This window comes from Pseudophryne corroboree (assembly GCF_028390025.1).
Source record: "Pseudophryne corroboree isolate aPseCor3 chromosome 3 unlocalized genomic scaffold, aPseCor3.hap2 SUPER_3_unloc_99, whole genome shotgun sequence".
NCBI classification, from domain to species: domain Eukaryota; kingdom Metazoa; phylum Chordata; class Amphibia; order Anura; family Myobatrachidae; genus Pseudophryne; species Pseudophryne corroboree.
The window spans coordinates 12,275-84,363 of NW_026967595.1; the positions used below are offsets into that span (position 1 = coordinate 12,275).

Here is a 72,089-nt window from a genome sequence, read left to right on the forward strand (position 1 = left end):
TGGGTACTACACGGTGGCAAGGGCCACAGGCACTGGTAGTGTGAGACAGTTCTTATAATCTTCTAATTGGAAAGTCCTTACCAGGCCTGACTGTAGCAATGGAGAGAACCCAGGATCGTACCAGCCGGTGTTCCAGGAAAGGCTGGGCTGCTGAAGATAAAACGGCTGCTGTGGATACTGGCTGGAACCAGACTGTTGTTGATACGGAGTGGATACTGGCTGGGACCAGTTAAATAATAAACGAACTTGAGAGCGATGAAATAATAATACCGGTGGAGAGTGGTAAACTGCAGAAAAGGACACCGGCCCTTTAAGAGAAGCTGTACACTGCTGGAAGCTGGGCTGGAAGCAGGTGATTGTTTGAGAGCGGTGAAATAATAATACCGGTGGAGAGTGGTAAACTGCAGAAAGGACACCGGCCCTTTAAGAGAAGCTGTACACTGCTGGAAGCTAGGCTGGAAGCAGGTGATTGTTTGAGAGCGGTGAAATAATAATACCGGTGGAGAGTGGTAAACTGCAGAAAGGACACCGGCCCTTTAAGAGAAGCTGTACACTGCTGGAAGCTGGGCTGGAAGCAGGTGATTGTTGTAGCTGGAAACAGGTGAGTCTAGAATGGATCGGAGAGTCAGGCTACACCGCAGATGGAATGCTGGTGCGGGTCTCTGTAGCAGAAGTCTGGAGACAGGAGCTGGAACCTGGAAGACAACCACAGGAGAGAGACAAACTGGAACTAGGTTAGACAACCAAAGCACTGACGCCTTCCTTGCTCAGGCACAGCTTACTTATACCTGCAGCAAGGAAGGGGTTGGCTAGGCAATTATGCAAATCAACAATACAGACAGCAAATTGGTGGAAATGATCAGATGACAAAATCCAAGATGGCTGCGCCCATGCAGACACTTGGAGGGAAGTTTGGTTTGTAATCCATGTGAGAATTGAAACAGTAATGGCGACGCCGGCCACAGGAGACAGAAGACGCCAGACTGACAAGCGCACATTTAACCACGCGGGCACAGCGGAGGCCGCGGCTGATGAAATCACCACTCTGACATTCTGCATGTGGAAACTCAGGAACAGCGGGATCCGGTCCTGGAACGCTGAGCCAGCCTTAGGAGGCATCTGAAGGGTAAGTAATGGCGTCCAGATACCCGGATCGTGACACATTAATCTTGGGGGAATAAGAACATTGTTAAAATTTACCTCATTAAGATATTAATAATACCAGATTTATGTTTAATGTGATGGGTTTAACTGATCATGGGGCGGGAACTCCCAAGTCCTAGCCATCACCCACTTTTTGAACTAACCAATGGTCCCCGGTGCAGGACATGTCCCACCCCCTAACCAATGGAAGAAGAGCACACAGTGTCTATTGTATTATGCCTTGATCTACTGAATAAAGAGCGTGCTGCAGGCCAGGTCACTATCAAAGACTCTGAACGCTATCTGTATGACCAGCGGAGGACCGGATCCGGATTGCGCTTGCGAACAATTCTCACGTATGTACATTCTCTGTAGCCATTGGAGGTCATTCCGAGTTGTTCGCTCGCAAGGCGATTTTAGCAGAGTTGCTCACGCTAAGCCGCCGCCTACTGGGAGTGAATCTTAGCTTCTTAAATTTGCGACCGACGTATTCGCAATATTGCGATTAGCACACTTCTTAGCAGTTTCAGAGTAGCTTCAGACTTACTCGGCATCTGTGATCAGTTCAGTGCTTGTCGTTCCTGGTTTGACGTCACAAACACACCGGTCCTGGAACGCTGAGCTAGCCTTAGGAGGCATCTGAAGGGTAAGTAATGGCGTCCAGATACCCGGATCGTGACAGCACCCCCCCCTTTAGGAGTGGCCCCAGGACACTTCTACACTTCTTAGGCTTTAAAGGAAACTTTGCGTGGAAATTTCGGACCAAGGCAGGAGCATGGACGTCTGAGGCATTGGTCCAAGAGCGTTCTTCAGGACCATAGCCCTTCCAGTCAATGAGGTATTGTAACTGACCGTAACGGAAACGTGAGTCCAAAATCTTGGCCACCTCGTACTCGACTCCCCGTTGAGTCTGAACTTTGGGAGCTGGAGGAAGTGCGGAATGAAACCGATTCAGGATCAGCGGTTTCAACAAAGAAACATGAAATGTCCTGGGTATTTTCAAGAAGGATGGTAACTGTAACCTGTAGGCAACAGGATTGATGACTTGTTCAATCTTGAAGGGTCCGATGTAGCGGGGTGCAAATTTCATGCTGGGAACTCTCAACCTCAAATTCTTCGTGGACAACCACACACGATCACCCACCTTGAGAGCAGGAACCGCTCTACGCTTCCTATCGGCAAACTTCTTATACCTGAATGAGGCTTTAAGCAGGGCTGCGCGGACGTTCCTCCAGTTATTTGAAAACTGACGCAAGGTGACATCCACTGCTGGAACAGAAGTTGCGGGAAGCGGTTGGAATTCTGGGACTTTAGGGTGGAATCCATAATTAATGAAGAATGGTGTAGAAGAAGATGAGGAATGGTATTGATTGTTGTGGCTGAACTCGGCCCAAGGAAGGAGTTGAACCCAGTCATCTTGAGAGGAAGACACATATATACGGAGGAAGGCCTCCAAGTCCTGATTCACCCTCTCGGTTTGACCATTGGTCTGAGGATGGTAAGCCGTGGAAAACTTTAACTTGACTTGGAGGGCTTGACACAAACTTCGCCAAAATTTGGCTACAAATTGTACTCCACGATCCGAGATGATCTCTTCAGGAAGACCGTGAAGTCGGAAGATCTCTTGTATAAACACTTGAGCCAACTTGGAAGCTGACGGAAGACCGGTAAGAGGAATGAAATGTGCCATCTTGGTGAACCGGTCAACTACCACCCAGATGGTATTAAACTTGTTGCAGATAGGTAGATCGGAAACAAAGTCCATCGACAAATGGGTCCATGGTCGACGGGGAACAGATAATGGAACCAGTTGCCCCGCAGGCGACTGGCGGGAGACTTTGTGTTGGGCACACTTTGGGCAGGAGGCAATAAATTCCATAACGTCCTTCTTCAGAGTTGGCCACCAGTAGGACCTAGAAATAAATTCAAGGGTTTTCTGAATGCCTGTATGTCCAGCAAAACGGGAAGCATGGGCCCAATGCATGAGCTTCTTCCTTAGAACTGGCTTAACAAAACATTTCCCTGGTGGAGGCGTAGAGTCCATCCCTACCGTGGAGAATGCCAACGGATTAATAATAGGATGCTTGTCTGCAGACTCGGACTCATTTTCTTGCTCCCATGAGCGGGAAAGGGCATCGGCCATACGATTCTGAGAACCCGGACAGAACTGGAGTTTAAAGTCAAACCTAGAGAAGAAAAGTGCCCATCTGGCCTGACGAGGATTCAGATATTGTGCGCCTTTGAGATATAAAAGATTTTTGTGGTCGGTGAGTATGGTGATTGAGTGGGAAGCTCCCTCCAACAGGTATCTCCACTCCTCCAGAGCGAGCTTGATGGCTAGCAACTCCTGATCGCCAATGGCATAGTTGCGCTCAGCTGGAGAGAACTTCCGAGAGAAGAAACTGCAAGGATGTAGATGTCCATCTTTGGCCCTCTGGGATAACACTGCTCCTACTCCAACGGAGGAGGCGTCTACCTCTAAGATAAAAGGAGAGTCGGTGTCAGGCTGTTTCAGAACTGGTGCAGAGATGAACCGTTGCTTCAGAAGGTGAAAGGCCTGTGTAGCTTCCTCGGACCACTTGGACGGATTAGCACCTTTCTTGGTTAATGCAGTGATAGGCGCCACAATGGTGGAAAAGTCTCGTATAAATTTTCTATAATAATTGGCGAACCCTAAGAACCTCTGGACCCCTTTGAGGCTTAAGGGTATAGGCCAATTCTGGATTGCTTGGAGTTTCTCAGGATCCATCTCTAGTCCGGAACCGGACACAATGTAACCTAGAAACGGAATGGTTTTAACTTCAAACACACACTTCTCCAATTTACAATAGAGGTGATTGACACGGAGACGGGAAAGAACCTCTTTTACCCAGAAACGATGATCTTCGAGATTATTAGCAAAGATGAGGATGTCGTCTAGATAAACCACGACATGGCGGTACAAGATGTCCCTGAAGATCTCATTCACGAAGTGCTGTAAGAATGCTGGAGCGTTGCTCAATCCGAAGGGCATGACGAGGTACTCATAATGTCCGTCACGGGTGTTAAAGGCGGTCTTCCACTCGTCACCCTTACGGATTCGGATGAGATTGTAGGCACCCCTCAAGTCCAGCTTTGTGAAAATGGTTGCACCACTAACTCTATCAAAGAGGTCGGTAATCAGGGGTAAAGGGTATCGGTTCTTGACGGTAATGTCGTTCAGACCTCTGTAGTCGATGCACGGACGCAGACCACCGTCTTTCTTCTTAACGAAGAAGAAGCCTGCGCCGGCTGGAGAAGAAGATGGTCGGATGAAACCCTTCGCCAGGTTCTCTTTGATGTACTCTTCCATGGAGTGTGTCTCGGGCAGAGACAACGGATAAGTTCGGCCTCGCGGTGGAACCTTCCCTGGAATGAGGTCGATTGGGCAGTCCCATTCTCTATGAGGAGGAAGGATATCAGCAGAGGCTTTACTGAACACATCCGTGAAGTCTTGATATGGAGGAGGTGGAACATCAGTTGACCTGGGGAAGGAAGAACAAACAGGAAGAACTTTGGCTAAACAAGTCTCAGCACAGGAGGGACCCCATGCCAGTATTTGCGTATTCGTCCAGTCAATTGATGGGTTGTGGAGACGGAGCCATGGAAGGCCTAAAACCACTGGATGTGTGGCTCTTGGAATCACTAAAAAAGAAATATACTCAGAATGAAGAACTCCCACTCTCAGACGAACTGGAAGAGTCCTTAAGGTAATGACTGCGTCAAAAATCTTGCTGCCATCCACGGCAGTCAAAGAGATGGACGAGGACAGTCTCTCGGTGGGTAGGGACCACCGTTTAACATAAGCTTCGGTTATGAAATTCCCAGCTGCTCCGGAATCAAGGAGGGCAATGACGTTCCTGTAACGTTGAGCAATTTGGAGCGACACTGGGAGGTTACAGTCATGAGGAGATGGAGAGGAGATCATTACTCCTAGCCGGCCCTCTCCTTGGCGAGCTAGGATCTGGAGTTTCCCGGACGTTTGGGACAGGCATTGATAGTGTGCGACGGAGCTGCACAGTAGAGACAGAGAGACTCAGAGAGACGTCTTCGGCGCTCAGCGGGAGATAGACGGGAACGACTAATTTGCATAGGCTCATCCTTGGATGGAGATGGTTGACGAGGAGGAGGAGCAGAAGATTTAGGAGTAGATGATCTTCCTCGCTCGGTTGCTCTCTCTCTGAAACGTAGATCAACCTTCGTGCAAAGAGAAATTAGCTCATCCAACTTAGAGGGCAAGTCTCTGGTAGCTAACTCATCCTTGATGCGTTCTGATAAGCCATGCCAGAATGCAGCATACAGGGCCTCGTCATTCCATGCCAGTTCGGATGCCAGGATTTTAAACTGTATAAGATACTGTCCCACAGTACGTGTTCCCTGGCGTAAACGAAGAATCTCAGATGAAGCAGATGTTATCCGGCCTGGCTCGTCGAAGATGCGCCTGAATGTAGCTACAAAGTCAGTATAGGAGGATAGCAGGGGATCAGACTTCTCCCATAAAGGTGATGCCCAGTCAAGGGCTGAGCCACTGAGAAGGGAGATGACATAGGCAATTTTGGTACGGTCACTGAAGAAATTGCCAGGTAGAAGCTCAAAGTGGATTTCACATTGATTGAGAAATCCCCTGCAGAACCTTGGAGATCCATCAAATTTTGCTGGCGTTGGAAGATGAAGATGTGGACTGGAAATGGGTAAGGTGGGTGGGGTTACAGCTGGTGTCACTGTAGTGGACGCACCGGACGTGCCAGGTCCATGGAGGGTCGTTTGAATCCCATCCAGCCGTGTAGAGAGATCCTGGAGACAGCGGATGATGTGGCCCTGTGCAGCCTCCTGATGTTCAAGTCGGGCTGCCAGTTCTTGCATCGGCCTGGCCGCTTGATCCTGGTCTCCGGCTGGATTCATTAGGTCAGTGCTTACTGTCACAACTGAGGGCCTGAGCTGACGGGAGGCAGCCTCAGTTGTAGGGGCTGAGATGTAACGGAACCTGGGAGGTTGTATCAGACCCCTAGACATGTAAGTAACATGTAGAATAACTGCCCGAAGGCGTAACCACGACAACCAGGATAAAAGTCAATGATGTTTATTATGACAAACTCCGTAACACAGCAGCAGTAAAAGGAAACATAAAAGTCAACAGAGGATAAATACAATTCCTGGGTACTACAGGGTGGCAAGGGCCACAGACACTGGTAGTGTGAGACAGTTCTTATAATCTTCTAGTTGGAAAGTCCTTACCAGGCCTGACTGTAGCAATGGAGAGAACCCAGGATCATACCAGCCGGTGTTCCAGGAATGGCTGGGCTGCTGAAGATAAAACGGCTGCTGTGGATACTGGCTGAAACCAGACTGTTGTTGATACGGAGTGGATACTGGCTGGGACCAGTTAAATAATAAACGAACTTGAGAGCGATGAAATAATAATACCGGTGGAGAGTGGTAAACTGCAGAAAAGGACACCGGCCCTTTAAGAGAAGCTGTACACTGCTGGAAGCTGGGCTGGAAGCAGGTGATTGTTTGAGAGCGGTGAAATAATAATACCGGTGGAGAGTGGTAAACTGCAGAAAGGACACCGGCTCTTTAAGAGAAGCTGTACACTGCTGGAAGCTAGGCTGGAAGCAGGTGATTGTTTGAGAGCGGTGAAATAATAATACCGGTGGAGAGTGGTAAACTGCAGAAAGGACACCGGCCCTTTAAGAGAAGCTGTACACTGCTGGAAGCTGGGCTGGAAGCAGGTGATTGTTGTAGCTGGAAACAGGTGAGTCCAGAATGGATCGGAGAGTCAGGCTACACCGCAGATGGAATGCTGGTGCGGGTCTCTGTAGCAGAAGTCTGGAGACAGGAGCTGGAACCTGGAAGACAACCACAGGAGAGAGACAAACTGGAACTAGGTTAGACAACCAAAGCACTGACGCCTTCCTTGCTCAGGCACAGCTTACTTATACCTGCAGCAAGGAAGGGGTTGGCTAGGCAATTATGCAAATCAACAATACAGACAGCAGATTGGTGGAAATGATCAGATGACAAAATCCAAGATGGCTGCGCCCATGCAGACACTTGGAGGGAAGTTTGGTTTGTAATCCATGTGAGAATTGAAACAGTAATGGCGACGCCGGCCCCAGGAGACGCCAGACTGACAAGCGCACATTTAACCACGCGGGCACAGCGGAGGCCGCGGCTGATGAAATCACCACTCTGACATTCTGCATGTGGAAACTCAGGAACAGCGGGATCCGGTCCTGGAACGCTGAGCCAGCCTTAGGAGGCATCTGAAGGGTAAGTAATGGCGTCCAGATACCCGGATCGTGACACATTAATCTTGGGGGAATAAGAACATTGTTAAAATTTACCTCATTAAGATATTAATAATACCAGATTTATGTTTAATGTGATGGGTTTAACTGATCATGGGGCGGGAACTCCCAAGTCCTAGCCATCACCAACTTTTTGAACTAACTAATGGTCCCCGGTGCAGGACATGTCCCACCCCCTAACCAATGGAAGAAAAGCACACAGTGTCTATTGTATTATGCCTTGATCTACTGAATAAAGAGCGTGCTGCAGGCCAGGTCACTATCAAAGACTCTGAACGCTATCTGTATGACCAGCGGAGGACCAGATCCGGATTGCGCTTGCGAACAATTCTCACGTATGTACATTCTCTGTAGCCATTGGAGGTCATTCCGAGTTGTTCGCTCGCAAGGCGATTTTAGCAGAGTTGCTCACGCTAAGCCACCGCCTACTGGGAGTGAATCTTAGCTTCTTAAATTTGCGACCGACGTATTCGCAATATTGCGATTAGCACACTTCTTAGCAGTTTCAGAGTAGCTTCAGACTTACTCGGCATCTGTGATCAGTTCAGTGCTTGTCGTTCCTGGTTTGACGTCACAAACACACCCAGCGTTCGCCCAGACACTTCCCCGTTTCTCCAGCCACTCCTGCGTTTTTCCCGGAAACGGTAGCGTTTTTTCTCACACGCCCATAAAACGGCCTGTTTCCGCCCAGTAACACCCATTTCCTGTCAATCACATTACGATTGCCAGAGCGATGAAAAAGCCGTGAGTAAAAATACTAACTTCATAGCAAATTTACTTGGCGCAGTCGCAGTGCGAACATTGCGCATGCGCACTAAGCGGAAAATCGTTGCGATGCGATGAAACTTACCGAGCGAACAACTCGGAATGAGGGCCATTATTCTGTTTAGATATCTTGTTAGTCTGTAGTGTATAATCTGTACTGTTTTACCTTTTCTAATCAATCCGCAGTGGCCTTAGAACCCTGTGGTTTTACCCCATATCGGTGTTGTGTCCTCATTTCTCTGCTAGGGGTTAAAAGGTTATTATATTCACAAACTGCTTAAGGGTTTAACGTGTGTTTGGTAAAGTGTACGCACTGTGAGTACTTTATACTGTCAGTGCTACTTAAGGTTTAAGGTATAACATCGTTGCAGTACTTTGCTGCTAAGGGTTTAAAGTGTAATCATATAATTGTGTGTGCACACGCTGTATGTGCTTTGTACCCACAGTGCGGAGTTAGTACGCTGAGTGCGTACATGGTACGGGACTCTGTGCGCAAATAGCGTACGAAGTACGTAGCGTGAGCTAGCGGCCGCAGCAGCTCCATAGTAGAAGTGTATTAGAAGGTATAACTTTATGTTTAAAGATAATAATTGACATTATCAATTGGGGGCATCATCCTGTTTCTCCTCATACCCGCAGCCAAAGCAGACTTTATCTATCAGCAAAGGGTGGATAGGTATCCTACGCAAGCCTTCTCTTGGTTGGATACATTGGTGCTGATTAGATAAGTGTCTGCACTGCATGGTTTGTAGGGATGCTGGTGAGATCCGAAAGGTAAGAACGTAAAGCTATTTTTAATGTCTGTGAATTTCTGAATACAAGCATACACCTGTACTCTGCATATCTGATTATATTGTTGCAAAACAAGGTTCAAATGAGTCATATTGTGTTTGATTCAGATTGGATTGCTTATCTGTTAAGTAGGGTGAAAGTACATTTAAAAGTTGCTGCAAAAGCCTTGATATAGTGTTTTTTTTGTTTTTAACTCAGGCCTAAAATAACTAAGGGACGCAAGGTGTGTGATTTCTTTGTGACAAAGGAAGCCGCATGGTCTGTCCTCCATTTTGTGTAACCCTCATGGATGTGGAAGGGGGAGGAGCAGCGGCCATGTTGGGAAGGTCATTTTTTTTAATGGCTGATTTTCACTGCCAAGAATAATCAGCCGTCCTTGGTCAAAAATAAATCACCATTTATGAGTTACCAATGCATTTGTTTAACCCATGCCATATTCAATCACAAATAGTTTCAGATGGGGCTTAATGAAAGTTAATAGTAAGATGAATATTTGATGTAAGAACGACACACAGATATAAACAAAGTTTTTTTTCTCTTTTACCTCTAAGATTCAGTTAACTCTGCTTAATATAAGATAGCCATTGAAATGCAAATTAACCTGTGTAACTGCTTTTTCCTAGCAGTGAAAACCCCCCCCCCACCTTTACAGACAGCCAAAAGCACAACATTCATATGCAAATTAGAAGCACTTAATGGGTAAATAAGTCTCAGGAGACCAGTGAATGGTACACATATATATAATATTATAATTATGTGTGTGTTTACATCAATGTATGTTCTGTCAGATTGCTATCCAATATGAATCATACCATTGGAAGCAATGATTACTAGATTAATTCACACCTGTATTTTGTATATCTACTTCGCCTTATTGCCATTAGCATCGATTACTAGATCCATTTTGACCCGTGCTGAGGAATTTGTTGCTATTTATTTAAAGATATAGAGTTAATACTTAAGAGAATACGTGTAAAACATACACGCAGCCTGGCCTAGATACAAAGGTTTATACAGGAGATACTGTGTGGTGTTTGGTAAGCGATTATAGTTAAATATCGGCTTACATTTATAGAAGTGTGGTATTTGTATTACTGCGGATGTATGGTCTTTTGTACACGTGTCTCGGACAAAAGTTCGGGACCGCGTACGCAACTTACGGACATACTCACGTGGCGGGTTTACGCAACGTGCGTAAGAGTACGCCCGCTAAGTACAAATTACACAATAGCATTGTTTAGTTTAGGCGCGAATCGGTAGACACGCGATAATAGCACAAATTGATCAGTGTCCAATATTTAGTTTAAAAACCTTATTTACTGCATTACCTCTGGTACTAAGGCTGTTTATCTGAATGAAAGTAAATTTTCTGTACAGAAAAACCAAAGAGTATATGATTGAATGGGTGTGAGTGTGCAAACAATAAAGGCATTCTGGACCCAGAATTTGGGATCCCGTAGGAGACCACATCAGGTGAGTGAACACTTGGTGGCGTGGGACTGGCTTGCTCCCGTTAACATTGATAAAGAGTACAAAGGAGCAACGTAGCAAGATACCACAGACCAGTAGGTCAGTGAAGTCCGAGAGCTGATGACAAAATCAGCGAAGATCTGAATACCGCAGACTAGGAGGTCAGCGAGGTGTGGATACCGCAGCCATAGTGGTTAGCGAAGAAACCCATATAGGCCAATTTTAGGATACGCTCCGGCTGCGGTTTCGCAGCCTAAACAATCGATTCCATTGGTCGTACGGCGGATAAGTAATAGTTACTTATACGCAGTGCGATTGTACCGCGCGTTTGTGTGTGCGATACTTAGTGCAACTTGATACCTTTTTACGAGCTTTGCATAAAAACCACGGATCATAGGCGCCGAGTGAAGCATACGCAAGCGTGATTTGTGTAACATTTGTTTATTTTAAGGGAGGCTTCGCTGTTCACTCAGGAAATCTCTAACGACCAATATTTGCTTCGAAGGGTAAGTCACTCCCATACAATCTCAGTAAATAAAGGTTCCACAGGGCCCTAGGTTGGGTACGACCAGCTCTGCGGACAGTGTTCGGTGTATTGGCCAGCGTGGGTGAGAGCACTTGTTGAACTTTCACCGTTGCCTTACCTCTGAGTATTTTGTTTTTTGTAGGAATTAGCTGAGAAGGCAATACCTGCAATTATGGGGGCCAAGTGCTCAAGTAAGGGGCGATCAACAAGGGTCCAGGTTGATATTCCGCGGCCTAAAGGGTCAGCGAGGTACATAATGTGTGAACAATATGGATCACACACAGAGGTTTTATGCAATGAATGGGAACGTATGACTGCGGAAGATAGGGTACCATTCCCTAAGGTGGGCAGTTTTGAACTGGAGGTGTTGCAGAATTTAAGGATTAGGATATGTCTGTTGAAATCCAGAAAAGAAAGGATCAGACATGCAAACTGTTTACATTTATGCCAACAAACCTAGCAGAAAACTGATGGCAACAGCACCACCACCACCACCACTGTATATTACAGGGGAGAAAGTGGCTACAGACAATGGCATACTGATAGATGATAAGAGTAAAATTGATAAATGTATTAATGATGATAAGAGTAAAACTGATAAATATATTAACCCTAACCCGTGCAAGTTGTGTCCCATTTTAAACTTCCCTCAGGACTACAAGCAAGAAGATGAGCCCAGCACGATATCGACACTCTCTCTGGCAGCCATACAAGACACCCAAGTGGGCACGGCACAACCAGTAAGAGCAGTAGCAAAGGCCCCTAGTGGAGGGACAGCGAAAATACATCCATCCAGAAAAGACCTTTGATGAACACTTAAAACAAAGATATACCCATCGGGAAAAGACTTTAATGGACACTCTAAAAACTTTAATGGACACTCTAAAGATTTTTTTTATGGACACTCTAAAGACTTCAATGGACACTCACAGCAAAGACACACCCACACGGACGAGACTTCAATCAACACCAAAGAACAACTGCACAAATGATTATGTGAATGTATTTGTGATACGTCTTATCTTCATCTCTACAATCTTCAGGTAGTGTCACAGTCGAAAGGTAATATCCACATATACTAGCATTCACATATGTTCCCCCTCTATGTATCATCAACTAAATGTGCATCCCATTTGTTGTAACCAGAAGCCGAAAAGAGTTTGGTAGAGTTTGTTAGCCCATTTACAGACCCTTAATACGGGATAAGAAGGATTTAATGTATACTTCGCAATACCTCGAAGCTTATTAAGAACATATACGGCACGATGATACATGCCCCTCAGACATGGACTCATACATACATGCTTTTTACTATCCCACTAGGTCATACATTTCCCACGTACATCTCTCCCCCTTCCATCCGAATATCTGTAGATAATTTGTATTGTATTGTATATTTTTCTGTTTTTCCATAGATAGTGGCAGTTATGGTTGACTGCCAAAGGGTGGACTGTCAAAGTCGAAATATATCGTAATGCATATACTATGTACTAACACCAGGCGCATGCCCACTGTGCACACGCCCATTCAGCCGTGCGTGCACATACTCACAATTTGCGTATGATCGCTCCTGCGTTCCTGCGCGTGGTGTGCGTATTTTCGGCGGGTTTGTGAGCGAATAGAGGGTTATTAGAACATTGCATATCTAACCCAAATACTGTACTTTATAAATATAGCTCTCTTGCATTACATCAGCAAGTTAGAACAGTTTAAATGATTCCATGGCGAGGGTATTCATCTTTACATGATAGGAAGGGACAAACTAAGGTTAGAAGGTGATGTCTAGTGTCCAGCTGTAGGGTATTTCAAGAGTAATATTCCGGTGTTGGTTAGAGAAAAATCGCATGTTCCTGCGTATAGTTATGTGCAGAAGCAGAATATAGATATCAATTGTTTTCAAAATATATTATGAATGTGGAGGGAACGAGAATGGAACCCTGTCACACATAAATTAAATCTCCAACAGACTGAGATACAATGGCCTTATTTACACTAAGCTTTGACCTTATTTACACTAAGCTTTGAGATTCTATGAAGAGGGCCTACACCTTTGTTTACTAAGATGGCCAGGTTTCTCTTCAGAATAATGAGTGCTGAGTTGTCATTGTCTCACCTGAAAAATGTGATGGGTTTAACTGATCACGGGGCGGGAACTCCCAAGTCCTAGCCATCACCCACTTTTTGAACTAACCAATGGTCCCCGGTGCAGGACATGTTCCACCCCCTAACCAATGGAAGAAGAGCACACAGTGTCTATTGTATTATGCCTTGATCTACTGAATAGAGTGTGCTGCAGGCCAGGTCACTATCAAAGACTCTGAACGCTATCTGTATGACCAGCGGAGGACCGGATCCGGGTTGCACTTGCGAACAATTCTCACGTATGTACATTCTCTGTTAGAAGGTATAGCTTTATGTTTAAAGATAATAATTGACATTATCATGATTTAACCAGTTATTTTCTGGAAGTTTATCAACACAGGGACTGTGCGTAATCCCGTGGAAGTGACTTATAAGAGCCAATATACAAAATCCACCTTTAGTAGGAAAGTTAATTTAGGACCAAGGGTCAGTATGTTATATATGTGTGATGTTTCTTATAGGTCTGCTTTTATTGGTATTGTGAATAAGCGGTTGTTCATGTGATATTTTTATAATGAATATTCATGCCATTGATAAATAAAAGGTACAGTATGAGGTTTAACATCTAGTGCGGATGGTTTATTCAGATATCAGACTCCAGAGTGTTTTTACAACTAGCGCAAAACTTTCAATTTTTTTTTCCAGTTTGTTATATACAGGTCATGTAGCCAGTATATAGAGTATATATTCACAAGCATATAGGAGGGTAATCTTTTGCTGCTTGATTTATCATTATATTATTGGCTAATTAGTGAAAATAATAGCGCCCGGGCGTATCTCTTTCTTTACTTCTTGGAAACTAGTGAACCCATGCCAAACCAGCTGACACAGCCCCACAGCGTAACACCACCACCTCCATGCTTTACTGTAGGTACTGTACACTCTGGTATCAGACCTTCTCCTGGCAGTCACCAAACTCAAACACGTCCATCTGATCTGAAAAGTGGAAACTGTGATCATCGCCCCATAACACTCGCCGCCATTGTTCTAGTGTCCAGTTTTTGCAGTCTTACCACCATCATAAGCGCTGGGCTGCATTCTTCTTTGTGATTAGAGTTGCATGGGCCTCCCTACGAAGTGTTCTTGTGGAAACCGGCACATTAGTGGACATGTGGAACTCATGTGCAATGGTATGCATGGGAAGACCCCTGTTTGCAGCTCCCTGGTTACCACTCTCCGGTCCCTGGGGTGCAGTTTGGGGGGCTAGGGGGGGGGGGGTGCATTCCTGCAGTGAATGTTCTTCTTTCATGCATTAATGACAGAGTGGATTTAGGAACCTTCCTAACATCCACAATGCTTCTCGCACATACCTCTGATCAAGCAGCCTACAATGATCCCATTAGTCAAAAGTATTTGCACATGGTATTCCCAGGTGTTCTCCCATCCAAATACTAACCAGGCCCAACACTGCATAGTTTCCAAGATCAGATGAGATTGGGCATATCCAGTGTGGTTGGCTGTAGGTTAATGCGGTTTTGGCAGTGTTGTTCCAGCTGGTCAGATGACCTATCTTAGTGTGTTACCCTCTATACTAGGGTAGACATTGACCATGTCTGCCCGTACCAATTACGCTGTTGTTAGGGTGATAAAGAGGACTAAGATGCACTTCCTGCTAACATCTTCATGTGCTGCTGGCAGAGTGCGGGCACCTGGCTTGTCCCTCACTCCTGGGGATGTTACCGCAGTGCCTCCCGCCTTCCCCTGCTTCTGAAACCCCTGAATCTGTCCAGAACTGTGTGAAAACATCGTCTTCTCAGCCACCAGTATCTGCTCTTTAGAGAGCCTGTAACCAGTAAGGAGAGACACCGCACTGACACACATACCCAACCTGGGCATCTATGGAGAAGAGGGGAGATACCTGCTCCTTCAGCACTGACACACATACCCAACCTGGACATCTATGGAGATACCTGCCCCTTCAGCACTGAGTTAGGAGGGATCAGAGGGGAATAGTTTTATAGAAGCTCATTAGGTGCTGATGTAGAGACCCACACAATATTTTTACCCCCAGAAAATATAATTAGCTAGCTTTTTGACAAAATAATTAGGTTTCAATAAATTGCAAAGTGAAAAGAAAGTAAATAGTTTTTTTTTCTAACCTCCAGGAAATACTTTGTGGTTCGTGCTTCACCATTTCTCCACCATTCCAGAACAGCAATTGCTGGATTCTACCCATACGTTTCCAGAATAAAATGTTTTTACAAGATGATAATGTGTTTTATCGTTTATCTGTAAACTGAAATCCATACAATGTAACCCATACATAAGTTATGTGGTCTGGTATTACTGTGGAGAGTGTTGGCAACATCTAGACTAAATTACATATATAGGAAATATTATACAGAAAAATATATAGGAGAAATTACTAAAAGTTTTGCTGGAGGGATATAGTCATCTTATATTAATGACACACATTCCAATTATCTGTGGAAAGATAACATAACGTGTTAAAATAGTGTGTGACAGGAGTGTTGCTTCAACCCTGTTTTGTATCAACTCATAGTAATGCTTCTCCTGTGTGAAATCTGATGCGTAACAAGACGTGATTTACGTGTAAAACATTTCCCACAGTCAGAGCATGGAAATGGCTTCTCACCTGTGTGACTTCTCTGATGGTTAACAAGATATGATTTAAGTGTAAAACATTTCCCACACTCAGAGCATGGAAATGGCTTCTCACCTGTGTGACTTCTCTGATGTGTAACAAGATTTGATTTCAGTGTAAAACATTTCCCACACTCAGAGCATGGAAATGGCTTCTCACCTGTGTGACTTCTCTGATGTGTAACAAGATTTGATTTCAGTGTAAAACATTTCCCACACTCAGAGCATGGAAATGGCTTCTCACCTGTGTGACTTCTCTGATGTCTAACAAGATGTGATTTCTGTGTAAACCATTTCCCACACTCAGAGCATGGAAATGGCTTCTCACCTGTGTGACTGCTCTGATGGCTAACCAGCCTTAATTTCCGTGTAAAACATTTCCCACACTCGGAGCATGTAAATGGCTTTTCACCTGTGTGACTTCTCTGATGTGTAACAAGATGTGATTTCTGTGTAAAACATTTCCCACACTCAGAGCATGGAAATGGCTTCTCACCTGTGTGACGTCTCTGATGTTTAACCAGCTCTGATTTCAGTGTAAAACATTTCCCACACTCAGAGCATGGAAATGGCCTCTCACCTGTGTGACTTCTCTGATGTGTAACAAGATGTGATTTCAGTGTAAAACATTTCCCACACTCAGAGCATGGAAATGGCTTCTCACCTGTGTGACTTCTCTGATGTGTAACAAGATGTGATTTCTGTGTAAACCATTTCCCACACTCAGAGCATGGAAATGGCTTCTCACCTGTGTGACTTCTCTGATGTATAACAAGATCTGATTTAAATGTAACACATTTCCCACACTCAGGGCATGGAAATGGCTTCTCACCTGTGTGACTTCTCTGATGTCTAACAAGATGTGATTTACATGTAAAACATTTCCCACACTCGGAACAGGGAAATATATTATCAGGTGTATGAGCTGCACTATGTGTTACAAAAGCTGAGGTATCAGAAGAACAGTCCTTGTGATTAGAGGGATTGGATGATATATCTGCGCTGTGAGATACTGGATGTATATTTAGCATAACAGCGCTGTCTCCTGGAGAATCCTGTGTGATGTTATCTTCTGTTTTAGTATCTGCAGACAAGATGAGATCTCCCTCCAAGGCATTCCGGCTTGTGCCTCCATCTACTGGAGATAAAATAGCTGTATTATTATTCACAGATCTTTATATAGCGCACACATATTACACTGTACAGAGAATATTTAGACATTCACATCAGGCCCACCAGGGGAGCTTACACTCTATATTCCCTACCACACGCACACACTAGGGTCAATTTGTTATCAGAAGCCAATTAACCTACCAGTATGATTTTTGGAGTAATTGTGCAAACACAAACAAACTCCACACAGTTCAGGAATTGAACTCATGACTTCAGTGCTGTGAGACAGCAATGCTAACCACTACGCCGCTATCTTACTATTACTAACAAAGAGGTTTAGCAGATTCATTTAAACCTGCAAACTTTAGGGGCTATTCAATTACCCGTGGTACTTTACCGCTTAAATAATCCCCCGGGGGAATCGCGTAGTGAAATACACAGCGCTTATCTGGGATTATGCTACACATAATCAAAGATATAGCCCACAGAGCCTTGACAACACATAGGATTAACCCTGAACCCATGGGTGATCGCCCGATAACGCAACATTTTCTCCTGGAAAAAAAGGGCTCTAATTGAAGACCATCAGTTATTAATTAGTTATTAATCGCGCTATCATCCCGGGTATTTTTTTTAACACAAAAGTAGCGCATCCATTAAAAAAAACAACCTTTGACCACATTACAAATGCACAAACAACAAATAAATACACTCACGGAACAGATACAACACTGGCTTATAATATCACAACCACATTATCAGCACATGTCATAGCCCCGGCCACAGGGACATGCAGATAGCACATCACCAATGGATATCCCCCCATAATGCAGACTTTGCTGGGTAACATTCCCTAGCCAGCATCACAGAGCAGGAAGCCTCATCAGCCAGTGACGCCTCACTCATAAACACGGGACACTTGTGTGCTAATTACCAACAACTGCATCCACACTACACAAAGTGCTCCAAGTGGTTATATAAGGAGATTTATGGTAGACTTACCATGGTTAAATCTCTTTCTGCGAGGTACACTGTGTTCCACAGGGAATACATTGGGCTGTAGAGTTGGATCTTGATCCGAGGCACCAACAGGCTAAAGCTTTTACTATTCCCAGGATGCACTGCCACACCTTCTCCATAATTCCGCCTCCAAGCACTGGAGCTCAGTTTCGTTAACCAGTCCAATGCAGTAGCAGGTAAAAGAGACGGTAGATGTTATTCACATAGTCCCTTCTCCTGTCGTGAGAATGTGGTTCTAACGGTTAATGCCCTACAAACCCAAAGAAGCTAAGTGCGTCAGGGTGGGCACCCTGTGGAATCCAGTGTACATCGCAGAAAGAGATTTAACCATGGTAAGTCTACCATAAATCTCCTTTTCTGCAGCAGGGTACACTGGGATTCCACAGGGAATGCATTGGGTATGTCAAAGCAGTTCCTCATGGGAGTGGACGCACTGTAGCAGGCACAAGAACCCGGCTTTCAAAGGAAGCATCCTGGGAGGCGGAAGTATCAAAGGCATAAAACCTAATGAACGTGTTCACTGAGGACCACGGAGCCACCTTGCACAATTGTTCAGCGGACGCACCAGGGTGGGCCGCCCAAGAAGGTCCAACGCCGTGTAGAAAGGGCTTTGATAGCAGCAGGAGCTGGGAGTCTAGTCTGTGCATAGGCTTGTGCAATCACCATTCTAATCCATCTGGCCAAGGTTTGCTTATTTGCAGGCCAGCCACGTTTGTGAAAACCAAAAAGTACAAACAAGGTATCTGACCTCCTGATAGAGGTAGTCCTATCCATGTAGATACGGAGAGCCCATACCACATCCGAAGACCTTTCTTTGGAGGACAATCCAGAAGAGTTGAAGCCAGAACCACAATCTCTTGGTTAAGGTGAAAAGAAGACACCACCTTTGGCAAATAACCTGGGCGAGTTCTAAAAACTGCCTGGTCACGATTAAATATCAGAAAGGGTGGACGACAGGACAACACTCCTAAGTCCAATACCCTTCTAGCAGAGGCAATAGCCAGTAAAAACAGGACCTTGGCGGTGAGCCATTTAAGGTCACTGTCTCAAGAGGTTCAAATGGAGACTCTTGAAGGGCGTTCAGGACAACAGACAGATCCTATGGAGCCACAGGAGGGACATAGGGAGGCTGAATCTGTAATACACTCAGAGTGAATGTATGAACATCAGGTATAGACACAATTTTTCTCTGATACCACACTGACAAGGCAGATATGTGAACCTTAAGGGACGCCAGACGAAGTCCTAAATCCAGGCCTTGTTGCAAAACACCAGAAGTCTGGAAGTACTAAACATGAAAGCATCGTAATTCTTAGCAGCACACCAGGTGAAGTAAGAATTCCAGACTCTATAATAAATCCGTGCAGAAGCAGGTTTGTGGGCCCTTAGCACAGTTTGGATAACCGCCTCAGAGAATCTTTTGACCCTCAGGAGTGAAGCTTCAAGAGCCACGCTGTCAAAGCCAGTATGGCCAGGTCTGGGTAGACACAAGGGCCTTGAACGAGTAGGTCTGGGAATTGAGGAAGTAGAAGAGGACCCTGCAGGTCTGAGAACCAATGCCGACTCGGCCACACCGGAGCAACTAGAGGTAGTATTCCACTTTCTTGCTTGAACTTCCGTAGTGCCCTGGGCAGGAGTGACACAGAAGGGTACACATAGGGCAGCCGAAAGTTCCATGGAATTGCCAGTACGTCCATGAACTTTGCTTGAGGATCCCTTGTACTTGATCTGAAGACCGGAACTTTATGATTGTGTCGAGACGCCATCAGGTCTACATCTGGTAAGCCCCACTTGTCCACTAGGAGTTGAAAGGCTTCCGCATGAAGACTCCACTCTACAGAGTGAACGTCTTGACGACTGAGGAAATACGCTTCCCAGTTGAGGACTCCGGGAATGAACACTGCCGACATTGCTGGCAGATGGCGTTCCGCCGAAATGAGAATTTTTGATACTTCCAGAATTGCCATGCGGCTTTGAGTGCCACCTTGATGATTTATATACGCCACCGTGGTGCCGTTGTCTGATTGTACTTGAACAGGCCTGTTCCGTACTAGAGGCAGGGTAAGTGTCAAAGCATTGAGCACTGCCCGCAATTCCAGAGTGTTTATTGGGAGGAGAGATTCCTCCCTGGTCCATCGACCCTGGAGAGAGTGTTGCTCCAACACTGCGCCCCAACCTCTCAGACTGGCATCCTTTGTCAGAAGGACTCAGTTGGAGATCCAGAAGGGATGACCCATGATCAACTGTTGGTCCGGTAGCCACCAGTTCAGTGACAGACAGACATCCGGAGTCAAGGAAATCATTTGAGACCTGATCTACTGAGGCCGGCCATCCCAGTTGGAGAGGATTAACGTTTGCAGAGGGCAGGAATGAAATTGAGTGTATTCCACCATGTAGAAAGCTAACACCATGAGGCCTAGTACTTGCATCGCCGAGTGTATCGACACTCCTGGGCAAGAGAGGAAGTATCTGATCCTGTCCTTAAGTTTCAGTACTTTCTCTGGAGACAGAAACAATCTTTGACTGTGTGTGTCCAGCAGTGACCCCAGGTGCACCATGCTCCGAGCAGGGACCAGTGAGAACTTTTTCCAGTTGATGAGCCACCCGTGGGCTTGTAGGAATTGTACCATCAGTTCCAGATGACTGAGGAGAACATCTTGGGGGTTTGCCCAGATCAGCAATTCGTCCAGATACAACAGGATTCTGATTCACTGACGACGGACATGGGCCGTCATCACAGCCATTACCTTGGTGAAGATCCGAGAAGCTGTGGTCAGTCCAAATGGCAGAGCCTGGAATTGGTAATGTAGGTTGCCAATAGCAAACCGCAGATATTGCAGATGCGAAATGGCAATAGGTATGTGGAGATAAGCATTCTGTATGTCCAGGAATACCATATAGCAGGCCTGGCCAACCTGCGGCTCTCCAGCTGTTGTGAAACTTCAAGTCTCATGATGCTCTGCTACTGCTTTTCTATTTGGGAAAGCTACAACTTTGTCAGGGCCTGCTGGGATGTGTAGTAGCTGGGATGCACTGCAGGCACCAACTTAAAAACAGCTCCAGTGCCAGGAGGCGGGGTTATAGAGGAGAAGGTGCAGTGCATCCTGGGAACAGTCAAAGCTTTAGGCTGTGGTGCTTCGGATCAAGATCAAACTCTACACCCCAATCTATTCCCTGTGGAAACCCAGTGTACCATGCTGTAGAAATACAGTATATGTGTGCTGGGCACAGAGCGGGGGAGGCAGCAGGACAGGATAGGGGAATGGTGCAGGGCACAGAGCGGGGGAGGCAGCAGGACACGGTAGGGGAATGGTGCAGGGCACAGAGCGGTGAGGCAGCAGGACAGGGTAGGGGAATGGTGCAGGGCACAGAGCGGGGGAGGCAGCAGGACAGGGGAATGGTGCAGGGCATAGAGCGTGGGAGGCAGCAGGACAGGGTAGAGGAATAGTACAGGGCACAGAGCAGGGAGACAGCAGGACAGGGTAGGGGAATGGTGCAGGGCACAGAGCGGTGAGGCAGCAGGACAGGGTAGGGGAATGGCGCAGAGCACAGAGCGGGGAGGCAGCAGGACAGGGTAGGGGAATGGCGCAGGACACAGACAGGCAACATCAGAAATAGGAAGACATCAGAAGGTTAGAGCAGGATACAGAGACAGATCAGCAGATAAAGAGCATTAGTACGGAGCCTCCAAGAACAGAGCCTGGAGGCAGCCATTGTATAATGACGGGAGTGTGGTTATAGCTCTGTGTGAGTGAGAAAAATAGGATTTTAATTACCTACTGGTAAATCCTTTTCTTTTAATCTGTAGAGGATACTGGGAACCATTTAGTACCATGAGTATAGATGGGTCCACTAGGAGCCATGGGCACTTTAAGAATTTGATAGTATGGGCTGGCTCCTCACTCTATGCCCCTCCTACCAGACTCAGTCTAGGAAACTGTGCCCGAGGACGGACATACTTTGAGAGAAGGATACAAAAGGACAGTGGTGAGATTCTGAACCAGCACACACGAACAAGAGGAAAGCCATGCTAACCAAACTGTAAAAGAGGAACAGCAATGGCTGAATAAATCAACAATACTTAACGAAATAACAGTGCAGGAAGTACGAAGCACTGGGCGGGTGCCCAGCAACCTCTACGGACCACGAGAAAAGGATTTACCTGTAGGTAATTAAAATCCTATTTTCTCTTACGTCCTAAAGGATACTGGGAACCATTTTACCATGGGGAAGGACCAAAGCTCCCAAATCGGGTGGGAGAGTGCTGAGGTTCCTGCAGAACTGAATGACCAAACTTAAGGTCCTTAGAGTCCAAAGTATCGAACTTGTAAAACTTAGCAAACGTGTTCGAACCTCACCAAGTAGCTGCTTGGCAGAGCTGTAAAGCCGAGACACCCCAGGCAGCTGCCCAAGAAGAACCCACTGACCTAGTAGAGTGGGCGTGTACAGATCTTGGAACCGGTAATCCTGCCGTGGAATAAGCATGCTAGATAGTGAACCTGATCCAGCATGCAATGGACTGCTTTGAAGCAGGACACCCAATTTTAATGGGATCATAAAGAACAAACAGCAAGTCCGAAATTCTGTGATGAGCCGTTCGCATTACATACACCTTCAAAGCCCTCACAACATCCAAAGACTTTGAAGTAGCAGAGGTTTCGGTAACAACCGCAACCACAATAGGTTGGTTGATGTGAAAAGGAGACACCACTTTTGGAAGAAATTGCTGGTGAGTTTTGAGTTCAGCTCTGTCTTCTTGGAAAATTAAATAGGGGCTCTTATGAGACAACGCCCCCAGCTCTGACACATGTCTTGCTGAAGCCAAGGCCAACAGTGTGACGGTCTTCCACGTAAGATATTTTACGTCAACCTTCAGTAACGGTTCAAACCAGTCCGAATGGAGGAACTACAGCACTAAATTGAGATTCCAAGGTGCCGTGGGAGGCACAAAGGGACGTTGGATGTGCAGAACACCTTTCAAGAATGTCTAGACCTCAGGGAGAGAAGCCAATTGTTTCTAAAAGAAAATGGATAAGGCCGAAATCTGGACTTTTATGGAGCCTAGACATGGGCCCACATCCACACCTGACTGTAGAAAAAGCAGTAAATGTCCCAGATGAAATTCCACCGCAGAAAATTTCCTGTTCTCACACCAAGAGATGTATTTCTTCCAAATACGGTGGTAATGTTTAGACGTTACCCCCTTTCTGACTTGGATCATAGTTGGGATGACCTTGCACGGCATCCCCTTCCAGGCTAGAATTAGCCATTCAACTTCCAACGTCAAACGTAGCTGCGGTAAGTCTTGAAAGACAAACGGGCCCTGTTGCAGGGGATCCTCGCAAAACGGTAGAGGCCACGGACCTTTTAATAGCATCTCCAGAAGGTCCGCGTACCAGGCCGTTCTTGGCCAGTCCAGAGCAATGAGGATTGTCTGAACCTTTTCCCTTTTTATTATTTTGAGAATTCTTGGGATCAGAGGAAGTGGAGGAAACACATACACCATCTGATAGATCCATGGAGTCACCAGAGCATCCACCACCACTGCCTGTGGGTCTCTCGACCTGGAACAACACTGCTTGAGCTTCTTTAGACGAGAGGCCATCATGTCGATCTGTGGATATTCCCACCGACGTATGAAGTACGTGAACACCTCCGGGTGTGGGCCCCACTCCCCCGGGTGCAGGTTGTGTCTGCTGAGGAAGTCTGCTTCCCAGTTGTCTACTCCCGGAATGAAGACCACTGACAACGCCACAGCGTGTTTTTCTGCCCAGAGGAGATTGCTGGTCACCTCTGACATTGCTGCTCTGCTTTTTGTTCCGCCTTGTCGGTATATGTACGTTACCACCGTCACATTGTCTGACCTGACCCGAATGGCCTGATCTTGAAAAAGATATGAGCCTTGTAGAAAAGCATTGTATATAGCCCTGAGTTACAGAATGTTGATTGGAAGGACAACTTTCATCTTCGCTGAAATTGCACCCCCTAGGTGACTGCTCCTCAACCTCTGAGGCTTGCGTCTGTGGCTAGCAGAATCAAATTCTGAATCCCGAACCGACGACCCTCGATTAGGTGAGAAGTCTGAAGCCACTATACAGTAGAAGAGAAATCCTGGCTCTTTGCGACAGACTAATCCTCTGGTGCATGTGAAGATGCGATCCAGACCACTTGTCCAACAGATCAAGCTGGAAAGGTCTTGCGTGAAATCTTCTGTACTGAAGTATTTTTCCCAGTTTTCCCAGAAGACGAATGCATAGATGCACCGATATCCAGGTTGGCTTCAGGACATCCCCAACCATCGACTGGATTACCAATGCCTTTTCCAACAGAAGGAACACCTTCTGCGACTGTGTCCAGTATCATCCCCAGGAATGGAAGCCTCAGTGTTGGCTCTAGGTGAGATTTCGGAAGGTTCAGAATCCACCCATGATCCCGGAGTAATCTGGTTGAGAGGGCAATGCTGTCCAACAACCTCTCTCTGGACGACACCTTTATCAGAAGATCATCCAGGTACGGAATAATGCTCACTCCCTGTTTGCGGAGGAGAAAACAGGATTTTAATACCTACCGGTAAATCCTTTTCTATAAGTCCGTAGAGGATGTTGGGGACACCAAAAGAACAAAAGGAATATAGACGGAGCCGCAGGAGAAATGGGCACTTTAAGACTTTCAAAGGGGCGTGACCTGGCTCCTCCCTCTATATCCCTCCCCAGACACAGTTTGGAACTGTGCCCGGAGAGACGGACATTTCGAGGAAAGGAACTAATAACAAGGTGAGCCTATTACCAGCTCACGCCATAAACATGCCGAATAACATGGTATTCAACTGAACACGTCAACGGACATGAACAAAATTCAGCAACAAGCTGAAGAAACCATAACACAACCTGTGTGTAACCAGAACTAAACTGCAGATACAGTACACACTGGGACGGGAGCCCAACATCCTCTACGGACTTACAGAAAAGGATTTACCGGTAGGTATTAAAATCCTGTTTTCTATTACGTCCTTGAGAATGTTGGGGACACCGAAAGAAGATTGGTATTAAAATCCTGTTTTCTATTACGTCCTTGAGAATGTTGGGGACACCAAAAGAACCAAGGGATCATACCAAAGCTCTATAATGGGTGGGAGAGTGCGGGTGACTCTGCAGCACCGATTGACCAAATTTCAGGTCTTCATCGGCCAAGGTATCAAACTTGTAAAACTTAGCAAACGTGTTTGACCCCGACCAAGTAGCAGTTCGGCAAAGTTGCAATGCCGAGACACCCCGGGCAGCCACCCAGGACGAGCCCACCTTCCTAGTGGAATGGGCCTTAACCAATTTCGGTAACAGCAGGCCTGCCATGGAATGAGCCTGCTGAATCGTTTGACATATCCAGCGGGCGATGGTCTGCTTGGAAGCAGGACACCCAATCTTAGAGGGAGCATAGAGGACAAACAGAGACTCTGTTTTCCTAAGTGGAGCCGTTCTGGCGACATACATTTTCAAAGCTCTGACCACATCCAGAGCCTTTTCCTCAGCCAAAGCACCAGTAGCCACTGGTACCACAATAGGCTGATTTATTTGAAAGGAAGAAACCACCTTTGGCAGAAATTGTTGTCTAGTCCTCAATTCTGCTCTATCTTCATGAAAAATCAAATAAGGGCTCTTGTGAGACAAGGCCGCCAACTTAGACATCCGCCTTGCGGATGCTAAAGCTAACAATATGGCAACCTTCCACGTGAGGAATTTCAACTCCACTTTACGTAAAGGTTCAAACCAATGTGATTTAAGGAATGCTAAAACCACATTAAGGTCCCAAGGTGCCACAGGGGGCACAAAGGGAGGTTGGATGTGCACCTCAGGAAGTGAGGCCAATTGTTCCTGAAAGAAAATTGACAACGCAGAAATCTGCACCTTTATGGAGCCTACTTTAAGGCCCACATCCACTCCATGTAGAAAATGGAGAAAACGTCCAAGGTCAAATTTCTCCACTGGAGCTTTCTTGGACTCGCACCAGGAAATATATTTCCTCCAGATACGGTGATAGTGTTTCGACGTCACATCCTTCCTAGCAAGGATAAGGGTAGGGATGACTTCATTGGGAATACCCTTTTGGGGTAAAATCTGGTGTTCAACCGCCATGCCATCAAACGTAGCCGCTGTAAGTCTTGATAGACGAACGGCCCCTGTCATAGCAGGTCCTCGCGAAGAGGAAGAGGCCAGGGATCTTCTATCAGTAATGTCTGTAGATCTGGGTACCAAATTCTCCCTGGCCAGTCTGGAACTACAAGGAGCGCTGGAACCTTTGTTCTTCTCAAAATTCTCAGAACCCTTGGAATGAGAGGAAGCGGAGGGAATATGTATACCGACTGAAACACCCAATGTGTCGTCAGTGCGTCCACTGCCGCCACCTGAGGGTCCCTGGACCTGGAACAATACTTCATAATTTTCTTGTTGATGTGAGAAGCCATCATGTCTATATGGGGAACCCCCCAGAGACTTGTCACCAGTGTGAAGACATCCTGGTGGAGACTCCACTCTCCTGGATTTAGGTCGTGTCTGCTGATGAAGTCTGCTTCCCAGTTGTCCACTCCTGGAATGAACATTGCTGACAGAGCGCTTACATGCTTCTCCGCCCAGCGAAGAATCTTTATGGATTCCGCCATTGCTGCTCTGCTTTTTGTGCCGCCTTGGCGGTTTGTGTATGCTACTGCCGTGACATTGTCCGACTGGATCAGGATTGGCAGGTTTAGAAGAAGATGATCTGCTTGTAGACGGCCGTTGTAAATGGCTCTCAGTTCCAGAACGTTTATGTGAAGATGAGTTTCTGGACCTGACCATCTTCCTTGGAAGGTCACCCCCTGAGTGACTGCCCCCCAACCTCGGAGACTTGCATCCGTGGTCACTAGGATCCAGTCCTGTATCCCGAACCTGCGTCCCGCTAAGAGGTGAGAGCTGTGGAGCCACCACAGGAGTGAGATTCTGGTGTTGGGAGATAGAACTATTCTCCTGTGCATATGAAGGTGGGACCCCGACCACTTGTCCAACAGGTCCCACTGAAACACCCTGGCATGGAACCTTCCGAACTGGAGGGCCTCGTATGCTGCAACCACTTTCCCCAGCAATCGAATGCATTGATGAATGGAGACTGTTTTTGGTTTCAGTATGAGTTTTACCAAACCCTGAAGTTCCAGAGCCTTCTCCAAAGGGAGAAACACTCTCTGCTTGACCGTGTCCAGAATCATGCCCAAAAACGCCAACCGTGTTGTCGGGATTAACTGTGACTTCGGCAAGTTTAAAAGCCAGCCGTGTCATTGCAGAATAGACAGGGACAGTGCAATGTCCTGTATCAATTTGTCCTTGGACCTCGCCTTTATCAGGAGATTGTCCAAGTACGGGATAACTGTAACTCCTTGCTTGCAGAGGAGAACCATAATTTCCACCATTACCTTGGTGAAAATCCTCGGAGCCATAGACAGGCCAAACGGCAACGTCTGAAATTGGTAGCGAGTATCCTGAACAGCAAATCTCAGGTAACTTTGATGAGGAGGATAGATGGGGACAGGAAGGTATGCATCCTTTATGTATAATGAGACCATGAACTCCCCCTCCTCTAGACTGGAGATCACTGCTCTGAGGGACTCCATTTTGAATTTGAATTTCCTTAGGAAGAAATTGAGAGATTTCAGGTTGAGGATCGGTCTCACCGAACCGTCCGGTTTTGGTACTACAAACAGGCTGGAATAAAAGCCCTCCCCTTGCTGTTCCAGGGGAACCGGTACTACAACCTGATTTTGACATAACTTTTGTATCGCCCCACAGACCAGATCCCTGTCTGGGTGCGAGGCTGGTAAGGTTGAATTGAAAAAACGTCGAGGGGGGGCGTCTTGAAACTCCAGTTTGTACCCTTGGGACACAATTTTTAACACCCAAGGGTCTAGGTCTGAGTGAACCCAAACCTGACTGAACAGCTTCAGACGTGCCCCCACCGGAGTGGTCTCCTGTACAGTAGACCCGGTGTCATGCTGTGGATTTTGCAGAAGCCGGGGAGGACTTCTGCTCCTGGGAACCCGAGGAGGCGGGTGCCCTCTTCCCTCTTCCTCTGTGGGCAAGAAAGGAATTTTCTCGGCCTTTTTTATATTTGTTGGGCCGAAAGGACTGCATGTTATAATGGTGCGGTTTCTTTTGTTGCGCAGGAACAAAAGGTAAATATGTCGACTTACCAGCGGTAGCTGCCGACACTAAATCAGTAAGACCGTCACCAAAGAGTTCGCCACCTTTAAAGGGGAGAGACTCCATATTTTTCTTGGAATCTGCGTCAGCATTCCACTGGTGAGTCCAGAGGGCTCGTCTAGCAGCAATTGACATAGCATTTGCCTTAGCACCCAGCAGGGTAGCGTCTCTAGCAGCCTCTTTCAAGTACGCAGCTGCATCTCTGATATAACCCAGCGTCATATGGATGGTATCCTTATCAAGAGTATCCAAACCCGAAGACAACCCGTCTGCCCACTTTCAATAACGCTACTCACCCACGCAGACGCAGAGGTCTGAGCTGCGTCCCGGTGGTAGCAAAAATAGCTTTCAAAGTAGCCTCCTGCTTACGGTCAGCCGGCTCCTTAAGGGTCGTTGACTGAGCCGCAGGGAGGGCCACCTGTTTAGACAAGCGCACCAGGGCTTTGTCAACCGTGGGGGGTGTCTCCCATTTTTCCCTATCAGCAGCGGGAAAAGGGTACGCCACAGGAATTCTTTTAGGGATCAAGAATTTCTTATCAGGGGTATTCCATATGCCCTCACATAGAGAATTCAGTTCAAAACAGAGGGGAAACGTTACCGAGCGTTTCTTCTCCCCATAAATGAGGACCCTGGTTTCAGGTGTAAAAGGATCCTCAGTAATGTGCAAAACATCTTTAACTGCCACAATCATATACTGAACACTCTTTGCCAATTTAGGATCTAACCTAGAATCTCCATAGTCGACATCGGTTTCAGAGTCCGTGTCGGTGTCAGCTACCTGGTCAATATTACATTTGAGAGAACCCATAGGGTCCTGGTGCAATATGGCATCCTCCATAGATCTCTGCCATACCTGGATCTTGGATTCAGACTGAGAAAATTGTTGACTTAAAAGTGTGACATTTGCCTTCAAAGCATTCAACGTAGAAAACCAGTCAGCAGTCGGCTGTGCCGACAAAGGGACCCCCAACACGGGAGGTGTCCCCAATAAGTTATCCCCTGGTGAGGAGAACTCTGCCTCAGACATGTCGTCCTCTAGAAAGAAATCCCACAAACACAGCGCCTGTCAGGAACACAAAGGGAGATAGCCAGCTCACACCCCAGCGCCAAATTGTGCAGGTCTGACAACACCCTGAAGTGTCACAGAGCTGCAGTGCTATATTATATTATACTATAATAATAATAACTGTGCCCCCCCCCCCCCGTTTTGCAATAAATCCCCTGGTACTTGCTGTTTTGAGGAAGGACCAGCGGTGCTGCTTGGAGGAGGAAATGGCACCAAGTGAGCTGTGGGGACAAAGCTCTGCCCACTGTAATGGCACGCTTCGGTCCTGCTATTTCATTAATTATTTATCCTGGTGGGGGTTATATACAGTATATCTATACATGCCAGCCTTATTTGAGGTCCAAATTGCTCCCCAGGGCGCCCCCCCCCAGCGCCCTGCACCCAGTGGTGTGTACTGTCCGGGAGCCTGGCGCGCACTGAGCAAATCACGCTGCACGGTACCTCTATGCTGTCTTTGTTGAAGAGAAGATGTCTTTTCCTCACATACTCACCTGACTTCTGGCTAGAAGAGGGGGGACGGCAGGCTGTGGGAGGGAGCATCCAGGAGCGCCCGGCCTTCTTCTCCCCTCAGGAGCTGAAGGCATCCTGTCAGCAGCAGGAGAGCCCTGAAACTCATTAGAAGTGGATCTAGGGGGGGCGTGGCTTGACGGGCTGGGGAGAAGGACGTGCCTTGGAGCTGCTCCTGCACGGTGTCCTTGATATAGGGTATTACATATGCCACACAGCCCACCAGGTTTCCCCACGGCCTCGCTCACTCCTCTACTGCTGACAGGGGACAGGAGAAAGTGGGTTGCGGAGCCGGGGGACGCTTAGAACGTCCTTGCAGGTTGCGGCCCACCTCTCTCCTCACAGCCGGGACCTCGAGTGCACCGGGCGCTGACCGCTGGTCTCCAAGGCAACGGAGCGGAGCTTCCCGCCCCGCTCGTGACCGCGGCTACAGCGCTACCACTTCTACCTCCCGGGAGTGCGCTACCCGGCGGTTCAGGTCCTGGCCCCCCTCCTGCGTACCTCACACACTCACCCGCTCAATTGCTGGATCCCCCTGTTCACTTCCTCGGGCTACACATCTCCCGGCGGCCATCTTGAAAAAGGGAAAAAACGGAGAAGCCTGCAATCCCTTGCCACTAGCAGCCGTGACACATATTAGTGTCCTGACCAGGGAAGCTTCGATTTCTGCTGCCAGTCCAGACCTGTGGTGGGGGTGAGCTGAAGGGGGCAGAAAGGTACTCTGCCTCCACACAACACATATCTTTCTGCAACTATTATTATTTATTTTATATATATATAATAATACTTATTATTTGTCCCCCCCCTTCTGAAATATTAACTGCTACAGATAACTAACTATTACTGTTGAGTGATAGTCGTTATTGGTCACCTGACCTATTAATAGTGAGTGTCCTGAAGCTATATGCCTATAAAATCTGCTGACAAGCCTTAATTTATGGAATTGGAGCTCCCCCGGCTGGTGTGAAATTATATTGCAGTTCATTTATTTTATCCTACTACCCTTTTTATGCCATACGCTCCTCATAATGGATAAATACATGGCTAAAACTCCCAGAATCCCCGCGGTTCACAAACAAACAAAGGTCGGGGCCGTGACAATATTCCTGCGGACAGTCCTCAGTCACCGGCGTCTGGTCCTAATAATAGTCCATTGAGATGCTCATCACTTACTACAACAAAGGACTCCGCCAAATCCTTTACAACGCACGAGATCACTGACATTCTGGCTTCTCTCTTAGATCAAAAATTAGCCCCTTTAAAAGATTCATTGGATTCAGCCCTTACCCAGTTGAATCATCATGACCAACGTTTATCGGAGGCAGAGCAAAGAATCTCGGACCTTGAGGATGATCTAACAACGGCTAAAACGGCGCTCTCTGAACAAGATAAAATAGTGACGTCCATGCAAGAGAAACTTGAAGATTTAGAGAACAGAAACAGAAGAAGTAATGTACGCCTTATAGGGCTGCCAGAAACGGTGAAACCTTACGAATTGATGAATCTGGTTTCTCAATGGCTGCCGAGAGAATTAAAATGTATATCAGACTCCGAATCAATGCTGATCGAACGTGTTCACCGTATTGGTCCTGATCGACAATCTACTAAAGATAGGCCCAGACCGGTTATCATGAAGTTTCTAAATTACGCTGATAAAGTTCGTCTGCTTGATGCCTATAGAAAACGTTCCACTCTCAAATACCAGGAATCCAAGATCCTACTTTTTCAAGACTTCTCCTATATGGTGGCTGCAAAGCGACGAGAGTTTTCCCCGATATGCAAACGCATGTTCGAGATGGAACTTCGATTTGCATTACTGTATCCTGCCAAGTTGAGGGTCTCATACTCTGGAAAATCCTACTTCTTTGACAACCCGCAAGCTGCAAAGAACTTTGTGGACTCTTTGGCTTCTTCTCGCTCGTCCAGGATGGACGATGCGGATTGACACTACAGAGTTACAGTGCGATGTCATCTCCAATTTCTTGAACATTCAGGTTACAGATGATCATATTTCATTCAGAATATACTCAGCATATTTCAGGTGGTTTAGTGCCTACATATAATGTAATGGTTCATAGCATTTGTAGGTATTTTTGTAAGACGAAACTACACGTAGTAAATCTTTTCTTTAGTTTTATTTTTTTCTTCTTTGGCTCACTTGCCCTCCTTTTCTTATCCTCATTCCTTTTCTATATCTCACTGATCTCACTTCTTTTTTTTCTCATCTTTACTCAGCTTTTAAAATGCTCTAGTATTAGACGGCCTTCTGGTCCGACATCCCTTTGGCTACTCTGGTATGATTATGTTCTGCAATGCTATGCTGGGATGCGGCTCAGTCGGAAATCCTCCTGGGTTCACATAATGTTGAAACGGTTTATGATAATTGTTGGAATTCTGATTGAGGTTAACACACATGGTATATTCCTACTAAATGTGATATGTTTATATTTCCCCCTGTTGGACTGGTATTCATCCTCCCCTTGCCCGCTCGCTGGGACGGGTAAAGGTTCACCAAAGAGAGTTGTTAATTTTATGACTTGGCCTAGGGTTGGCATCGGTTAAATGACAGCAATAGGTAATCCCCCTAAAATGATCAAAACAGCTCTTAAATTAGTAACTTGGAATGTGGAGGGCTTAAATTCCCCTATAAAGAGGAAGAAAATTCTGACCCACCTGAAACGTTTACGACCAGATATAGCTTTATTACAAGAAACACACTGGGAAATCTCTGACCCTAATGTGGTAAGAGATTCTTGGATAGGAGACTTTAAAACGGCATCTTACACATCTAAACAAAGAGGGGTCATGATTATTTTTAGCAAATTTCTTGTTTACAATATTAATGACTGCTTAATAGACCCGGAGGGAAGATATCTGTTTTTGAAATTGACTATACATGATTTGCCCTATACAATAGCTAACATTTATGCTCCCACGGGCACTAATACCCACTTTTTCACGGATATTTATGCAAAGTTACAAGACTGGGCAGAGGGTGCAATTATTATGGGTGGGGATTTTAATTGTGTTCAATCGACAGGATTAGACAGAACGACTTCCGCCAACGCCCATGATTCAGTCGCCACCCCAGCGCTCTCCTTACTGACCAGTTCGATGAGATTGTGTGATCCCTGGAGGTGTCAACATCCTGAATCTCGTGAGTATACGTTTTACTCACATCCCCATCACTCCTCGTCTAGACTAGACTATTGGCTAATCTCGGATACTCTTCTACAACAGGTAGTACACTCCCAGATAGATCCTATTCTCCTTTCGGACCATGCTCCGGTGTGGTTCACTATAAGATTGGACACTCCTATACCACACTCTTACAACTGGAGGTTTCCAGCTTACATGGAAAATTCTTCGGACTTTCGCCTACATCTAGAACAGTCATTTCTAAACTATAAGACTGATAATATAGAACATGTTGAAGACCTAAATCTATTTTGGTCCGCCTCGAAGCCAGTAATACGTGGTCAGATCATGGAATAGGTTTCCAGGAGACGCAAGGCACTTAACAATCAATTAAAGGATCTTAGTCAGAATTTAACTAAAACTTATGATATACTCATTGCACACTACTCACATGAAAATCGCCAGGCCTACCTTGCAGCAAAACGCAATATGATGCCCTATGTACCGAGCGATCGAGTTTCTCTCATGATATTCATAGGAACAGGTTTTTTAGAACTGGCAATAAATCGGGCCGATTATTGGCAAATTTAGTTCGCTCATACTCTGCTCCTTCACGTATTACCCAATTGTATACGGATTCTACCTCTACTGTTATGGATACCCCTGCTATCTCGGAAGAATTCTTACGATATTATCAAACTTTATATCAGTCTCCTCCTGACCACCCAATAGATGGTCTGAGATTTCTGGAAAAAGCAGGACTCCCAGTATTAACTGAGGAAGAGAGAGCATCGCTAACGGCACCGGTCCAGGAATCGGAATTATTTTTTTAAATTAAATTATTGAAAAAAGGGAAATCCCCTGGCCCGGACGGGTTTGGGGCAGAGTACTACCGAATGCTTGCTCCCCACTTGATACCATACATGCTAGCCCTTTTCAACTCACTATTGCAAGGAAATTCAGCCCGACCGGTTTTGATGAAGCTAGAATAGTGGTCTTTCCGAAACCGGGAAAAGACCCTAAATATGTTCAATCCTATAGGCCGATATCCTTACTGAACCAGGATTTAAAGTTATTCACTAAATTGTTAGCATTTCGACTTCAACCCATTCTACAGCGAATCTTACATCCTGCTCAAAATGGGTTTGTCCGAAACAGAACCTCAGTACATAATATACGTACTTTGTTGGCAGCGATACATAGCTCGAAACAATCAGAGTGTCAAAAAGCCCTTATAGTCAGTTGTGATGCCGATAAGGCATTTGACCGCGTCTCCTGGTCTCATATACTCCGAATCCTACAGGCCCAACACTTTGGTACGGAGTTTATTAACATCTTTAAAACTCTATATGCCGCACCACAGGCGTTTATCACGATTAATGGATTAAACACTAAATCATTTCAGTTACATAGGGGGACGAGACAGGGTTACCCCCTCTCCCCCTTGCTATTTAATCTGGCTTTGGATCCGCTCATACGCACATTTATAGATGACGTGTCCTGGAAAGGTATAGAAGTGGGCTCTCATACCATAAAAGTATCCGCTTTTGCGGAAGATCTTTTACTATACTTTAGCGATCCTATAACATCCTTTCCCTCACTATTAACCACTTTGCGGAATTTCAATTTAATATCAGGATTTTTGATTAATTTTGATAAGACGGAGGCACTGGCGTTGGGTGGGGATGCGAGAGGGGGTTGGGATGATACGTTTCCATTTAAATGGGCGCATGATTGTATAACGTATCTTGGTATACGTGTGTCATCTAGATCCTCGGAATTGTATTCTTTAAACTTTTCATACTACATTAATAAGATGATCGAGGACTTTACGAGATGGCAACACCTGACGATCTCGTACTTAGGTAGGTGTCATCTGTATAAAATGGTGTCTTTTCCGCGTTTGCTTTACCCAATACAGATGCTCCCATTCTTGTTAGCAAAAAAGGATATACATACAATAAATAAAGCCATTACTAAATTTATATGGGCGAATAAACGTCCTCGTATAGCATTGTTTAAATTAAAACAACCACCCTCACTTGGGGGGAGTCAATCTCCCCTGCCTGGAAGATTACTCTCTGGCGGCTAATTATAGATGTGCCTTAGACTGGATAGGCAATGGGGACAATTTTGTTAACAAGGCACTAGAACAGGATCTGTTCCCTAGTCATGATCTATTACAGATATTACATTTCCCGAATTCCTCCATATTACAAGATATAGTCAATTCCATTAATATATGCTCCTTACAAATCGTGGCATCAAATTAGAAAACGTCTCAAGCTCACTCTATCACATTCCCTATTCCAGCCTTTATTAGGGAATCCATCTTTTCAGGGGGGAGAGGCAGGTGAGGTTATACACAGTTGGCACCTCCAGGGTCTCCGGTCACTATTTCAATTCTTAAACGATGATTGCTCAGCGGTATTATCTTTATCCCAATTACAAGATAGATATCCGACATTAAATTTTCCTTTCTTTGCATATTTTCAAATGCGTGGTTTTGCCGCGACCGTCATAGCCAATTTACAGCCCATTGACCTCACTTTTCCGCTTGATGGAATAGTACGACGACGTCTAGACTCCCCTTACTCTACATCCTTAATATATACTTATACCAGACGAAAGATTGACTGTACTCAACTCACCACGGGCATGGCTAAATGGAAAGACGTCTTCCCGGGAATGGATATACACACTATTATTAAATGGTCTAATTTGCTTAATAAACAGTTGGTATCTTCCTCATATGCGGAAATGCATTTGAAGATTTTACATAGAGCTTATTATACTCCTCGACTACGGTTTCTTACAGGGGCAGCAGACGACTCTCTATGTTTCAAATGTAAGTCCCCTGATGCTGATATTATACATTGTTTATGGTCTTGCCCAGTTATACAATCATTCTGGGATCTAATACAGATATACATTAAGACTAATCTGGGTATTCCATTCACATTAACAATGGCATGGGCCTTTTGGAATTATATAGAACCCCAAACCTCTGCAATGACCAAGGGTACACGACTGCTTCTGGCTCGCATCACAGCTGCAGCGAAGAAAATAAGAATTTACTTACCGATAATTCTATTTCTCGGAGTCCGTAGTGGATGCTGGGGTTCCTGAAAGGACCATGGGGAATAGCGGCTCCGCAGGAGACAGGGCACAAAAGTAAAGCTTTTACAGGTCAGGTGGTGTGTACTGGCTCCTCCCCCTATGACCCTCCTCCAGACTCCAGTTAGGTACTGTGCCCGGACGAGCGTACACAATAAGGGAGGATTTTGAATCCTGGGTAAGACTCATACCAGCCACACCAATCACACCGTACAACTTGTGATCTAAACCCAGTTAACAGTATGATAACAGAGGAGCCTCTGAAAGATGGCTTCCTAAACAATAACCCAAATTAGTTAACAATAACTATGTACAAGTATTGCAGATAATCCGCACTTGGGATGGGCGCCCAGCATCCACTACGGACTCCGAGAAATAGAATTATCGGTAAGTAAATTCTTATTTTCTCTATCGTCCTAAGTGGATGCTGGGGTTCCTGAAAGGACCATGGGGATTATACCAAAGCTCCCAAACGGGCGGGAGAGTGCGGATGACTCTGCCGCACCGAATGAGAGAACTCCAGGTCCTCTTTTGCCAGGGTATCAAATTTGTAAAATTTTACAAACGTGTTCTCCCCTGACCACGTAGCTGCTCGGCAGAGTTGTAATGCCGAGACCCCTCGGGCAGCCGCCCAAGATGAGCCCACCTTCCTTGTGGAATGGGCCTTAACAGATTTAGGCTGTGGCAGGCCTGCCACAGAATGTGCAAGTTGAATTGTGTTACAAATCCAACGAGCAATCGACTGCTTAGAAGCAGGAGCACCCAACTTGTTGGGTGCATACAGTATAAACAGCGAGTCAGATTTTCTGACTCCAGCCGTCCTTGAAATATATATTTTTAAGGCTCTGACCACGTCTAACAACTTGGAGTCCTCCAAGTCGTCTGTAGCCGCAGGCACTACAATAGGCTGGTTCAGGTGAAACGCTGATACCACCTTAGGGAGAAAATGCGGACGTGTCCGCAGCTCTGCCCTATCCGAATGGAAAATTAAATAAGGGCTTTTATAAGATAAAGCCGCCAATTCAGATACTCTCCTGGCCGAAGCCAGGGCCAGTAACATAGTCACTTTCCATGTGAGATATTTCAAATCCACATTCTTTAGTGGTTCGAACCAATGGGATTTGAGGAAATCTAAAACTACATTTAGATTCCACGGTGCCACCGGAGGCACCACAGGAGGCTGTATATGCAGTACTCCTTTGACAAAAGTCTGGACCTCAGGGACTGAGGCCAATTCTTTTTGGAAGAATATTGACAGGGCCGAAATTTGAACCTTTATAGATCCCAATTTGAGACCCATAGACAATCCTGATTGCAGGAAATGTAGGAAACGACCCAGTTGAAATTCCTCCGTCGGAGCACTCCGATCCTCGCACCACGCAACATATTTTCGCCAAATACGGTGATAATGTTTCGCGGTGACTTCCTTCCTTGCCTTTATCAAGGTAGGAATGACCTCTTCTGGAATGCCTTTTCCTTTTAGGATCTGGCGTTCAACCGCCATGCCGTCAAACGCAGCCGCGGTAAGTCTTGAAAGAGACACGGACCCTGCAGGAGCAGGTCCCTTCTCAGAGGTAGAGGCCACGGCTCGTCCGTGACCATCTCTTGAAGTTCCGGGTACCAAGTCCTTCTTGGCCAATCCGGAGCCACTAGTATCGTTCTTACTCCTCTTCGCCGTATAATTCTCAATACCTTTGGTATGAGAGGCAGAGGAGGAAACACATACACCGACTGATACACCCAAGGTGTTACCAGCGCGTCCACAGCTATTGCCTGCGGATCTCTTGACCTGGTGCAATACCTGTCCAGTTTTTTGTTGAGGCGAGACGCCATCATGTCCACCATTGGTTTTTCCCAACGGTTTATTAGCATGTGAAAAACTTCTGGATGAAGTCCCCACTCTCCCGGGTGAAGATCGTGTCTGCTGAGGAAGTCTGCTTCCCAGTTGTCCACGCCCGGGATGAATACTGCTGACAAAGCTATCACGTGATTCTCCGCCCAGCGAAGGATCCTGGCAGCTTCTGCCATTGCACTCCTGCTTCTTGTGCCGCCCTGTCTGTTTACATGGGCGACTGCCGTGATGTTGTCCGACTGGATCAACACCGGTCTTCCTTGAAGCAGAGGTTCCGCCTGGCTTAGAGCATTGTAGATCGCTCTTAGTTCCAGAATGTTTATGTGCAGAGACTTTTCCAGGCTCGTCCACACTCCCTGGAAGTTTCTTCCCTGTGTGACTGCTCCCCAGCCTCTCAGGCTGGCGTCCGTGGTCACCAGGATCCAATCCTGTATGCCGAATCTGCGGCCCTCCAATAGATGAGCCTCCTGCAACCACCACAGGAGAGATACCCTTGTCTTTGGCGACAGGGTTATCCGCAGGTGCATCTGAAGATGCGACCCTGACCATTTGTCCAACAGATCCCTTTGAAAAATTCTTGCATGGAATCTGCCGAACGGAATTGCTTCGTAAGAAGCTACCATTTTTCCCAGGACTCTTGTGCATTGATGTACAGACACCTTTCCTGGTTTTAGGAGGTTCCTGACCAGGTCGGATAACTCCTTGGCTTTTTCCTCGGGAAGAAAAACCTTTTTCTGAACTGTGTCCAGAATCATCCCCAGGAACAGCAGACGAGTTGTCGGCATTAATTGGGATTTTGGAATATTCAGAATCCATCCGTGCTGCTTTAGCACCTCTTGAGATAGTGCTAATCCCATCTCTAGCTGTTCTCTGGACCTTGCCCTTATTAGGAGATCGTCCAAGTATGGGATAATTAATACGCCTTTTCTTCGAAGAAGAATCATCATCTCGGCCATTACCTTTGTAAAGACCCGAGGTGCCGTGGATAACCCAAACGGCAGCGTCTGAAACTGATAGTGACAGTTTTGTACAACGAACCTGAGGTACCCCTGGTGTGAGGGGTAAATTGGAACGTGGAGATACGCATCCTTGATGTCCAAGGATACCATAAAATCCCCTTCTTCCAGGTTCGCTATCACTGCTCTGAGTGACTCCATCTTGAACTTGAACTTCTTTATGTACAGGTTCAAGGACTTCAGATTTAGAATAGGCCTTACCGAGCCATCCGGCTTCGGTACCACAAATAGAGTGGAGTAATACCCCTTCCCTTGCTGTAGAAGAGGTACCTTGACTATCACCTGCTGAGAGTACAGCTTGTGAATGGCTTCCAAAACCGTCTCCCTTTCGGAGGGGGACGTTGGTAAAGCAGACTTCAGGAAACGGCGAGGTGGAGACGTCTCTAATTCCAACCTGTACCCCTGAGATATTATCTGCAGGATCCAGGGATTTACCTGCGAGTGAGCCCACTGCGCGCTGTAATTCTTGAGACGCCCGCCTACCGCCCCCGAGTCCGCTTGAGAAGCCCCAGCGTCATGCTGAGGCTTTTGTAGAAGCCGGGGAGGGCTTCTGTTCCTGGGAAGGAGCTGCCTGTTGCTGTCTCTTCCCTCGTCCTCTGCCTTGTGGCAGATATGAATAGCCCTTTGCTCTCTTGTTTTTAAAGGAACGAAAGGGCTGCGGTTGAAAGGTCGGTGCCTTTTTCTGTTGGGGAGTGACTTGAGGTAGAAAGGTGGATTTCCCGGCCGTAGCCGTGGCCACCAAATCCGATAGACCGACCCCAAATAACTCCTCCCCCTTATACGGCAAAACTTCCATATGCCGTTTTGAATCCGCATCGCCTGTCCACTGTCGTGTCCATAAAGCTCTTCTGGCCGAAATGGACATAGCACTTACCCGTGATGCCAGTGTGCAGATATCTCTCTGTGCATCACGCATATAAAGAAAAGCATCCTTTATTTGTTCTAACGACAGTAAAATATTGTCCCTGTCCAGGGTATCAATATTTTCGATCAGGGACTCTGACCAAACTACCCCAGCACTGCACATCCAGGCAGTCGCAATAGCTGGTCGTAGTATAACACCTGCATGTGTGTATATACTTTTTTGGATATTTTCCATCCTCCTATCTGATGGATCTTTAAGTGCGGCCGTCTCAGGAGAGGGTAACGCCACTTGTTTAGATAAGCGTGTTAGCGCTTTGTCCACCCTAGGAGGTGTTTCCCAGCGCTCCCTAACCTCTGGTGGGAAAGGGTATAAAGCCAATAACTTCTTTGAAATTATCAGCTTTTTATCAGGGGCAACCCACGCTTCATCACACACGTCATTTAATTCTTCTGATTCGGGAAAAACTACTGGTAGTTTTTTCACACCCCACATAATACCCTGTTTAGTGGTACCTGTAGTATCAGCTAAATGTAACGCCTCCTTCATTGCCAAAATCATATAACGTGTGGCCCTACTGGAAAATACGGTTGATTCGTCACCGTCGCCACTGGAATCAGTGCCTGTGTCTGGGTCTGTGTCGACCGACTGAGGCAAAGGGCGTTTTACAGCCCCTGACGGTGCTTGAGGCGCCTGGACAGGCACTAATTGATTGTCCGGCCGCCTCATGTCGGCAAACGACTGCTTAAGCGAATTGACGCTATCCCGTAATTCCACAAATAAAGGCATCCATTCCGGTGTCGACTCCCTAGGGGGTGACATCCTCATATTTGGCAATTGCTCCGCCTCCACACCAATATCGTCCTCATACATGTCGACACACACGTACCGACACACAGCAGACACACAGGGAATGCTCTATACGAAGACAGGACCCACTAGCCCTTTGGGGAGACAGAGGGAGAGTCTGCCAGCACACACCAAAAAGCGCTATATATGACAGGGATAGCCTTATGATTAAGTGCTCCCTTATAGCTGCTTTTTATATAAATATATAGCCATTAATATGCCCCCCCTCTCTGTTTTACCCTGTTTCTGTAGTGCAGTGCAGGGGAGAGACCTGGGAGCCGTCCTGACCAGCGGAGCTGTGACAGAAAATGGCGCCGTGTGCTGAGGAGATAGGCCCCGCCCCTTTTTCGGCGGGCTCGTCTCCCGCTATTTAGTACATTTAGGCAGGGGTAAATATCTCCATATAGCCTCTGGGGGCTATATGTGAGGTATTTTTTGCCTTTTAAAAGGTTTTCATTTGCCTCCCAGGGCGCCCCCCCCCAGCGCCCTGCACCCTCAGTGACTGCCGTGTGAAGTGTGCTGAGAGGAAAATGGCGCACAGCTGCAGTGCTGTGCGCTACCTTAGAAGACTGCTGGAGTCTTCAGCCGCCGATTCTGGACCTCTTCTTGCTTCAGCATCTGCGAGGGGGCCGGCGGCGCGGCTCCGGTGACCATCCAGGCTGTACCTGTGATCGTCCCTCTGGAGCTTCATGTCCAGTAGCCAAGAAGCCAATCCATCCTGCACGCAGGTGAGTTCACTTCTTCTCCCCTCTGTCCCTCGTTGCAGTGATCCTGTTGCCAGCAGGAATCACTGTAAAATAAAAAACCTAAGCTAAACTGTCTAAGCAGCTCTTTATGAGAGCCACCTAGAATTGCACCCTTCTCGGCCGGGCACAAAAATCTAACTGGAGTCTGGAGGAGGGTCATAGGGGGAGGAGCCAGTACACACCACCTGACCTGTAAAAGCTTTACTTTTGTGCCCTGTCTCCTGCGGAGCCGCTATTCCCCATGGTCCTTTCAGGAACCCCAGCATCCACTTAGGACGATAGAGAAAACAATATTATCTCAGTGGATACAAAAAGACCATATCCCCATTTCTCTTATGCTACCCCGGTTATTATTCCTATTCCAAATGGATTGGACTGAATGTTCTTTAGATGTTGAATCCCGTGCTGCTATGTTTTTTGCGATTTGGCTTCCTTTTTTGCTCACATTACCTGTTGATACCAGAGAGAATATCCGTAAGGTGGTTAGACTAACAACTTGGTATAATATGGCAACTCTTACTGATGGGTCACCACCGTTCTGAATTTCTTTAAATGGGGTTTTAGCCATTAGGTATCTACCGTCCCTCCTACACTCATTGCTATACTGGTATGTAGCTGTTACGTATTGTTATACTGTTCTTCATGTCCATTAGGGAATGTATTAGCTTGCTTCATAGTATTTTACAACCAAGCATATCACTGTAATGTACGGACAGCTGTTTTTCGACTGTCCGCCTTTAATGTCCCATGTTATACTATTACATGTGTGTTATTTTTCTTTTGTTCAATAAACACAATTAAAAAAAAAAAGAAGTGGATCTAGACTGCTCTCCCCTTTTGCCCACGAAGCAGGGAGTCTGTAGCCAGCAGATCTCCCCAAAATAAAAAACCTAACATTAAGTCTTTTCAGAGAAACTCTAAGAGCTCCACCGAGTGCCTGTGTACTCTCCGGGCACATTTCTAAAACTGAGTCTGGGGAGGGATATAGAGGGAGCAGCCAGGCCACGCCCCTTTGTCTTAAGTCTTAAAGTGCCCATTTTTCCTACGGATCCGTCTATATCCCTTAGTTCTTTTGGTGTCCCCAACATCCTCAAGGACGTAATAGAAACATCTCTGCCATCACCTTGGTGAACACCCTCGGTGCCGTGGAGAGACCAAATGGCAGGGCCTGGAACTGGAAGTGACAGTCCTGCAGTGCAAACCATAGATAAGCCTCAGGGGCGGACAGATTGGAATATGAAGGTACGTATCCTTGATATCCAGAGACACTAGGAATTCCCCCTCCTCCAGACCTGAGATCACCGCTCTCAGAGACTCCATCTTGAATTGATCACCCGTAAGTACTGGTTCAATGACTTGAGGTTCAAAAATGGCCTTACTGAACCGTCCGGTTTCTGTACTACAGACAGGTTGGAATAATATCCCTTGTTTTGCAGATGAGGTGGAACTGGAACAATGACCTGAGTCTGTACCAATTTCTGAATGGCGTCCTGTAAGGTTATACTTGCTTCCTGAGAAACTGGTAAGCCTGATTTGAAGAATCTGTAAGGTGGGAGCTCCTGAAACTCCAGTCTGTAGCCCTGGGAGATAAATCCTATGACCCAGGGATCCTGGCATGATGTCGTCCAGATGTGACTGAAAAATTTATGTCTGGCTCCCACCTGCTGGTCTTCCAGGCATCGCGGTCCACCGTCATGCTGACGGCTTTGAGGAAGCAGAACTTGAGTTCTGTTCCTGTGAACCTGCAGTTGCTGGTTTTCGTGGTTTACCTCTAGCGCCTCTGGTGGCTATAGAAGAACCTCTGGTTTTCCTTAAACTTGGCTGTTCTAAAGGACTGCAAATTGGAAGCTGAGTAGGCCTTCCTGACTGGGGAGCTGTGAAAGGAAGATATGTGGGCTTATCCGCAGCAGCTTTGGAGATCCATTTATCCAGTTCATCTCCAAATAAGGCCTCACCTGTAAATGGTAGGCCTTCCACGCCTTTCCTGGAATCTGCATCAGCAGTCCACTGGCGTAGCTGACACTGCCATAGCAGCGATGCATACATTAAGCAAACCTATTTCTTTTATGGCTTCCACCATAAAGTTCGCAGAGTCCTGTATATGTTGCAAGAGTAAAACAACCTCCCCCCTAGATAAGGAATCTAACCCCTCAATTAGGTTACCTGACCATTTAGCAATGGCTTTTGTGATCCAAGCACATGCTATAGTGCAGGGGTGGCCAACCAGTAAGAGACAAAAACCCAAAAAATCTAGTTAGGTACATCAAAGAGCCGAGATAACGCCGAAGGCACGCGTGCAAAAATGGGGTGTGGCCTTGTGCCTGCTAGACCACGCCCCTGGTATAAAATACATTGAAAAGGCCAGATCCAATATAAAATACATTAAAAAAACCACTTCCACATAAAATAATTGAAAAGGTCAGATTCACAAAATACACTTCAGCTCCCCCATGTATCACTCCAGCCAGCTCCCCATGTTACTCCTGCTACCATCCTCCTATGTCACTCCAACCAGCTCCCCATGAGTCACTCCTACAAGCACCCTCCTGTGTTACGCCAGCCAGCTCTCCCATGGGTCACTCCAGGCCACCCTCATGTGTCACTACAGCTCCCACAACTCATGCCATTGCTGCAGCCCCAAATGTGTCCTCTGTTTGCCGGTGGGTGTCTTACCTCATGTATCTGGCTCCCTCAGTTCTCAGTGCCCGTAGTGCTGCTGCGTGTCTGGCTGGAGTGCAGCAGTTTCCGGATCCGTTGTGATCATGTGATTTTGAGTGTTGGGAGCCACATCTGAATAAAGAAAGAGCCGCATGTGGCTGAAGAGCCACTGGTTGGCCACCGCTGCTATAGTGGGTCTCTGGGCCACCCAAGCAGCTGTGTACAAGGATTTGAGTGTGGTCTCAATTCTATGATCAGCCGTGTCTTTTAGGGAGGCTGCACCAGGAACAGGAAAAATTATTTTACGTAACAGCCTAGATACTGATGCATCCACTATCGGTGGATTTTCCCATTTTTTCCTATCCTCAGGAGGAAAAGCAAAGGATGAGAGTAACCTCTTAAGGATTTGAAATTTACTGTCATGGTTAACCCACGTTTCTTCAAACAGGGTATTCAGCTCCATTGACGCAGGAAAAGTGACGGAGGATTTCTTTTTAACATTAAAATAAGATTCCTCACACTTCTCTGTCACATTATCAGGAATTTGCAGAACGTCTCTGATAGCTTCTATAAGAGCCTCTATTCCCTGTGACAGAGCAGCATCCCCGCCTCTGAGTCCGCCTCACCCTCCTCCATGTCTAACCCATCATCATCATCAGAGTCAGACTGCAAGTTATGGGCCAGTGTACGTTTTTGCAGACAAATTGTAGTGGTCTGAGATGCTGGTTTGGGGACTGAGGGGGTCATTCCGAGTTGGTCAATCGCTAGCAGATTTTCACTGCCGTGCGGGTCGTTAGTACACTAATAATCGCTCCCCCCTGTTATGACCCCCTGGTATCGCTGAGGTAATCTGGAGTCTCTCCGGAGTAGCTGCGTGTCCCTGTCTAGTCAGCGTCTGTGTCCAATGCAGAAAGAAAATGGCGCTGGTGAGTTGCTGGATCCACTCATAGTGAAGCCCCGCCCCCGAAATGGCGAGCTGTCTTCCCGCTTTTTTTATATACTGGCTGAGGTAATTTAGTGCTTAAAATGGAGTCAGAGTCGTTTTAAGTCTGTGTTTGCCAGTGTAGGTACTGTGTACAGTTTACTGAGACTCAGTTCGCTCCCTCATAAGTCTGCCCCGGTTAGAAACCATGCGTCTTCATACCCTCATGCCGCCATAATGGCCGGCGACCCGCTAACCAGGACGCTGGATTAGTACTCCCCACTGTTCACTCTTCTGGCTCTGTTAGGGGTGGTGGCGTGCTGCGGGAATGTACACTCGCTGTGGTGGGACTTGCAAATATTTCCCTCAGAAGCCAGTGTCCTATCAGCGGGGAACGGGACCATTAATCCTTCAAGAGGTTGGGCCATTATCCCCCTAAGTCCCATGAAGCAGGCAGCCTGGTGCCACCTAGTCCTGCCTGAAAATAACAGATAAAATAAATGCAGAAAACACTTCAGGAGCTTCCATAAGCGTGACCGGCTCCACCGTGCACATTTTCTAAACAGAGTCCGTTAGGCGGGGCATAGAGGGAGGAGCCAGCGCACACTATCAAATAAAGTGCCCATGGCTCCAAGTGGACCCGTCTATACCCCACGGTACTAAATGGTTCCCAGTATCCTCTAGGACATAAGACAAATACAGTTTGTGTGAAGTGTGTATTGTGATGTGTAGGATACATCATGCTGAAAATCAGTCACTTCACTAACACTACTCGAGGAAGATAATGGGTAATGGCCCTCATTCGAGTTGTTCACTCGCAAGCTGCTTTTAGCAGCTTTGCACACGCTAAGCCGCCGCCTACTGGGAGTGAATCTTCGCTTATCAAAATTGCGACCGACGGATTCGCAATATTGCGATTAGACATCTCTTAGCAGTTTCTGAGTAGCTCCAGACTTACTCGGCATCTTGTCGTTCCTGGTTTGACATCACAAACACACCCAGCGTTTGCCTAGATACTCCCCCATTTCTCCAGCCACTCCCGCGTTTTTCCCAGAAACGGTAGCGTTTTTTCGCACACACCCATAAAACGGTCAGTTTTCGCCCAGAAACACCCACTTCCTGTCAATCACACTCCGATCACCAGAACGAAGAAAAAACCGTGAGTAAAATACCTAACTGCAGAGCAAATTTACTTGGCGCAGTCGCAGTGCGGACATTGCGCATGCGCAGTTAGCGGAAAATCGCTGCGATGCGAAGAAAAATACAGAGCGAACAAATCGGAATGACCACCCATGTCACATGGGGTCTCATCACACTGACCAGTTATTTGATCATTATAGTGACGCCTCCAGTACTGATGTATGAGATACACCAGAGAGTGTGGAGAGGAGACTGGTCAGATCTCTGGGCTGGTAACACACAGTGACATGATGTGAGGGGGAGATCAGGAGCATAATAGGGGCTGATGGTTCCGGATGTATGAGATACACCAGAGAGTGTGGAGAGGAGACTGGTCAGATATCTGGGCTGGTAACACACAGTGACATGATGTGAGGGGGGGAGAGCAGGAGTATAATAGGGGCTGATGGCTCCTGATGTATGAGATACACCAGAGAGTGTTGGGAGGAGACTGGTCAGATCTCTAGGCTGGTAACACACAGTGACATGATGTGAGGGGGAGAGCAGGAGTATAATAGGGGCTGATGGCTCCTGATGTATGATATACACCAGAGAGTGTGGAGAGGAGACTGGTCAGTACTCTGGGCTGGTAACACACAGTGACATGATGTGAGGGGGAGAGCAGGAGTATAATAGGGGCTGATTGCTCCTGATGTATGAGATACACCAGAGAGTGTTGGGAGGAGACTGGTCAGTACTCTGGACTGGTAACACACAGTGACATGATGTGAGGGGGAGAGCAGGAGTATAATAGGGGCTGATGGCTCCTGATGTATGATATACACCAGAGAGTGTGGAGAGGAGACTGGTCAGTACTCTGGACTGGTAACACACAGTGACATGATGTGAGGGGGAGAGCAGGAGTATAATAGGGGCTGATGGCTCCTGATGTATGAGATACACCAGAGAGTGTGGATAGGAGACTGGTCAGATCTCTGGCTGGTAACACACAGTGACATGATGTGAGGGGGAGAGCAGGAGTATAATAGGGGCTGATGGCTCCTGATGTATGAGATACACCAGAGAGTGTGGGGAGGAGACTGGTCAGATCTCTGGGCTGGTAACACACAGTGACATGATGTGAGGGGGAGAGCAGGAGTATAATAGGGGCTGATGACTCCTGGCTACCTCACTGGGCAGATACATTTCCCTCATTAGTCTGTACTGATAGATACTCTTTTCTGTAATAAGTGTTTATTACTCACCTGTGCCGATATCTGTAGGGATTTCCTCCTCCTTACACTGCTGATCACCCCTCACATACGTCTCTTCTTCTCCCTCTGTATCTTCTGCCTTCATATCAGTCACATACGTCTCTTCTCCCTCTATATCTTCTGCCTTCATATCAGTCATGTCAGGAATCGACTTACCAGGCTGACATCCGTCCGCCGCTGCGGACTCCGTCCTGGCTCCCTGCGGTCACCTGTCACCTATGCCCCTGCCATGGGACATCATCAAGGGCCTGGGAACACTCCTGAGACAGCGGGCGTGTAGCGCGCCGCGTCCCCGCTAGGCCGCGGCGTGGGCGCCGCCATGACAGTCTGCAAACAGCCAGTATACTGCGGCCAATCCGGTGCTTGGCCGCACCCACTTTCCTTCACTCACCCAATCCCTGTGCACCATGGGGTACATAAGAGACTGCAGGATCAGTCTGCAGGCATCCTGGACTTTGTGTCACTCCAGCGACCCATGTGAAAGGATCTGTTCCTGTTCCTCCTGTGTTCCTGGTTCTCTGGTTAGAACTTGTACTCCTGGTTACTCTGCACAGCTCCGTGGAACTTCAAGGCCCAGCAATACCTGCAACCTGCAAACAAGGCTTCACACTCATCACCACCTTGTGTGCTTCAGCCTGCAGTTGAAGACTGACTCCAGGTGTGTTTCATTCCTCCACCTGTGATACAGCTTGCTGCTGCCAGTGCCTCATCACCTGCACTGTGAAGTCAGACTCCTGCCTCTGCTCAGGTTTGCCATTTCCACCTTGCTGCCTAAGTTTCCTGTTTTAAAACCTACACTGGTTTCCAAACCAGAACCATTTCACAAACACTTGTTCTTCTGTTTATATATTACCGGATATTATTTTCTCAAGTCATCTGTCATCCATTGCCATAGACTTTCAGTTATCATACTGAGTGATTGACTTTATTCATCTGTTATTATTGTTTCTGCTACCATTCTGTATTATATCATCTGCCAAATAAAATACCATTGCGCTCATGCGCAGGAACGTTATCCAGCCTCCTCGTTTTCTCCCATCTACCTCCACTGACCCACTAGCGCCCCCTCCGGGGACACAGCCCAAACACAATCTGACAGTAAGTCCAGGATCGATGGACTCGGATGGTGGACGGAGTGTGGGGTCAGAGGCCTTGCAAAATCTGGTCTCCCGTCTGGATGGTCAAGAGGTTGCGCAGCAGCAGATGCTTCAATTCCTGCAAGGGATGTCCTCCCGATTAGATACACTACAGCAATCCCTGCCTAGTGTACTCTCTCCTACTGTTCCTGTTACTCCAGCACCTGCCAGTGCTGTGAGTTCTTCTATGCCGGCTGCATCAGCTCCAGTGTCACGTCTGCACCTGCCCGTGCCGAGCAAGTATGATGGCAGTCCAAAGTTATGTCGCGGGTTTCTCAACCAATGTGAAATACAGTTTGAGTTATTGCCACATAATTTCCCCACGCCAAGATCCAAGGTTGCCTACATCATCTCCTTACTCTCTGGATCTGCTCTGAGTTGGGTGTCTCCTCTGTGGGAACGTGCTGACCCTCTGATTAACAACTACACAGACTTCGTGTCAACCTTCAGACGGATCTTTGACGAGCCTGGTCGTGCAACATCAGCTTCGGCAGACCTGATCCAACTTCGTCAAGGTACCCGAAGCATGGGACAATATGTCATCCAGTTCCAGACGTTGGCTGCAGAGATTCAGTGGAACAACCAAGCTCTGGTAGCAGCTTTCTGGCACGGACTCTCGGATCGGATCAAGGATGAACTGGCGACCCGTGACATTCCTGTTCAACTGTCTGATTTGATCTCCCTGTGCATTAAGTTGGACTCTCGCATCCGCGAACGCAATAATGAACGCGCTCGGAGTGAGCCACGCAGATCAAGGTTCATACCTTCTGTACAGTTCCAGTCTCCCTCTTCTGACGAGCCTATGCAGATAAATAGGTCCCGCCTAACTCCTGAAGAGCGGGCAAGAAGAATACGTGAGAGACTCTGCCTATACTGTGCTGCTGCGGGCCATCAGATTAACTCCTGCACGGTGCGTTCGGGAAACGCCAGATCCTGACTTGTAAGGGAGGAGTCAAGTTAGGATCTTTCAGTCAAGCTCCTTCTCAACAAGACCTCATCCTTCCAGTGACGCTAGAGACTTCAGTTGGGCTCCAGTCTGCGTCAGCATTAGTGGACTGCGGTGCTGCAGGAAACTTTATCACCCAAGCTGCGGTAAATAAATTTTGCCTATCTACCTGTGAACTTTCTTGTCCAGTTTACATTACTGCTGTGGATGGTAGTCGAATCTCCAAGGGGAACATTTCTCATCAAACTGCCCCAGTGGTTCTGGGAGTTGGATTTCTCCATTCTGAACTGATTAAGTTCCTGGTCATCCCTCAAGCCACCCAGGAGATTGTCTTGGGCATGCCCTGGCTCCAGCTACATTATCCACAGTTTGACTGGTCAACGTTGCAGCTTACCTCATGGGGTTCACATTGTCATCAATCCTGTTTAGCCCAAGTGTGTCCCATAAAGTCTACCGAAGTAAAGACACAGTCAAGTCTCCCAGCAGCTTATCAAGACTTCTCAGACGTCTTCTGTGAAAAGGCTGCTGATATCCTGCCGCCCCATAGGGAATGGGATTGTCCCATCGATCTCCTTCCTGGCAAGAAGCCACCTAGGGGGCGCACCTACCCGTTGTCTGTTCCTGAAACTGAGGCGATGAGTGATTACATCAGAGAGAATCTTCAGAAGGGATTCATCCGTCCGTCATCATCACCCGCTGGTGCAGGTTTCTTCTTTGTTAAAAAGAAGGATGGAGGACTGCGTCCATGCATTGACTATCGGGGTCTCAATGACATTACCATCAAGAATAGTTATCCATTACCACTCATTACCGAATTATTTGACAGAGTTAAAGGAGCCCGCATCTTCACCAAGTTAGATCTCCGCGGTGCCTATAATCTCATCAGAATCCGGAGTGGTGACGAGTGGAAGACAGCTTTCAACACTCGAGATGGCCATTATGAATACCTGGTAATGCCATTTGGGTTGAGTAATGCTCCAGCAGTGTTCCAACACTTTGTGAACGAAATCTTTCGTGATGTCCTGTATAAGTACCTCGTTGTTTACTTAGATGATATCCTTATCTTCTCCCAAGACCTTCCATCTCATCGTCTACAAGTCTGTGAAGTTCTCCGACGTCTTCGTGAGAACCGGCTCTACGGGAAACTATCTAAATGCACCTTTGAAGTTCCCTCTATACCCTTCCTGGGTTATATAATTTCCGGATCGGATCTTCAGATGGACCCGACAAAATTGGAAGCTATTGCCAATTGGTCCATTCCAAATTCTCTCAAGTCTATCCAGCGGTTCCTGGGTTTCGCCAACTACTATAGAAAATTTATTCGAGGATTCTCCACTCTCATCGCTCCTATTACCAACCTGACTCGGAAAGGGGCAGACCATTCCAACTGGTCAGAAGAAGCCTTGGCAGCCTTCCAGAAGATCAAGCTAGCCTTTATGTCTGCTCCAGTGCTGTCTCAGCCAGATGTCAACAGACCGTTCGAGTTGGAGGTAGATGCCTCTACAGTTGGGGTTGGAGCTGTTCTCTCCCAGAAGGGATCCGATGGGAAAGTCCACCCTTGTGGATTTTATTCTCGCAAGTTTCTTCCTGCAGAAGCTAACTACTCCGTGGGAGATCAAGAACTACTGGCGATCAAGCTGGCTCTCGAGGAATGGAGATATCTCCTAGAAGGGGCCAAACATCCGTTTAACATCTACACGGACCATAAAAACCTGCTATATTTAAAGGCAGCTCAGTGCCTTAACCCTCGCCAGTCCAGGTGGGCTATGTTTTTCTCACGTTTTAATTTCAAGCTTCATTTCCGCCCAGGTTCGCAGAATGTGAAAGCCGACGCGTTATCCCGATCCATGGAATCTGAAGAAGGAACATCTGACTCAGTGCCACATTCCATCCTGAGTCCCGTGGTTTTCGCTGCATCTCAAGTCTCCCCAGCTCCTCCTCCTGGTAAGACTTTTGTTTCCCCAGAACTCTGTCCCAAGTTGCTATCTTGGGCCCATCAATCCAAGTTCACTGGTCATCCTGGTGTCCTGAAGACCTTCAAGTTCCTTTCTGCGACATATTGGTGGCCAAAGATGAAAATGGACATCCAGGATTTCGTGGCATCCTGTCCTAAATGTGTGCAGCACAAGACTCCTCGTCAGTCTCCAGCAGGTCAGTTACAACCATTGTCTGTCCCTAGTCGTCCCTGGTCACACCTGTCCATGGATTTTATCACCGACCTTCCTCCTTCTCAAGGACATAATACCATTTGGGTTGTAGTGGACAGATTCACCAAGATGGCTCATTTTGTTCCTCTCCAGGGTCTCCCTTCTGCCCCGAAACTTGCCCAAATCTTCCTACGGGAGATTTTCCGCTTACATGGTTTACCCTCAGAAATAATATCTGACCGGGGGGTACAGTTTGTAGCGAGGTTTTGGAGGGCCCTCTGTTCTGCCATGCAGGTCAAACTGAAGTTTTCGTCATCATACCATCCTCAGACGAATGGGCAGACAGAGAGGGTTAATCAAGAACTTGAGACTTTTTTAAGATTATATGTTTCATCTTCCCAGGATGACTGGTTCGATCTGCTCCCATGGGCCGAGTTTGCCCACAACTTCCGATACCATACTGCTACTGAAACGACACCATTCTTTGCAGTATATGGGCAACATCCCCGTGTACCTGATTTCCAAGAACTCCCTCATATGGATGTTCCTGCTGCCACTACTGCTCTGACTCAGTTTTCATCTATTTGGAGAAAAATTCACGTTTCTCTCAAAAAGGCCTCCAGTCGGTACAAGTTCTTTGCCGACCGCAAGAGACGTGCGGTTCCTCATTTGAAACCTGGGGACAAGGTTTGGCTATCAACCCGTAACCTCCGTCTCAGGGTCCCATCCATGAAGTTTGCACCACGCTTCATTGGTCCTTACCCTGTCGAAAGAGTCATCAACCCAGTGGCCTACAAATTGAAGTTACCATCTTCCCTTCGTATACCTAACGCTTTTCATGTTTCTCTCCTCAGACCTCTAGTCCTAAACCGCTTTCAGAATACTCTTCCAGTAGGTCCCAAGGTTCGAACTCAGCGGGGCGTGGAATTCGAGATCAACAAAATTCTGGACTCCCGTTGCCGGTATGGACGTCTCCAGTACCTGGTCGATTGGTCCGGTTATGGCCCAGAGGAGAGAAGTTGGGTGAATTCGTCCGATGTCCATGCTCCTAGGTTGGTCCGTGTCTTCCACAGCACTCATCCCTCCAAGCCACGTGGGTGTTCGGTGTCCACCCCTAAAGGAGGGGGTACTGTCAGGAATCGACTTACCAGGCTGACATCCGTCCGCCGCTGCGGACTCCGTCCTGGCTCCCTGCGGTCACCTATGCCCCTGCCATGGGACATCATCAAGGGCCTGGGAACACTCCTGAGACAGCGGGCGTGTAGCGCGCCGCGTCCCCGCTAGGCCGCGGCGTGGGCGCCGCCATGACAGTCTGCAAACAGCCAGTATACTGCGGCCAATCCGGTGCTTGGCCGCACCCACTTTCCTTCACTCACCCAATCCCTGTGCACCATGGGGTACATAAGAGACTGCAGGATCAGTCTGCAGGCATCCTGGACTTTGTGTCACTCCAGCGACCCATGTGAAAGGATCTGTTCCTGTTCCTCCTGTGTTCCTGGTTCTCTGGTTAGAACTTGTACTCCTGGTTACTCTGCACAGCTCCGTGGAACTTCAAGGCCCAGCAATACCTGCAACCTGCAAACAAGGCTTCACACTCATCACCACCTTGTGTGCTTCAGCCTGCAGTTGAAGACTGACTCCAGGTGTGTTTCATTCCTCCACCTGTGATACAGCTTGCTGCTGCCAGTGCCTCATCACCTGCACTGTGAAGTCAGACTCCTGCCTCTGCTCAGGTTTGCCATTTCCACCTTGCTGCCTAAGTTTCCTGTTTTAAAACCTACACTGGTTTCCAAACCAGAACCATTTCACAAACACTTGTTCTTCTGTTTATATATTACCGGATATTATTTTCTCAAGTCATCTGTCATCCATTGCCATAGACTTTCAGTTATCATACTGAGTGATTGACTTAATTCATCTGTTATTATTGTTTCTGCTACCATTCTGTATTATATCATCTGCCAAATAAAATACCATTGCGCTCATGCGCAGGAACGTTATCCAGCCTCCTCGTTTTCTCCCATCTACCTCCACTGACCCACTAGCGCCCCCTCCGGGGACACAGCCCAAACACAATCTGACAAGTCACATACGTCTCTTCTCCCTCTGTATCTTCTGCCTTCATATCAGTCACATACGTCTCTTCTTCTCCTCCTGTATCTTCTGCATTCATATCAGTCACATACGTCTCTTCTTCTCCCTCTATATCTCCTGCCTTCATATCAGTCACATACGTCTCTTCTCCCTCTGTATCTTCTGCCTTCATATCAGTCACATACGTCTCTTCTTCTCCTCCTGTATCTTCTGCATTCATATCAGTCACATACATCTCTTCTTCTCCCTCTATATCTTCTGGCTTCTTATCAGTCACATACATTTCTTCTTCTCTGTCTATATAATTTATTTTCATATCAGTCAGCTGTTCCCCCTAAATAGATCAGAGAATATAAAGTGTAATGCCTGATGCTATTACTTGAGAGGAAACAGTATAATATCAGTGTATGAGACACACACAGCTGCTCTGCACATTATATAACTTTGCATCTGGACAAAACTTGTGATTGCATGCAGGGTAAATACTGGCTGCTTTTACATGAAGCCCAACAAGAACTGGGTAGTTTCATTCTTACAGAGTAAATGAGATTTGACATTGGATCCGCTCCTCCCAGATCTGCCCCCTGCACTGCAGCACGGTGTCACCTACTTGCTCTTATTTGCTTCTCTCCCACCTCAGTATCAGCCCAGTGACAGTCACTTTGGTATATTGGGAGACCCTAAATCCCACCTACCTGATCCTACCGTGGGGTCCTGTGATTCTCCCCAGAGATCTATGGATACATTCCTGATGTTTCTAATATGCTCCATGATGCGTATCCTTAATTGCCTGCTTGTCATTCCTATGTATTTTTTCCCACAATACACTACTCCAACTGATTTAGTTGATATAGGCATGTATCTTTCTTTGTTTTCCATAGCGGTCTTTAATCTTCTTTGTCCGTTGAATATACTGGCAGGTGTTGTATACTCCACAAGGAAAGCACCTCGTGATGTTTTTGTCTTTATGATGTTTTCCATCTCGCAGGAAATGGCCGGGTACTAAAGTATCTTTTATGTTTGGTGACTTTCTCCAACTTGTGTGCACCTTTTCTCCCAAGGTTACTTTTATATCTGCATCCATGATTACCACATGGCTATGTTTCTGTAAGATGTGTCGTATCTCTGTGTTCATTACAGAATGTTCCCATGAATCTAATTTCCTGTTGTTCTCCTGTAGCTCTTGCTTTTTTGGGGAGAATGAGAGATTTTCTATCTGTATTTGCAGCTGGTTTTGATGCTTTTATTACTGTATCCCCCTCAGTTTAAGCCTTTCCTTCAGTTCTTTTGCCCTCTTTTCACGTTTTTCTTTACTTGAGCAGTTACAACGTATCCTTATAAATTCTCCCTTAGGGACTCCTCGTATTGTTGCTGGAAGACGGGAACTGTTTGTGGCAGTTGCTTTTCTGTACAAATCAGTAGTAATTGCACCATCTTCTTCAATTTAATAGTTAAATCCAAGAAAAGAAAGTAATAGATGTTTGACTCATTTCTGAAGTTAACTTTAAATTTAACTCATTTTGATTCAAGATGTTGATGAATTCTATTAGGAGCTCCTTCTCTCCTTCCCACAGTATCAGGATGTCATCTATATATCGAAACCACCCCGTTATGTGGTTCGTATAGATGTCATTATTATCCAAAATGACAAATTCACGCTCCCACCACCCGAGGTACAGATTGGCGTACGTAGGCGCACATGTACTGCCCATCGCTGTACCCTGGGTCTGGAGATAAAATCTCTCATTGAAAACAAAATAATTTTTTGTTAGAATGAATTCCAAAAGTTTAATTGTAAATTCGTCAAGTTTGCTTATATTCCTCATACTGAGAAAATGTTCAACAGCTCAAAGTCCTCTCTCATAATTAATACTTGTATATAGCGACTCAACGTCGCATGTACAGAGCCATGTGTCTGATGTTACTGTCAGATTTTCTATTTTGCCCAATATGTCCAAGGTGTCCCTTGTATAAGATGGCAATTCAGTAACAAACTTTCTGACTTGTTTAGCCACAAACACACTTACCTTTTCAGCAAGGCCTCCCATACCCGACACCATAGGTCTTCCGGGTTGTTTGTCAGGATTTTTATGTATTTTGAGCAGGACATAGAAGGTTGGTACCTTGGGGTTCTCCACCCATAAAAATTATTTTTCCCTCTTAGTAATAATTCCTTCGACATAACTCTTTTTAATCAGCTGTAAATAACACTTCAAGAAGTTTGCTGTGGGATTGAAAATTAATTTTTGATAGCATGATGTACCATTCAATTGCCTCATTATTTACTCAAGGTAGTAATCTTTCCTCCAAATTACAACATCACCACCCTTATCAGATGATTTGATTTCTACATCGTCCCATTTTTCAATATCCTGCAGAGCTTTCCGTTCATATTTTGTTAGGTTGGGATACAGTATTTTCTTCCCTTCACTATAAAGATTGTCCAAATCCTTGGATACTAAATCCATGTAAATTTTAACTTGTGGACAAATATTAATGTTCGGGAAGAAAGTTGATTTCTTTCTTAGACTCATATCATGATAGTTCCTGGAACATGTTCCTTGATATTCATCATTTTTCTGTAGCAGATCTCCCAATGCTCTAATGGCATCTACTTCCATCTCTCCAATATCAGTAGTTGTGGCATCATTTTCCCTATTGTGGTAAAATTTCCTCAACATAATCTTCCTTGCAAAGAGGTTCAGGTCCTTTTCCACTATAAATCTATCCATATTTTTAGTGGGAAGAAATGACAGTCCTTTTGAAAGCACACTTTTATGATGCTCATTTAAAATTCTGTCACTGATATTGATGATTTTCATAGTGTCCTCTGGAGTTATCTCCTGAAGGCATTGTACTTCCGCTGTGGGTTTCTTCCCCAGTCTCCTCTCTCTCTCTCTGATTTTTTCTTATTGAGTCCCCTTCTTGTTCTCTTTGGGGTCCTGTATCTGGTTATCCACTCGGACCTGCCCCTAAAAAATGTTGTGAACATCTCTGATTCCTTACTGTTGACTGATCTGACATTTCACTTTCAGATGTCTCTACCTCTGATGTAGAGAAACCTTTTCCCTCATTGTATTCCTGTATGTCTTATTTATGCTCCATCTGAAGATGGTACCGTTGAGATAGTCATTCTTGTCTCTTAAGAATTTCTGTTGTTTTCGTTCAATTATATTTTTTTCTGCTACCTCAACCTCATGATTATATTTCAGATATGTATTTTGGAATTGCTCCAAACCATCATGTTGTTTCAATTTCTCTCCATTAGTGGAGATTTCCTCCGTATACTGTTTTATTTTACTATCATGATGTTTAATCAGTATCTTAATAAGGATCTCAGAACATTCCAGTAAAACAGTTTCCCATCCTTTCTTCACGGTCAAAGGTTGGAAAAACATTAGGTCTTAGCCCTCTAGGAGTCAGTTTATTACTCTGATAGCTATCAAACATGGGCCCTCATTCCGAGTTGATCGGTCGCAAGGCGAATTTAGCAGAGTTACACACGCTAAGCCACCGCCTACTGGGAGTGTATCTTAGCATCTTAAAATTGCGACCGAAGTATTCGCAATATTGCGATCACAAACTACTTAGCAGTTTTAGAGTAGCTCCACACTTACTCTGCCTGTGCGATCAGTTCAGTGCTTGTCGTTCCTGGTTTGACGTCATAAACACACCCAGCGTTCGCTCAGACACTCCCCCGTTTCTCCGGCCACTCCTGCGTTTTTTCCGGAAACGGTAGCGTTTCCATCCACACGCCCCTAAAACGCCGTGTTTCCGCCCAGTAACACCCATTTCCTGTCAATCACACTACGATCGCCGGAGCGAAGAAAAAGCCGTGAGTAAAAATCCTATCTTCTTAGCAAAATTACTTGGCGCAGTCGCAGTGCGAACATTGCGCATGCGTACTAAGCGGATTTTCACTGCGATGCGATGAAAAAGAACGAGCGAACGACTCGGAATGAGGGCCATGGTTCTATTCCAAAATACTTTGCTTAGTTTCATCAGTACATTTTTCAGCAGTAGTAAATCAATAGACCATTCCAGGAGACTACCTCATGAAGCTGATTGAGAGAATGCCAAGAGTGTGCAAAGCTGTCATCAAAGCAAAAACGGGGCTTCTTTGAGGAATCTAAAATATAAAACATAATTGGATTTGTTTAACACTTTTTTGTTTACAACATAATTTCATATGTGTTCTCTCATAGTTTTGATGTCTTCAGAATTATTCTACAATGTAGAAAATAATTTAAATACACAAAAGCCATTGAATGAGAAGGTGTGTCCAAACTTTTGACTGGTACTGTAGAACCTGCCCACTGCACAGTTGGTGGAGTCAGTAAAAGATGGCTACTGACAGCAAGCTGGAATCCCCTAATTGGCCAGGTCCCGTGTGACCCATACCTGTTCTGTGACTGCGGATGCGAGTCGGTGAGGGCGTCGGAAGCATCCAGTCACAGAGGCTATCGGCTCCCTGGTTACAGCTGTAACTACAGATATGTCATGTCCCTCTATTATTACAATTGATATGACACTCCCAGATACCCTCACCTACCCAGTTATGTCCCTGTATTATTACTATAGCTGTAAGCGACATCACTGTGACACTCCCAGATCCCCTCACCTCCCCAGTCATGTCCCTGTATTATTACTATAGATATTAGAGATATCACTGTGACGCTCCCTGATCCCCCCAGCCATGTCACTGTATTATTATTACTATAGATATAAGCAATGTCACTGTGATACTCCCAGATCCCCTCACCTCCCCAGTCATGTCCCTGTATTATTACTATATAATAGAGATGAGCGGTTTCGGGTGTAAAGCCAGAATTAACGCCAGTTCGGTTTTATCCGGAGATTTCTTATTGGCTATCCAAAATACGTGACGTCCGTGAGCCAATAAGATGCCGTTTTGAGAACCGAGTAAAACCGAACCCACTCATCTCTACTATATATATGTATATGTCACTGTGACGCTCCCAGATCCCATCACCTCCCCCAGTCATGTCCCTGTATTATTACTATAGATATATGTCACTGTGACGCTCCCAGAAATCTTCACCTCCCCAGTCATGTTCCTGTATTATTACTGTAGATAAGTGATGTCACAGTAACACTCCCAGATCCCCTCACCTCCCCAGTCATGTCCCTGTATTAGTATAGATATATGATGTCACTGTGATGCAACCAGATCCCCTCTCCTCCCCCAGTGATGTCGCTGTATTATTACTATAGATATAAGTGACGTCACTGTGACCCTCCCAGATCCCCTCACCTCCCCAGTCAGTAGGTAGATGATCTCCAGGGTGATATTAATTATCTTCTCAGTCTTGTGACTCTTGTCCGTGTCCATCCTGAGTGAATCTCAGAGCCCTGGCCGGCATCTCTCAGAGGTTCCTGTGACCCAGCTCCATATGGCTGTACTGTATAATGTTACACCAATGCTCCTCTCCTAGCCGGGGTCTTATTCCTTCCAGATACACTTCTGGTGCAAGTTGCTCCACATGAATCATTTACAAAACACGAGAATTAGGGATGTTGGACTATTCTATTAAATTTATTCCAGAAAATCATAGTAGACTTGTGATTATGGGATGTAGTCATGTGACCGCCGGTCACAATACCTCCTCCTGCATCCTGAAAATCCCAACAGTCGGCATGCTGACTAAAAAGGAACTATTCCCACAAGTAATACAGTAAAAAAAAAGTTGACACTGGACATGTCGACACATGATTGGGAATAGTTACCTGGCAAGCAAAGCGAGCCACGCAATGGGACGCAATCCACTAATTGGGGTTCCTGGTCATGTTACGGCAAAAACGTCACCAAAAACATAAAAAAATGTAATGTCAAATTATTCATCTGTCGACCTGTCATGCGTTGGACTTTTCACTGTCGACTTTCTTACCATGTCCACAACAACCAATAATCATCAGCCTATTGGCTGGTGACCTTATCCAGGGCGACCAGGATAACCAGGGGAGAGTACACAGGAGAGTACGGAGTGTAGATGTGGGGAGAGAGGAACTAAAGTAGGAAATCTGGGTGTACAGCGGAGGGTGACCACTCATTACTGTTATTATTACTCTGCTGCTATAGTAACCAGACACCACAGGCCGCGCCCCTTGTATAATACTACTAACAGGACACCACAGGCTGCTCACCCTGTATAATAATAATAATAGGATTTTAATACCTACCGGTAAATCCTTTTCTCTTAGTCCGTAGAGGATGCTGGGGTTCACTTTAGTACCATGGGGTATAGACGGTGCCGCAGGAGCCATGGGCACTTTAAGGCTTTTCACGGGTGTGAACTGGCTCCTTCCTCTATGCCCCTCCTCCAGACCTCAGTATAGGAACTGTGCCCAGGGAGACGGACATTTCGAGGAAAGGATTTACATTTAATTTAAGGTGAGATACATACCAGCTCACACCTCAACCATGCCGCACAACATGGCATTCAACATAACACATGCCAACAGGCATGAACAATTGCAGCAACAAGCTGAAAAGAAACGTAACACAACATGTGTGTAACCACAAACTAATAACTGCAGATACAGTACGCACTGGGTCGGGCGCCCAGCATCCTCTACAGACTAAGAGAAAAGGATTTACCGGTAGGTATTAAAATCATAATTTCTCATACGTCCTAGAGGATGCTGGTGTTATGATTCCAGCACTCCTGACCAGAGGAGATTTTATGACAAGGACCAGAGCGCTGGAATGGAATGCAGGTAACGGGAGCAGGGAAGACTAGTTGCCCCTGGCGCCCTAACTCTATTGTCTACCCAAAGATAACTGAGGAATGCCTAAGGCCTTGGCCCAAGTTAAATCCATAAAGTTTCCTGTGGCTCCACTGTCGACAAAAGCCGACACCGAGGAACTGAGGCTGCCAAAGGAAACCTTAGCTGGGACTAAAAGGGAGTTTTGCGAGGAGATAAGCTGCAGACCTAGGTGAACCCCCTCACAATTCACCTGGTCAAGGCGTTTCCCGACTTATTCGGACAATTACGAGCAAAATGTCCCTTACCCCCACAGTACAAACAAAGACCAGAGTTTTGCCTTCTGGCTCTCTCTTCAGGAGACAACCGGGAGAGACCCATCTGCATGGGCTCCTCTATGTCCTCAGGGATGGAATATACACACGGAGATGACCTGACCGATGCTCCTTTTTCAGCCTTCCGCTCTCTGAGACGACGATCAATCTTAATAGAAAGCTCCATGAGTTTATCGAGAGTCTCAGGAGCGGGATACTGGAGGAGACTGTCTTTAATAGATTCTGATAAGCCGAGGCGAAACTGACTGCGCAGGGCTGGGTCATTCCAGCCACAGTCGTTCGACCACCGGCGAAACTCCGTACAATAAACCTCTGCGGGATTCCTACCCTGTCTGAGAGCGCGCAACTGACCTTCAGCGGATGCCTCTCTATCAGGGTCGTCATATAACAGTCCTAAAGACCCCAAAAAAGCGTCTACTGACAACAACACCGGATCATCTGCTTTTAAACCAAATGCCCAAGTCTGGGGATCCCCCTGGAGCAAAGAAATAATAATCCCGACCCGCTGAGATTCAGTACCGGAGGAGATCGGTCTTAAACGAAAATAAAGTTTATAGGATTCTTTAAAATTAAAAAACTCTTTTCTATCCCCAGAAAAACGGTCAGGCAAATGCATTTTTGGTTCAGGAACTACCCTCGGGGAAGTTCGTAAAAGATCTTCCTGCGACTTCACCCGAAGGGAAAGATCCTGAACCATCTGAGTAAGTTCTTGAATCTGACTGATTAAGAGCTGACCAGGATTTGGTCCTAACCCTGTTGGATTCATGAGGCCGACAATTTCTTACAAAAACTGAATAAGAAAAAATTAAACTCCGTTTAATTTTAAGTTTTGGTATGACCGGTAATAATGTTATGATTCCAGCACTCCTGACCAGAGGAGATTTTATGACAAGGACCAGAGCGCTGGAATGGAATGCAGGTAACGGGAGCAGGGAAGACTAGTTGCCCCTGGCGCCCTAACTCTATTGTCTCACCCGTGCTATCGGAAATCCCCTGCGAGACTATGGTTTCTTGAGCCCCTGGCAGCCACGTTTGAAGGGCGGATTATGTCTGCCCAACTGCGGTGCCCCCCGGTCTTAGTGAGAGACAAAGGGAAATCCGAGGCAGGATGATAACAAGAGGACCTCTGACTGACAACAGGCCAGGGGCAACAAGCTAACTAACAAAAACAGAAGTATGTGCGGAAACCCGCCAGGGAAAAGGACAACCAAAATCCACTTGTCCAATACTCGTACCCAGCACCGCCGGATACCAGAGTGGACCTGTGGAAGCGGAACCGTCCGCAAAATGCTCCAAAACACAAATAATAAATGATAAAGCGGACAAGCCGCAACACACGGCAAGGCCGCGACTCACGAACACCACTGGATGTTATATGGTGATTAGTCAGGACTCCAGGAATAAGATGACAAACTTCCGAGTTCAGGACTTCCGAATACTGGAATGACCGGATACAGCAAGACTGGAACAGACTCTCAGCAAACAGAAACAGCATGCAGGAAGCTATTACCGGCGTCTGTAAGAAGCCCTGGGAGTGTATTTAACAAGGAGTCCTCCAATCAGCTGCCAAAAGGCTGATTAGAATAAATGCCGTGCAGCTGCCTTGCTGCAAGGCCAGAGAGCAGGAGAATACATTAACTCTTAAAGCCTAGCAACGGGGAACACGGTCCGCCAGTGGCGTCCCTGTTGCTAGGGTCCGTGCGGCTCAGCGCGCCCGGCGTCCAGCGTTGCCAGGGAGCCGGCGGCTGTCCGCGTACGGCGTCCCTGGTTGCTAGGCGCCGGGCCGCACCGACGAGCGGACCCCGGTGCCTAACAGCTGGGGTCCACTTCTGTACCATGGGGTTATACCAAAGCTCCAGTACGGGCGGGAGAGTGCGGATGACTCTGCAGCACGATTGACCAAACTTGAGGTTTTTATCGGCCAAGGTATCAAACTTGTAAACTTAGCAAAAGTGTTTGACCCTGACCAAGTAGCTGCTAGGCAAAGTTGTAACGCCGAGACCCCCCGGGCAGCCGCCCAGAACGAGCCCACCTTTCTAGTAGAATGGGCATTTACCGATTCCGCTATCGGTAGTCCAGCCGTGGAATGAGCATGCTGAATCGTACCACAGATCCAGAGTGCAATGGTATGCTTAGAAGCAGGACACCCAAACTTATTGGGCGCATATAGGACAAACAGAGCCTCTGTTTTCCTAATCCGAGCAGATCTGGTGACATAAACCTTCAAAGCTCTGACCACATCCAGAGACATTGACTCAGCTAAGGTGTCAGTAGCCACTGGCACCACAATAGATTGGTTCATGTGGAAGGAGGAAACCACCTTCGGCAGAAATTGCTGACGAGTCTTCAACTCTGCTCTATCTTCATGGAAGATCAAATAAAATCTCTTGTGAGACCAGGCCGCTAACTCAGACACCTGCCCTGCGGATGCCAAGGCCAACAGAATGGCCACTTTACAAGTGAGGAATTTCAACTCCACCTTCTGTGAAGGTTCAAACCAATGTGATTGAAGGAACCACAACACCACGTTAAGGTCCCTTGGTGCCACTGGAGGCACAAATGGAGGTTGGATGTGCAAAACTCCTTTCACGAAGGACTGAACTTCTGGAAAGGAAGCCAATTGTTTCTGAAAGAAAACTGATAAGGCTGAAATCTGTACCTTAATTGAGCCAAATTTTAGGCCCGCATCCACACCTGCCTGTAGAAAATGTCCTAGCTGAAACTCTTCCATTGGAGCCGTCTTGGATTCACACCAAAAAACATATTTTCTCCAAATACGGTGGTAATGTTTTGACGTTACTCCTTTCCTGGCCTGAATAAGTGTGGGAAGGACTTCTCTGGGAATACCCTTTCGGGCTAGGATCCGGCGTTCAACAGCCATGCCATCAAACGTAGCAGCGGCAAGTCTTCATACACGCACGGCCCCTGCGCAAAGGAAGAGGCCAGGGATCTCCTATGAGTAATTCCTGAAGATCTGGATACCAAGCCCTCCTTGGCCAGTCTGGGATAATGAGGATTGCTTGAATCTTTGTTCTTCTTATGATCTTTAGAACTGTTGGAATGAGAGAAAGTGGAGGGAATACATACACCGACTGAAACACCCATGGTGTCACCAGTGCATCCACTGCTATTGCTTGAGGGTCCCTCGACCTGGAACAATATCTCTGAAGCTTCTTGTTGAGACGAGATGCCATCACGTCTACTTGAGGAAACTCCCCAACGACTTGTCACCTCTGCGAAGACTTCTTGGTGGAGGCCCCACTCTCCTGGATGGAGATCTGGTCTGCTGAGGAAGTCTGCTTCCCAGTTGCCTGACTGTTTACGTACGCTACTGCTGTTACATTGTCCAACTGGATCTGTATGGGTAGATCTTGAAGAAGATGTTCCGCTTGTAGAAGGCCGTTGTAAATGGCTCTTAACTCCAGAACGTTTATGTGAAGACAAGTGTCAAAGTCGGAAAAATATCATGCTACACGTTGCCATATATTCACCCCATGCGCTTGCCCGCTGCACATTCTCTCCCGTGCGTGCGCATATTCGCAGTTGCGTGCCGGCGCCTCCACGGCCGTGCGCTCGGGCGCGTGGTATGTGCATTTACGGTAGAGTTTGTGTGCGTCTAGCGGGCGACTCAATCGTTACATAACAAATCCAAATAGTATGTTTTATAGGTAATGTTCCCCTTAATAATAACTGTAAGTTTGTTTAATATGACTGGTTCATGGACTTGGGAATCCCTCTTTTCATGATACAAAGGGTCTGACAAAGGTTGAACAGTGGTGTCTGGTACCTAACCGAAGAGTATTTTATTAGTAACAATCCGGTGTTGGTTAGGTAAAGATTAATCGCTCCTGCGTATAGTTATGTCTATTAGTAGTTTCTGGACATTTACTATATTTGCGTTTCATTATCCATGCGGCGGGAATCCTGAGATTCCCTTCCACCTGAGCAGTTTGTAATAGTCACAGCCCACCTGTTCAAATCCACCTATGACCTTTTGTTACAGTGCAGAGAGACATTCCTGTGTCCAATGAACAAAAAGATTGTAGGGCCCTTTGTAGTGTACTGTATGTTGTGTATATAAAGGCCACTATCCCCAGACCGGCCAGTACTCTCTCTCATCAACATTTATCTCTGATAATTGGAGGACTGGATCCGGTTGCGCTGGCGAGTGTTCCCCGTATGGTATGTTTCTCTGTGGCCACTTTGTTACCCATTCAATGTTAGCCATTCATTCTTAGTCTATGTATTTGTGTTTGCGATTGTGCCGCTATTGTATATTCATGTGTAGTTATTCTGTTAGATATTAATGTTAGCCTGTAGTGTATGAAATGTTAACTGTGTTTCCCCTTTTGATATAACTAATCTCGTTAGTAAAGGTTTTGGAGCCTTAGCAAGGTATTGTGTGTTTATTACATTGCTGAGGGTATTCGCTCAAGCAGCTTTTGAAATAACAAGGTTAAGCAGCGTTATATCTTTACAGTATCTCAACACTAAGAATTATAGTATAATCATACTCTGTGTAAGGTTAAAAAGGTTATCATCTGTGTATACGCTCGCTGTGTGTATTCCGTACACCCAGCGCAGCGTGTGTACGTAACTTGCGTACCACGTGCGAGGTCTTCATACGCAAATAGCGTACGGAGTGCATAGCACGTGCACGAGGTTCAGCGGCCATTACGGCTTCACGATATACAGTAAATAGCTTGTGTTATAAGGTATAGAATCAGCTTTATCAATTGGGGCCTCGTCCGTCCTCCACACATCCGCACTAGCGAACACAGACTTTATCTGTCAGCAAAGGGCGGGAAAGCAGTATCCTTTCGTATCCGTATTGGTGGTGAGGGATACAGTGGTGCTGACTAGATAAGCGTCTGTTACGCTACGCTGTAGGGGTGCTGGTGGAATTCAGAACCGGAAGGTAAGAACAATACGCTATTGTCTTTTAAAACTGTTTATTTCTGTTTTGCGTACACACGCACGCACGCACCTGCATTTCTTTTCATTTGTATATTGTTGCATCTCATTCTCTTGTTGCCATTAGAATCGATTATTAGACACGTGCTGAGGAAATCTGGTGCTATTTAGTTGAGATTATAAAGGATAATTTTTAAGGGAATAATTGTAAAGGACACGCACACAGCATAGCAGATACTGTGTGGTGTACGGTAAGCGATTACAGTTGAACATCGTTTACATTTATAGAAGCGTGTTGGTTGTGTCGCTGTGGGCATATCTGAACTTTGTGCATACGTGTCTCGGGCAAAGTGCGCAACGGAGCGTACAGATACGCCCATTGAGACTCAAATCACACAATAACATTGTTTTAGTGTGGGCGGTATAGTATAGCCACCTAATAGCACAGGTTTGTTCAGTTTCCAAAAAGTTTAGTTAAAAGAGAACCTTTTTCTATTGCAAAACCCAGGGATTGGACTACTGCCTGTATGAAAGAAATTTCTGTACAGAAAGATTAGAGTGTATATGAATGAACAGGAGTGAGTGTGGAAATAAAAGGTATTATTTTGTGAACCCAGAAATCGGGATCCCGTCGGAGACCACATCAGGTGAGTGGACACTTGGTGGCGTGGGACTGGCTTGCCCGCGTTAACATTATATAAGGTAAAAGGAGCAAGTAGTATCCGCAGAGAAAAGGACTGCAAAGGTTTAAGCGCAGCCCGGGGGGTTTTGCGTAGTACCCATATAGACACAAGTTGAGCTCCGGCTGAAGGTTTTTCAGCCTAAACAACAGATTCCGTTGGTCGTACAGCGTATAAATATTAAGTTACTTTTGCGCAGTGCGACTGTACCGCACGTAATTGTGTGCATTAGTTTGTTACCTTGATACCCATTAAAATTTTACTGTGGGATCATAAACGCTATTTGTACATTCTAACGTGATTTGTGTAGGTTTTTGTTATTTTAAGGGAGTTTCGCTGTTCACTCAGGAAATCTCCAACAACCAATACTTACTGGGGGAGGGTAGCATACTCCCACACGCCTCAGTAAATAGAGGTTACAAAAAGATCCCGCGAATTGGGTACGACCAGTGGTGGGCACATTGCTGGAACTCGTACTGGCCAATTGGGGCGTAAAGTGAGTGAAGGCACTAGTTGAACTTTCACCGTCGCCTTACCGCGGGCAACTTGGTTTGTTTTGCTAGAATTCGCTGAGTGTTATGCACACCAGTGCCTGCAGGAAAGTACTGGTGTTTGAACTGTTATGAAAAACAAATGGACTCACAGACAGACTGGGGAATATGACATAACGTAAACAGAAGGTGATAGGGTAACAAAATACACACAAAGTGAACAGAGAAGCCCAGAGGCTAAGGAACTGGGTATCTCCCTTGTATTAGAAATGCTCAGATGGGAAAAGCAAGATGTTGTGTTTTAATACGTAGAGAACCCGAAATGCTGTTGCTAAGGGCAACAGCAAAACCCTAAAGGGTTACCAACGGGTGTGGCAGTAAACTCCTTGGTCAGAGATGGAATGATAGACACAAGGAGAGTCTCCACAATCCTAATTCTCACTTGCAGTGCACAGGTTCAGCTTACTGCCACTAAACTGACCCCTGACACCTAGCACAGTGAGACAGGATTAGACAGGCAAGTCTTTGAATACAGCCGCAAACTTGCTAAGTTCACAGAGTAGTAACAGAACCCCAGCAAGCTAAACGACTGACTCCAGTCTTACTGCTAGGTCTGGATTTGGCAGAGTGTAATACCAAATCCCCAGGCCTATTTGCAGTAAGCAACAAACAAATACAAAGCTACACAGTACTGGTTAACTTTCAGGAACTGACTAACCAACAAAGATTCAGCAGCATCTGCTTAACCTGAAAAGAGGCCTTATAAAGCAGGTGCTGTGCACGCCCCACTCAGACCTCACAGACTGTGAGCACAAAATCCAGCACCGGATCCCCTGCCGTGCACAGAACCTATAACCACTGCACAGCAAAAGACCCGAACCGGAGTATCAGCTGCGCTCAGGTTACTCCGCTAGCACTTGTCTCCCGGTTGCCATGACGACGTGGCAGCACAGGGCAGGAGACCCTAACAGTACCCCCCCTCTGACGAGGGGTCAAAGAACCCCTACCACCGTGTTTATCGGGGAACTGCGAGAAGAAAGAGCGTATCAGTCTGGGGGCATGAAGATCACAACTGCGCACCCACGACCGCTCCTCCGGGCCATACCCCTTCCAGTGCACCAAAAATGACAGCCGACCCCGAACCACCTTGGAGTCAAGAATCCTTTCAACAACAAACTCCCTCTGGCCACGTATCAGAAGAGGGGAAGGTCTTCCACTGGAAGAAGGATTACTAATCGCCCGTTTTAAAAGGGAACAATGAAATGTTTTATTGATACCCAAAGAACGGGGCAGATCTAACTGAAATGCCACCGGATTGATAACCCTGGTGATCTTATAAGGGCCGATGAACCGGGGGCCTAATTTATGAGATGGCTGTCTCAACTTCAAATTCTTGGTAGACAACCAGACAAAGTCTCCTAATTTGAAGCTGCAGGGTCTTTTCCGCTTATCAAAAACCCTTTTGGTCACTAATGACACAGACACAAGGGCTTTCTTCACTTTCCGCCAAATACCTCTAAGGACCGAAACCACAGAGGAACCACCAGGCGTGGAGTCCAGGGGGTCAAAAGAATTGGCCTTAGGATGATGCCCATACACACAAAGGAAGGGAGAGATCCCTGTAGCAGAGTGAGCCGCGTTGTTATAGGCAAACTCCGCCATGGACAGATGAGCAACCCAGTCAGTCTGACACTTGGAGACATAACACCTGAGGAACTGCTCCAAGGACTGGTTCACCCTTTCAGTCTGCCCATTAGACTGCGGATGGTAGCCTGACGACAAGCTGACAGAAATCTGGAGATCGGAACAAAATGCCCTCCAGAATTTGGCCACAAACTGGGATCCGCGGTCAGAGACCACATCAAGTGGTAAACCGTGGAGACGCACAACATGCAGCATAAATAATTCAGACAGGCGTCTGGCCGATGGCAGCCCAACCAGTGGAACGAAGTGCGCCATCTTCGAAAACCTGTCAACGACAACCCAGATGGCTGTCATCCCCGAGGATTTGGGCAAGTCCACCACAAAATCCATTGAAATGTGGGTCCATGGCTTAGATGGGATAGAGAGTGGATGTAATGGGCCAACAGGAACCCCTCTAGGAGTCTTATTTCGGGCACAGATGTCACATGCCCGAACCCACTGATCCACATCCTTAGCCACCGAGGGCCACCACACCGCCCTAGATAGCAACTCCCGAGTTCTGGCAATACCCGGGTGACCTGCCGACTTCTTGGCATGGAATTCCAGGAACACTCACTGTCTTAACCTAGGAGGCACATACAAAAGACCTACCGGAAGGTCTGGAGGAGCCTGCTCCTGTGCTCTAAGGACTAATGATAAGAGGTCCTGGGTAATGCCCACTTTAATACATGATGGGGAAACAATGGGCAACGGCTCCTCGGTGGTCTCCTGGATTGGAGCAAAACTCCGCGAGAGCGCATCAGCCTTGATGTTTTTTGACCCAGGGCGATATGTTATCAAAAAATTAAAGCGAGCAAAAAACAAAGCCCATCGTGCCTGCCTGGCATTGAGACGCTTCGCTGACTCTAAATATGCCAGATTCTTATGGTCAGTGAGAATTGAGACCACAAACTTAGCCCCCTCAAGCCAGTGTCTCCACTCCTCGAGTGCATTCTTAATAGCCAACAACTCCCGGTTACCCACGTCATAATTCATCTCGGCAGGCGAAAATTTACGGGAAAAGTAAGCACAGGGATGAAGGCGATTATCAGACACTCCCATCTGAGAAAGCACTGCCCCAATACCCATCTCAGAGGCATCCACCTCCACCACAAAAGGACGCTCTGGATCTGGGTGTCACAGCACCTTGGCCGAAACAAATGCCCTTTTGAGACGGGCAAAAGCCGCTTTAGCCTCACAAGACCAGTGAGCAACATCCGCCCCTTTCTTAGTGAGTGCCACCAAGGGCGCCACTATAGACGAAAATCCAGCGATAAATCGTCTATAAAAATTTGCAAAGCCCAGGAAACGCTGAAGCGCCTTCAAACTAGTGGGCTGCACCCAATCCAGGACTGCCTGTACCTTGGAACCCTCCATTTGGAAACCTTCTGGGGAGATAATATATCCTAGAAATGCGATTTGCTGAACTTCAAATTCGCACTTCTCCAGCTTCGCCCCAAGCCGGTGGTCTCTGAGTTTCTGGAGGACTAAGCGTACATGCTTCCGATGTTCCTCCAGGGAATGGGAGAAGATTAGGATGTCATCTAAGTATACAACTAAGAATCTATCCAAATATTCCCTGAGCACATCATTCATGAAATCCTGGAAGACTGCCGGGGCATTACAGAGCCCAAAAGGCATCACCAAATATTCATAATGCCCTGAGTGGGTATTAAAGGCAGTCTTCCATTCATCCCCCTCTCTTATTCGGATTAGATTGTACGCACCGCGTAGGTCAATCTTAGAAAAAATGGTGGCAGTACGAAGCTGGTCAAACAAGACCGAAATGAGAGGCAGTGGGTATGAGTTTTTAATCGTGATACGGTTCAATTCCCTGAAGTCGATGCAGGGTCGCAACGAACCGTCCTTTTTACCCACGAAGAAGAACCCCGACCCAACTGGAGACTGTGAAGGTCTGATAAATCCCTTAGCCAAGTTCTCCTGAATGTACTCTGCCATAGCCTGAGTCTCAGGACGTGACAGGGAGTACAACCTGCTCTTGGGAAGCTTAGCATTTGGCAACAAATCAATGGCACAGTCATAGGGGCGATGGGGAGGTAGTACCTCTGCAACTTTTTTGGAGAACACGTCCGCAAAATCTGCATAACACCCTGGCAATCCTGGCAAACTTAGCTGCGAGAGCCTGACTGGAAGGCTCAAGCAACTCCTGAAACAATCAGTACCCCAACTAAGAATCTCCCCAGAGACCCAGTCAAATTGAGGATTGTGGGCCCTTAACCAGGGTAACCCCAACACCAATGGGGCAAAAGTACAGACAGTCACATAAAAAGACAATTTTTCAGAGTGTGTGGCTCCAATAAACAAAGAAATCTGGCTAGTGCAAGAGGTAATTTTACCTTGGGATAATGGTTCCCCGTTTAACCCACAAATCTCAATTTCCGATGCCAAGGGTACTAAGGGAACAGAGTGTTTCAGGGCGAATTGGCGGTCCATAAAAACCCCGTCGGCCCCACTGTCCACAAAGACCTCAGTCTTGACAGTTTGACCGAGGATCTTCAAGGTCACCGGAATGATAAAAGTCTTCTTGGGAAATTCTGACTTCTGGCCTGACAGGATATTTCCCATCACCCTCAGGCCCTGAAGTTTTCCGGCTTTTCTGGGCATGATACTACCACATGACCTTTATTCCCACAGTACAAACACAACCCCTGCTGTCTCCTCCGCGTCTTCTCACGCGAGGAGAGGCGGGTAGCCCCAATCTGCATAGGCTCCTCGGAAAATTCCTCAGAGTCTGAGGTTCCCTTGGGAAGGAAGGAAATCTCAGTCTCCCTTTCAAGCCTACGCTCTCTCAGCCGTCTATCCACCCGGATGGATAACTGCATGAGCTGATCCAAGCTATCAGGCAAGGGATATTGTACCAGTTGGTCCTTTATCTGGTTAGAAAGACCTCTTCGGTACTGGTGTCTCAGGGCTGGGTCATTCCACTGGGCATCATGGGCCAACCTCCGAAACTCCGTACAGTAAACCTCAACTGGCCTTCGCCCTTGCTTAAGGATCGAAATCTGAGCCTCGGCTGAGGCCGTCTTGTCAGGGTCATAATACAACATGCCCAGTGCCGTAAAAAAAAACATCAACACTTTTAAGCGACGGACAGTCAGGCTGCAACCCATATGCCCAGACCTGTGGGTCTCCTTGTAGCAAGGAAATCACTATGCCCACCCGCTGAATCTCCGACCCAGAAGACTGAGGCCTAAGCCGGAAGTATAGCTTGCAGCTCTCCTTGAAACAAAAGAACTGCGAGCGATCTCCAGAAAAACGATCCGGGAGATTTACTTTCGGCTCCTTAACCCCTGCAGGTGCTGCTGCTGCGGGAGCTCCGCCAGCAGCCTGGGAGGTGTGCATTTTAATGGACAAATCATTAAATTGTCGAGTCAGGACCTGCACCTGATCGACCACCTGATGCAACGTATTTTGAGGGGTATGCTCCATATTCCCACAAAATTTCAACAGGAGTATTAGGCTGCTGAATATGTTATGCACACCAGTGCCTGCAGGAAAGTACTGGTGTTTGAACTGTTATGCAAAACAAATGGACTCACAGACAGACTGGGGAATATGACATAACGTACACAGAAGGTGATAGGGTAACAAAATACACACAAAGTGAACAGAGAAGCCCAGAGGCTAAGGAACTGGGTATCTCCCTTGTATTAGAAATGCTCAGAT

At 46.6% G+C, this 72,089-nt stretch overlaps 1 protein-coding gene across 1 annotated transcript; it reads right to left on the minus strand.

The window, feature by feature from the left end:
* Window positions 1-13,530: 13,530 nt before the first annotated feature.
* LOC134984940 (zinc finger protein OZF-like) lies at window positions 13,531-47,382 on the minus strand. Its single transcript, XM_063950393.1, has 2 exons — window positions 47,242-47,382; window positions 13,531-16,906 (listed from the first exon to the last, which is right to left on the minus strand). Exons 1-2 carry the CDS (start codon window positions 47,378-47,380, stop codon window positions 15,660-15,662), a joined length of 1,386 nt encoding a protein of 461 aa, XP_063806463.1. The 5' UTR covers window positions 47,381-47,382; the 3' UTR covers window positions 13,531-15,659.
* Window positions 47,383-72,089: the final 24,707 nt, after the last annotated feature.

Coding starts and splice junctions, on each gene's coding strand:
- LOC134984940 (XM_063950393.1), bottom strand. CDS start 47,380: ATGAAGGCAGAAGATATAGAGGGAGAAGAGACGTATGTGACTGATATG. Junction 16,907..47,241: donor CCCTACAGATATCGGCACAG/GTGAGTAATAAA, acceptor TATCTCCAGTAG/ATGGAGGCACAAGCCGGAAT.